General features: G+C 34.4%; 1 protein-coding gene across 2 annotated transcripts; it reads left to right on the top strand.

The window, feature by feature from the left end:
* Positions 1-13,273: 13,273 nt before the first annotated feature.
* Positions 13,274-46,896, top strand: LOC149557422 (protein YIP4b-like). Of its 2 annotated transcripts, none has more exons than XM_089832065.1 (4): positions 13,274-13,391; positions 14,075-14,564; positions 46,082-46,156; positions 46,303-46,896. In XM_089832065.1, exons 2-4 carry the CDS (start codon positions 14,085-14,087, stop codon positions 46,561-46,563), a joined length of 816 nt encoding a protein of 271 aa, XP_089688191.1. In that variant the 5' UTR covers positions 13,274-13,391; positions 14,075-14,084; the 3' UTR covers positions 46,564-46,896. The 2 variants fall into 2 exon arrangements, with proteins under 2 accessions (XP_089688191.1, XP_089688192.1); XM_089832066.1 differs by having other exon boundaries at positions 14,060-14,564.
* Positions 46,897-72,089: the final 25,193 nt, after the last annotated feature.

The following is a 72,089-nucleotide window of genomic DNA, read 5'->3' as shown; positions in this document are numbered from 1 at the left end:
AAGTGCCATGGAGGGATAGTTGTTTGCCTTTTAGTGCCCTCTTTCTTTATTAAGTGAGTGTCCCTTCCATGACATTAACCCCATGATGTGTTGATGACATGTGCCTTTATAGGTGTTTGTACCTCTTCCCCACTCTCAATGTTCTTAGTTCTTTCTATTTTGCAGGAGTTATTGACCCACTTTCTCAATTGCTTGTCGCCTCACCCCTGTCTGAATTAGGTAGGGGTCCTTCTGTTATTTCTCATTCTTCTATGGTTTGATTGATCAACTCTTCAGGCTTTGGTGTTTCATGTTATTTGTATCTTCAAGTTTAGTTGTTTTCCTTTGTTTTCCTCCTGATTCGATGCAAATTATAATCTTGTCTACTTGGTTAGGTTCTATTTCAGAGGAGGTTCTACAGATCAATAGTTTCTTTTTGATAGAGTTTGTGACTTTTTCATGCCTCATTGATGTTTCTTCACGATTTCTCTTTGTTCCTATTTTCTGGAACAATTCTCTAGTTGGAGGCTTTTGTAGTCCTTCACTAGGTTTTCAACTATCTCTTTTTGGAGTAGAGTCTTTCCCACTGGGTTTTCTCTATTTCTTGTAGAGGTCTGGTTGTGATCGACTACCTTCTCAAGCCTTATTGTCAAGAGCCAAGTTTGCTTTCAACATTGCATTGTAGTTTCCTTGCTCTTTCTACATTGTTTGTAACTGCAATGTTGCTCATCTTAAGGGGAGGTGTTAGAGAAAAAGGTTAATTTAATTTCATTAATTAAATTACCTTTTCTCCCTTCTTAAGATTTCACTTTATGCACTTTTGCATTCTAATTTAATAATTATTTAGTAATTATTAAATAGCATTTACCTTTTAAATTACCCTTTTCGGATTTTGATCTCCTTCTATAAGGATTGATCTTTTGTAATTATCTTTTATCTTTTCTTTTCTTGAGAATACATTTGCATATTTTTCAGAGAAAACCCTTACCTCCTCTTGTCTTTTCCATGGTATCAGAGTCAGATTTGTTGTAGCTATTTATTATTATTTTGTAAATCTTTTTTGAAGCATTTTCGAGGGCCCTATCATTTTTTAGCTGTATCTTGAGCATACCAAGGTTTTCTTCCGATCTGAAAAAGTGCCAAAAAGCTGGTTCTGAGATAGAGATAATGGCACAAATTTTTTCTAGTTTTGATGCAGTTTGGTTGCCTGTTTAGGTAGCCAAAGATGGGTGTTTTTTCACTCTAAAAGGCATATCTTGAGCATCCCAACTTTGTTTTTCAAATATGTTATATTTTTTGAAAGCATATTCAGTTCTCTTTCCATAAATGTTGGTTTGTCTTCTGAATTTTGATTGAAGCTCTTTCTATTATGGTTTTTTCTTTATTGCACTATGGTAGATATCTTGGGTGTTTCAGGTCTAGGGATCATTTTTGTGGCATGAGATCTCTTCTTTTAGGTTGTACTATCTGGTGTAACAGCTCTTTGCCCTTTTTGATCATTTTTTATATCATTAGTAAGCATGTTTATACAAACACACTGAGATAAAGTGTTACTCCTTGCATTTTCAAGATCTTTTTCATCATTGTGACTTATTGTACTCACACTACATTATAAAGTGCCACGGGGGGATAGTTGTTTGTCTTTTAGTGTTGTCTTCCTTTGTCAAGTGAGTGTCCCTTCCATGACATTAACATAATGATGTGTTGATCACACGTGCCTTTATAGGTGTTTGTACCTCTTCCTCACTCTCGATGTTCTTGGTTCTTTCTATTTTGCAGGAGTCATTGGCCCACTTTCTCAGTTGCCTGTCACCTCACCCTTGTTTGCATTAGGGGGGTTCTTCTATTGTTTCTCATGCTTCCTTGGTTTGATTGATCAACTCTTTAGGCTTTGGTTTTTTATGCCATCTATATCTTCGAGTTCAGTTGTTTTCCTTTGTGTGCCTCTTGATTTGATGTAGATTATAGTCTTTTTTACCTAGTTAGGTTCTATTTCAGAGGAGGTTCTACAGATCAACAATTTCTTTTTGACAAAGTTTGTGACTTCTTCATGTTTCTCTAATATTTCTTCATGATCGCTCTTCATTCCTATTTTCTGGAACATTCCTCTAATTGGAGGCTTTTACAGTCCTTCACTAGGTTTTCAACTATCTCTTTTTGAAGTAGAGTTTTTTCCACTGGGTTTTCTCCATTTCATAGAGATTTGATTGTGATTGGGTACCTTATCAGGCCTTGTTGTTGGGACCTAAGTTTGCTTTCAACATAACATTGTAGTTTTCTTGCTCTTTCTGCATTGTTTATAACTCCATTGTTGCTCATCTTAAGGGGGGGTGTTAGAGAAAAAAGTTAATTTAATTTCATTAATTAAATTACCTTTTTGCCCTTCTTAAGATTTCACTTTATGCACTTTTGCATTCTCATTTAATAATTATTTAGTAATTATTAAATAGCATTTACCTTTTAGGTTACCCTTTTCGGGTTTCGTTCTCTTTTTATAAGGATAGATCGTTTACAAACATCTTGTATCTTTTCTTTTTCTAAGAATACATTTGTTGTTGGAATTTACAAGTGGGAAGATTTACTTATGAGGGGGGGGGGGTGTGAATCAGAAGTAACTAACTTTAACCTTATTTAAAATCTTTTAGCTGATAACATTTGTTAGAAATAATCAAGACTAGCTAGGTTACTGAGAGGGGATGGGTGAATCAGTAACCTCAAAACTTTTGACAAATTCAACACTTAATAACATATTCCATTTACCATTAATAGATCTAATCTATTGCATGCATGAGAAACTTAAAGCACAAAATACTTTGAACACAATATTTGGTGACCCAGAAACCTTCCAAATAGAAAGTAAAACTAGGGTGGGGATGATACCCACAAAAATTCAATACTGCAGTATAAAGTTGGCCTATTAAGGCTTACAATTATCACTTCTGATGATCTGCCCTATTAGGAGTAATTAGGACTTCTAGGTCCACCTTGTTAAAGGTTCTACAAACATACTATGAAGTATGCACTCAGTAAAGAGATTTAAGAAAAGACTGTTAAGTTTACCCTGTTAAAGGATTTGAAGTTGATTCACCTGTTAGGATGAAATAGTAGATTTGTCTTACAACTTAAATTGCTGATTAAGATCCTTGAAGTACTGATCACCTCTTTGTGATAGATGAAACTTGATTGCTCCTGATTTGACCTTGCAATGTCCTTTAATCTGTTACTAATTCACCTTTGCATGCTTTTTATTTCATTCGCATTCACTCTTCTCAAAAATCACTTCTCAACATTACACTTGGGTATGATACAATACATTACATATATACCAACCCAATTCGCATAATTACAAGGTTTGCCAATACACAAGTTAACACCAATATTACTCAGTCGACCCAAATGTAGAAACTCAGGTTCTAAAAACTGACTTGGTGAATTTCTGATACTTGATGTCCATTGTCATTACTTGGCATTGTCACACACTCGGTAGAAGTAGAGGCTCAATCCATACTAATCACTCAATGTAGTTCCAAACTCGGTACACACTGGAGACTTGGTAGATACTGTGTCACTTGGTAGAAATTGAAATCTATGTTTACCATGCTTGCACTTGGTAAACACTAACTTCTCATCACTCGGTTAACACTAACTTCACATAACAAGAATTGATGACTCAGTAGACACTACAAAGCTTGGTGAACACTGAACTACTCAGTAAGAACTAAACTGCTCGGTTTGAACTGTTGGACTTCACTCTGCCTGAATTCACTTGGTAACCACTAGAATGCTCGGTATGAAATATGAAACTTGGTAACCACTAAATACTGAATGAAGAGCTTGGTAACCATACAAAGTCTGAATAAGTGTTGTCACTAATTTGAAATTCGGAGCTTTCTACTCAACACCTCATACCAACATTTCAGACCCTTTCTTCGCCTTGCTGCTGCTACTACTGGATGCCATGATCACTCGGTAAACTGAGAATTCTTTGAAAAACTTCTGCTGCAAATTATGCTCAAGATCGCTAGAATGCTCTGTAAATCGCTCTATTCTCAATATGTTGATTCATGATGGAAATGAGGTCGAATTCCTACCTTTTAATAAAAAATTCCCATTAATGCTCTGTACGATGAGAGCCATAATGACATAGTGCTTGATAGATTGTCATCCACTATCTACACAGATCGCTCGGTAGAGGCTTGTAACTCGGCAACCAAACAAAATCTTGTTACTCCCAACTTCGCTCGATATGACCCAACCTTACTCGATGATTACTGATGCAGAATTTTTGTGATCCCTCTATATCTGGAATATTGATTTGGATCTTTTTTTTCTTTCAATTGGAATTGTTTAAGATGTGACCTTGAGAATTCAGTTCCAGTTCTTCCTTAAGAACTTAATTGGAAATGGTGGAGTCACCCACTTCTTGAGTGACTTGATTACCATCACTTGAACTGGCTTGCTCGGTAGATTTGGGAATCCACTGCTATCTCATTTGCTTCCTGATGTTATCAGCTTTTTCTTTCTTTTCATCTTCAACTCTACCTATATTCTTGCAATTCTTAGCTATATGACCAAGTTTGGTACATGTGTAACATCTTATGGTAGTATCCTTTCTTCTCAAGTGATGCCTAGCACAGTTTATGCCAATGTGTCCATATTCTCCACAGTAATGATATCTACACCAAGTATTCTAGTCCCAACCAAATATTGCCTTTACAAATTGTTTAGCTGGATTAAAAGGTTTAGATTTGCATTCAGATGCCTTGTGACCTTGTTTCTTACATTTGTGACATTTGCCTTCAAATTTTGGTTTCTCCTTGGATTCATTAGCTTTATGACCATGCTGACTACAATTATAGCATTTTCCATTAAATTTTTCCTTTCCATTACTCCAAAATTTGTTTGATGTATGACCTATCTTACCACAGTGATTGCAAGTAGGTCTTTGATTCCTTTGAGCACCTTGTTTGGAGGATTCACCTTCTTCTTTGTATCCAAGTCCTGCTTTGCCCTTTTGCCTATATAGATTATGCTCATTTTGCTGATTCAATTGATCCATGTCTGCTTGGGATTTCATTATTCTTTCATTGAGTTGCTTCTCAAAATTTAGATCAACTTTCAACGTTTCATTGATTTGTTTTTCAGTGTTTAAGTCATTCCTTAACGTTTCATTTTCAGATCTCAGACTCATGATTTCTTCATTTGCATTGGAGAGCTGATTGATAAGACTTTCTTATTGAAGGGATTGATTTTGAATTTCATTGTTCCTTGCTTCCAAGTCTTCTTTTGCCTTATTTCTCTATTTTGAGATTTCACACAATCTTATTAATTGGATTTCTTGTTCCCTTTTCAGTTTCCTTACTTCTTCTTACAGGGAGCCATTCTTTTCTAGGAGTTTTTTGATTGCATCATTTGCTTCATTTGATTTGCTTGAGGGGAAAAAGTCTTCAATCTTCTCTTCAACATACTGGTGGTCATTCATCTGATTTGCAAGTTCTTTCCTTCTTTTTAGGGAATGAGAAAGATGCTCTTTTGCTTCCTTGAGTTGAGCTATGGCCATCTCCAGATCTAACTTTTTATTATCAATAGCTTTGTCAAGTTTGAATATCTCCATTGTCCTTGATCTTTGCTCAAGCTGTCAAACTTTATCCTGAGAACCACAATGCTCTGATACCAATTGTTGGAAATAATCAAAACTAGCTAGGTTACTGAGAGGGGAGGGGTGAATTAGTAACCTCAAAACTTTTGACAAATTCAACACTTAATAACATATTCCATTTACAATTAATAGATCTAATCTACTGCATGCATGAGAAACTGAAAGCACAAAACACTTTGAACACAATATTTGGTGACCTAGAAACTTTCCAAATAGAAAGTAAAATTGGGGTGGGGATGATACCCATAGAACTTCAATACTGTATTATAAAGTTGGCCTGTTAAGGCTTACAATGATCACTTTTGATGATCTGCCCTATTAGGAGAAATTAGGACTGTTAGGTCCACCTTGTTAGAGATTTTACAAACATACAATGAAGTATGCACTTGGTAAAGAGATTTAAGAAAAGACTGTTAAGTCTACCTTGTTAAAGGATTTGAAGTTGATTCAACTGTTAGGATGGAACAATAGATCTATCTTACAACTTGAATTGCTGATTAAGATCCTTGAAGTACTGATCACCTCTTTGTGATAGATGAAACTTGACTGCTCCTAATTTGACCTTACAATGTCCTTTAATTTGTTGTTGATTCACCTTTGCATGCCTTTTATTTCATTCGCATTCACTCTTCTCAAAAATCACTTCTCAACATTACACTTGGGTATGATACAATACATTACATATATACCAACCCAATTCACATAATTACAAGGTCGACCAATACACAAGTTAACACAATATTATTGAGTCGGCCCAAATGTAGAAACTCGGGTTCTGAAAACTGACTTGGTGAATTTCTGATACTTGATGTCCATTGTCATTACTCGGCATCATCATGCACTTGATAGAAGTAGAGGCTCGGTCCATACTAATCACTCAATGTAGTTTCGAACTCGGTACACACTGAAGACTTAGTAGAAATTAAAATCCATATTTACCATGCTTGCACGCAATAAACACTAACTTCTTATCACTCAGTTAACACTAACTTCACATAACAAGAATTGATGACTCGGTAGACACTACGAAGCTCGACAAACATTGAACTGCTTGGTAAGAACTAAACTGCTTGGTCTGAACTGCTGGACTTCACTCTGCCTGAATTCACTTGGTAACCATTGGAATGCTCGATATGAACTGTGAAACTTGGTAACCATTGAATACTAAATGAAGAGCTTGGTAACCACACAAAGTCTAAATAAGTGTTGTCACTAATAACAAACATGAGTTAATGCCAACAAACATTCACATGCATCTAATTCATCTAATAAACATGAAAGTAAAAGTCATGCATGAAAACAGATAACACAAAATTTGGTAACCCATAAACCCTCCAAAATGAGAAGGCAAAACTGGGGTGGGGATGATACCCACAACGTATCACTGCAACAATATGTAACTGTTCAAGGTTACAATGTTTGACCACTTCCAATGGTCTGCCCTGTGAAAGGCCTGTCCTGTTAGATACTTTACACCCTGTTAAAAGTGACTTGGTTAAAGGATTTAACTACCCTACTAAAAGTAGGCCTGGTTAAAAGACTTTAGTACATTCACTTAGAATGCCACCCTGTTAAAGGATTTACAAATGGCTGCTAGGCCAACCCGAGTCCATAGGATTTTTAGTCCTAATACAATTGCTAGAGAGTACATTAGAAGATTTTGACCTGATAATTTGCAATCCTCAATTGCTGATTCCAGATCCTTGTTCTGCTCTGATCCTTGCTTGATCTGATATGTCACTCTTCGAAGTTTTGGTACTCTGTTCTTGATCAATTGGATTCTATAATGTTGTTTTGTTCTTCACTAAGTCTTTTCACCCTTCTGCACTTTGCTATAGTTCACCCAAACACTTCTCTCTCATACATGCATAATGGGGTTTCATCCTCCTTTTAAAGATTTTGAAGGCTTAGGGTTAGGTATGAATCTATGATCAATATTAAATCTTCATTTCCTGTTCAATTCTTGCACTTTTCCTATCGGTTGCATGCCTTCTCCATTTTTCTTATTGGCTGCGTGTTGATTACAAAGGTAATGCAAAAGATTCGATCTTATCTTCAAGATCCTTCGAGATTCATCCTATGTCAGCTTCAAAAATAGTTTACATATGAATTTGTGAAGGTACAAACTCGTATGTTGATTATGTGTTACTCGGCACTTACTAGTTGTTGATGCTTGACACATATAGAAATTCTGTCTCACTCGGCTCCTATAACAATTCTGCTTTGCTTGATACTTATAGCATTTCTGTTTCACTCAGCATCTATACTTTTCTCGGCACCTATAGTGACTCGAAATCTATAGTGACTCGGCACTTGAACTTCGCTCGGCACCTAAAGATCACTTGGCACCTGAAGTTCACTTGGCACCTATTGAATTCTCTGGCTTGACACACATTGTTAGCTCAGCTTCTGTATTATTCTCAGCATCATCTTGACAATTGGTTAAGTGTGTTGACACTCAATTGTCAAAACCAATTAGAGACTAACATTTGCATATTTTTCAAGGCAAACCCCTGCCTCCTCTTGTCCTTTCTTCTCTGTGATAGGTTTTCTATATGGATGTATTCGAGGGCTTCGTGGATTTGTTTTGCATATTGCTCAAATCCTTCGTGGTTTTTATAAATATTCAGGATTCCCAATAATTTAAACTTATTTTCTGAATATGTGACATTATTAAGTAGAGTAGGGTCTTTTTTTTTTCTTCCACTATTTTTCATGTTATAATAGGGTTTATTACTATTGGAATTCTTTAGAATGACTGAGAGGGGGGTGAATCAGTTCTCCAAGGTCCAAATGTACAGATAAATTTTTTCAATGCTTAGTAGACCCATATCCATAAAACCTTATCATGCATGCATCCATTAGATCATACAATATTTAAACTTTGTAGGTTACTGTCTTAGGCCAAAACAACTTTACAAAAATGAAAATATGAAACAACATAAAAACATTCACACAATTTAACACAAGAATTTTATGTGGAAACACAATTTGGAAAAAACTACTAGTAACATGCTGCTAGTTCTCACTCATTTGAAGTGATGCCCTTTGAAAGGCCAACCTTGTTAAAGGTTACAATACACATTGTTAGATGTGACTTGGTTAAAGGATTTCAATCACCCTGTTAGGAGTGAGCCTTGTTAGAGGAATTTAGACCATTCCATTAGAATGTCACTCGATTGAAGGATTTACAAATGACTGTTAGGTCAACCTCAATCCAATGGATTTACCCTAGTCTGTTACATAATGACTAGAAAGTAACAATAAGGCTTGATCCGATAAAAAATTACAACTCACTTACAAATCTCTATTTTAGTCCTCCATTCTACTTGGCTTTCATACACTTTAGCTCTAATAGCTTGTTCACCCTTCAAGCATTCATACTCTTAAACCTTCTTGCTTTGCATGCCAACTGGAGTCACCTCTATTGGGCCACTAAATGAAGCAATACTCTAGACTCCATATCTTCCTTAGGTTCTTGCACATGATAACTTATTTCTTCTGACCAACTATCTCTATAAATAGAGAATTTGGATATTTTTTTGCTTGACCACAATAATCCATTTTAAGGTCAGGTAGGATTAGGTAGGATACAAGGAATCTACCCACTTTTCCATTTGGTTCCTCTAGAAACTTCTTCTACGATCTTCCTTGTATTCACCACAAGATAATTTACCTTGAATTTTGTGCCACCAACTCATCATAGTTATCTTACACATGCTTCACATAATTCAAGAAAAAAAAAAGTCAGCTTAGATTCATCAAATCTTCGATTTAACATTGTTTGTTGTCACTCAACATCTATACTATTTTGTCACTCGACCAACACTAGTTCACTCGGCAAACACTAAAGTTTACTGATGCTTGACACCAACTAAACTTTACTTTGCATATACTAACAATCACTCGACTTGCACTTTTTTTAATCTTTGCTCGACATGTCTTGTTTTTCACTCGGCTTCTACTGATTTTTGCTTGGCTTGCACTGACTTCTTGGCAAGGCTTGGTAGACACATTTCTGGCTTGATCTTCTTCCAATCTTAACTTGAGTAATCTTTCATTTCAGAGTTTAAGTAGATAAACAATACACTACAATATCAATGCCTTACTTGGTCTTAGTGCTTATTTTACATACCAAATAACTCAACCTTTCTCTAGGTGTTATTGTTACCTCCTCTTCATCAATCAACTAAATGATAGCTTTCAGACCAAAAAGCAATTGTCTCACCAACAGGTAGCAAGTTTGACATCATTGACAAAATAATGATTGTTCCATTACAAGTTCTTCAATTTAAAATAATCTTATATCAACAATTCCTATGTGCATTGGTTATTCACACAACTACTACACAAAAGAGACCTATTTCCGCTCTGAAGTAGAAACCTATTATTCAACAATATATCGACACATAACATCTTTGTCAATATACATGATCTACAAACTATGAAGAGTGAAAACATAATGAATATTATTGAGATACGTGCAATATTCAAAGTAGGTGTTTTCTATGTCAAGTTACAACAAATAAATCTTACATATTTCCGCTATCAACCCCATTTTTACAAAGACAAATTCAAACAATATATTATGAAGACAAATATAACAAAAACTGACGACGACAAATGAATCGATATTTTTGGGTTTAACCTTAGAAGATAAAGGAGAGACTTTTTATATATTTAGATTAACTGCAATTTTGTAGATCTATACTTTGTGCTTACAACTATGCTACCAAACAAAATACAACAATTTACACCTGAATCCATCCCTCATATTATAGTTTTACCTTACAGGTTTCAATGGAAAAATACACAACAAAAGTTTCAAATATATAAATGTTCCATATGATTTTGTCAAAATGCCAATAAAATAACATGCAAATCATGTTTGCCTTCTTTACCCAATTGCCTTTTACTGTAGCTTTATGAGACTACCAACACAAAAAAAACAAAACTGTGCATCGTCGATTATCGAAAAACTTATTCGTCACCGATTATTGCACCACACATCTATTCCCAAATGTTGAATTTTCAAAAATTACATGTGATAGTTAGTTAACCGTAGTTTAATTTGCTGTACAGTTAAAGTCTACACGTGGTTACCTAGCTTACAATTACCATGTGTGTGGTTAGTAGTCCGTAGTTGGAGGTTTTTACAATGGGGAATTCCCTTGTAGTTGGTAACAATTGATAGTCACATCAAAGGCATTGCCTACTAGAGTGACAAACTACCGAAGGTATTAGTTAGTTCCTGAGGTAGGAATACTATTGCACCCATTAGATGCAATTAAAAACTATAAAATATATTAGTTTAACCAATAAGATTCAAGTATTTTTTAGGTTTTAAGTTTTTTATAAAGTTTGAACATTTTTATTATTTTTTGAAATGAGAAAAAGTCATTTCACTGAAATCTTATTGGTTCTCACTAATAATAGTAGGGTAGAAATTATTTTTTCAAACCAAAAAGTCAAGAAAAATTTAAAGCTTTAACTTTTAGTATTAATTGTGCAATTTTCTTGATTGGAAATATCATAAAAGATGATGTGACACTACATTTACTTTATCATTTCAAGAATTTCACAATTTAAATTCTTTATAAAGTTTGAACATTTTTATTTTATTTTTTGAAAAACAAGAATAATATTTAATTGAAATCTTATTGGGTCCTACTAAATAGTAATGGAGAAATTTAATTTTTAAAACTAAAAATCAATGAAAATTTAAAATTCTAATTTTTTTGTATTAATTGTGCAATTAATATAATTATTATAAATGATATGTTACACCACACTTTACTTTACCATTAGCCAAATTAATAATAATAGAATGTAGTAACTCATTAAATTTTGATTTATTTTGCCCTTAAAACATCATCTTTTAAAATAATTAAAAGTAATAAAAACTAAATAATCTAACAAAGAATCTTAAAAATTAGAAACTAAGTAATATTACAAAGAATTTTAAAATGGTAGTTATTGTACGTATAATTATGTTTATTGTTTATGTATTTAAAATTTAAAATATCTTATATCATTTTTGACTGTCAAGTTGTTGATTAAATATTTTTTCTTAATAAATAAAAATAGTGTATAAAGATGACAATTAATTGTAGTTTTTTTTTTTTTAAATAAAGAATTATTTGATGTTAAATATTTGTAAAAAAAATATTTTTGTTTTGTAATTTTCAATTTCTCTAGTTTTTAAATCACATAATTCGTCCTTTTAGGATAAACAATTGGTTTCTAATTTCTTACATTGCAAACATCCTAAAAACAAAATAAAATTTATTGTACTACAAACTCCAAGACACAAAGAATAAACAATTTAAATTGTGAATGTCTTTTCTATATGTAGATTTTAGTTATAACATGCTTATGCTTTTGTTAGGGTTTTGGTTGGTATTGTTTAACTTTGCACAAGATCTCAATGATCCATTTGTTCACAACACATTACAACACATTTATGACAACTTTATAATTGCACTCAAACTAATATTGTAGAAATTTTATTCATCATCTCAAGGCTTCTCATGGAAAAACCAATAATGCAAAAAATGTGTTGCCTTGTACTGTACGCATCATTTATTTAGTGAAATTGAACAACATTTCCAGTCTCAAAACTCTTGAAGTTAAAGAATTCCATTTTGTTCTAAATTTCTTATACACTTTTGAGTTTTCTACGATAGAGTTTAGATTTACTCATTTTTTAATTAAATCATGTCATTAGACATTTATAATGCTCTAAATTTCTTCTATTGATTGTGATAAATTTCAAAGTAGATCAAAAGTATGACCCATTTTTCTTGTTTTATAATTAAAAAATCAATATTTTTGTTGTTTAGTTATCCTACAAAAGCATTCCTAACACCAAATTCATTACAATATGAAAGTAAACCTTGTATTATGTTGAGCACGCCATACAATATCATTTATTATCTAGTCCTCTTAACCAATTTTAGAGCTTCTTGCAATTTTTTTTGTAAAGGTGTTGATGCTAAAATTCTAATGACACAAAGAAGTAATTTTGCACTTGGTAAGAGCTATAACTTATCTACTCGCATTTAACTACAAACATTAATGCAAAATGTAATTGTCTATGTTTCTCCACTGTCTTTAGCTCTTAAGTTCTATGTACAATTACAATTAATTTTAATATGGTTTAAAAATAGTTCAACCTCTAAAACATCAAAGGATATAAAAAATGTTCTTCTAATACATTTTGCATTCTTCCAAATTAAAAAGTTTATTCCTCCATCTCAACCCTTTATTACTACACTCTACAATACTATAATCATGACACATATGGCAAGAACTATGACGCTTTGTGTCTCTTGTCTCTTGTTTTATATACGAGGTATGTAACACTTAGCGCTTACATTATCTCTGGTTAACATTATCAACCCTTAAGCGTATTATGTAAAATTTATGGATCTAAAACTATTAATAAATAAATTTTTAAGATAGATAATTGAAAAGGCAGTTAAAAGCATAAAGTAAAGGTCCGCAGAAGCGATAAGGGGTCCTTCCGTCCGAGGTGGCAATCAACGTGGCAACATGCAAGGAACCTTGTGTCCTAAGATTTTAGTCATGGACTTCAAATGTGATTTAAATATGTTTCTTTTCATTTTAATTTTCAGCTCTCCTCTGAATTCCACGGATCGATTTATTTCGTGTTTAGGCCAAGTCGATGCTCACTCCGCGCAGACAATTTCATCCGTAAATTACAACTGTGCACAAGATTCTGTTTGGACAGGTTTGAGAAAAATCCTCTGTTTTACTTGGGTTCACATTTTATTTGTTCTTGGTTACAATGGTAAAACTTCTTCAGATATGAGTTAGGGGATTTCTGCGCGTTGATTTCAATAACATTAAAGCGACCTAAGCCGATTATGATGGCAATCCTCTGATCCAAATTTCTTTTATGGGATTTTAAAAGATCTGTACAATTTATTCCGTTGGCGTAAAATTGTAATATTCGAGAACCTTTGAGTTTTAGGGTTCGAGTCCTTGCCATCTTTAAGGTTCTGTTTTTTTCCGCTTAATTGTACCTTTTGTCCCCATTTTGGATATAAATTAATTTATGATGGATAACTGAGAATTAAGCATACTGAATTTTAGATCAATCTTAAAATCCATCTATCGTGTTAAATATTAGCATTATCTATATCCTGGAAGTCTAGTGTTTCGATCCTCTGCGCTTGGAAGCTGTATTTGTTAACCTCAAATTGTTGTTTATTTTTCAACGGGTAAAATCAAATTCTGATGGATTATTGAGAAAGGTTGTTATATACAGACACTGATAAAATATATATATGATGTAAAATGTTTTCGAAGTTTTATACGAATAATTTTCAGGATTTGAGTTTTTGCCCCTCTTTCAAGATGTTTTCTTAACCATTGCCGTTTGTTTCCTTTTTATAGATAAAAGTTTTATAGATCATTGAGAATGTCTGAGAGTGACACGGTTCCCCTGCACCCTAGATCTTCTCAATCGGACATTGATGAGATTGAGAGTCTCATAAATGTAAGCGTACAACCGGCAACACCTTTGACTCAACATGCACCTGTGCTGCCCGCAAGACCTCCGAGCCCTCCCAGAGCATCAATTCCTGTTTCTACCTCACCCTTCACAACGCCGCTGCCTCCAGTGACATCACTGTCAAATGGGAGTGCGCCTGTCACTGCTGCTTCAACGGGCATTGCTGCCACTGGATTTGGTTCGTCTTCAACTACATTGACAGAGCCTGTTTGGGAAACGGTCAAAAGAGATTTGATGAGAATAGTGAGTAACCTGAAGCTGGTTGTGTTTCCGAATCCATACCGTGAAGATCCAGGAAAAGCATTGCGTGACTGGGATCTCTGGGGACCTTTTTTCTTTATCATCTTCTTGGGTCTCATGCTGTCCTGGTCGGCATCCATTGATAAGGTTGGTAAAACATTCTTTTCCTAAGTGCCTGAACAATTGGCTACAGTTGATGCATAATTAAAATAGGAGTGCTGGTACAAGTTGATGTTGCATTTTTTTTTGTGTGTAGTGAGAGTCGGGTTATGCACTAACTGCCTACTTTTGCGCTCAACAAAGTGAAAAATCGATGCACTAATAGGAAATTTAAAAAAAAACTCCTAAACCTGTCAGCAAATGCATTTTGTGATTGGTAGGAAGGTGTTTTTTCAGCAAATGCATTTTGTGATTGGTAGGAGGGTGTTTTTTATATATCCTATGTTAGAGCTGTTGTTGTTTTACAAATAAGTCATATTCTGTTGTTAGATTCTCAGATTTACACATGTCAATCCTTGTTTTCCTTTAAATATAATCCTATGGTCTATGATAGATATATTTAAATTTTCTGAAATAGTTATAGAATGATTAAGCAGCTAGTTATGCTTGTAGAAAATTATTCTCTAGAATTTTCCCTCGTTGAATACGATAAATAAGCACAAAGTACTGTTTGCATATTTAAAAAAGAAGACCAAATTCTCAACAATTTCACGAAGTTGAATTATCTCATTTGTGGATTTGGAAAATCAGTTTCCTATTTTGCATGCTTTTGGATGATGAGTTTGAGCATCTTCTTTCCAGTGCATGTGTTCTTACCATGTTTGATTATATGTTTGTTAAAATAATAATTAAATATACCCTTCAAAATGTCTGCAGTGAATTTTTTTTTAATTAATTAGAAGACCAGTTTGTACTTACCTTTTTCTTGGTTTCTAAAAAGTCTTTTTTATATGACCATCAACCAATTATACTAGCAGATTTGCAGTATATACACAACTTACAATGTATCCAATATGATAGATGCTTTAAGAATACATACAGGATCTGTCCTGTCATAACAGAACCAATGAAACATGTTGATTTCAAAATATAAATATCATTCAGATTAATATCATCCAGGGTTACACGGAGACACATTCATACCTCTTTTCTCCAAGTTCCCCTACCTCTGCCATGTCCAAAATTCGAGGTCCAGAATGGCTAGAAAATATTGTCCAGCTTTTCCCTCTCACTGTCAAAATCATGTATTTGTTATCTTGCTTGACATCCTGATGACAGCCAGGGATGTTTGTGACATACTTTGGCCTCTCTTGGGCACAGCCAGATCTCCCAGTGGGCATTGATATTTTTTAATAAAAAAATCAGTTTACATCAATCCTGATTGTCTCCGTAAACAACCCACACTTTCATTTGCAACCAACACGTATTTGGCAGAAGCAATCAACTTGGACAGCTATTATCAATTCAGTGAACATGGAACATTGAATATTGTGTAAATTTCTAAGTTTGAATCTTGATGTCATGTATAATAATGCTTTAATTTTTTTCCTACCCATGGTTGAAGTTAAAATAACATAGAACTAAATGAGATAAAGAAATAACCATGAGAACCTTTTAAATTAATACAACAAATAAAATTTTAAATACATTACACTACTATACATTTATAGTATAAAATATTTAAACATTGTGGTTTCCATCTATTGATGGGTATCCGTCTGAAGATAAGGCAATCACTCATGGCAAAGATCGGGAAATGAGACCATGTGAAGAAATTGGAACTGCTTTTATAAGTACTAACCTTCAGTTGTATTGAAAATTATTCGGAATTAAGATTAACGAAATTTTGTTTATGCTTGTTGGTGTGACTTTTGAACATGCCAACTTGGGAAGCAAGTTGGCACTGTCTTGAAAGACTTCACTCCTCTAAGGCTCACGATTCCTACTTGGAGGTTTTGTTGGTGGTTGGAATCTGTTAATTGACTGTTCCACTAAAGGAATTATTTTTATTGGTTACTTACCAGGCTTGCTAAAATAAGTTGGTGTGCTTTCAGATAACTTACATTAGCAGTTTGAGTTTTTTAACTTCACAATGATAAATATCAACCTATGGCAGCTGTAATCTTTTATACTTATTTCAATCCCGTGGGTAATAATAACAGGGATCTATAATGCTCGAATAAAATACTCCAAGTTAAAATATAAACTTTTAAAACAGTCACAACATTAGATTTGAATCATTGATAATAGGACTTATCTGCAAATTTCAAATTTGTTCAACATGAGAGCCAATATACTGGAATAGAGGAATTGGATACAACCTCGTTACTTTGCCGCACAAACCAATCCTCCGGACTGAAGCCTAAAGATTTCTTTCATTGCACCAACTCCACGTACAGATAGTTCTCTTAAGTAGGAACATGAAAATCTTGAACACAGCAACATTTTATTTTATTCCTTGGCTAATCATCTCTTGTTCAAAGCTATCGGGTCTGCTCTCTGTGACTTTCTTCCTCAGAAGACAACACCTATCAATTTGCAAACTTGCCAGCACTCTGCATACTCAACTCTAAGATCTAGATTACTCTTCTCCAATTGAACCACCACACTCATGAATATGCGACCATACAGCATTTTCCACTCTAGAACAGTATGATTCACAGGTCCACTGCAGTACATAACAAGCACTCTATTCCCATCAAATTTCCTCCACCCAATCAGATTTGTAATCTCAAAATTCACTGCATCTGCTTCCTCGATGCCAAGATGCACTGACGGAAGCTACAGAGGCACAAACTCCTCCTGATTTTTATGGAACTCTAAGCACTTTGCCTACCCAGCTAACAACAATCTCAGCTGAAGGTAACCCACAGCCAGCAAATCCTGAAGCCAGGCATCAGTGACTGTCACATCTTGTGAAGTCCAGAAGCCCTTCACAGCCATGTAATGGCTCAAATGCAAAGTCTTCTCAAACAGGGTCAGCTTGGTAGACCTCCAGGATATGAGAAACTTAGTCAAATGACCTATGTTAACATGGAGGTCCTTCTTGTCTGAAAAGGGATATGTCTGAGCTTGACCAATTCTGTGAGCAGGGTAATAAATGGAAACATAACCACCAATCTCCCACAAATTCCTCTGCGCCCAGTAGCCCCTGAGAATATCAGAGGACATAGCGCTGATAGAAGCAGGAAGCACGAGCCACCAAATTGCAGGTCTATGAATAAAAGTATTGAAAGAATTCACAGGGGGCCATAATACCTCGAGGCAGCAAAACGACTGGAGCATGTGAATGAAACCTGATGTTGAATGCCTCAATTCCAGACTTTCTAGTTTAGTGAAACGCCGAATCCACATCAAGAAGCCCATTGGCAATTCCCTACTGAATAAATTGTTTTCCACTGTAAACCTCTCCATAGTAAGGATCAAAGTCATAGAGTTCGCTTAATGCTTCAGGTTCGAAATTCGGTGAACCCCCAAAAAATGACTAAAAATCATTAAATTCGTCAGGAAATTCGGCAATTTTTCCCTTGTCGTTTTTTCATAAGGGTTGAAGTATCTGGTATGCGCGTGGCAGTCAAAGCATTTCTGAGGGTTGAAACAATCAGTGGAAAACATCTTTGGCAGTTGCTGTTGTCTGAAATTGCCGTTCATCTTTGGCTGTTTCTGTTCAGCGTAGCCCAGCGGCAACCATTAATCTTTGACGTCTGAAACTGCCATTCATCTTTTGCCTCTGAAATTTCTGTTCAACTTTGGTTATTTTTTCATCTTTGTCCTGCGATCTCCCACAAAAGCTCTACAATTTTCAGACTTGCCCAGTCGTTGACGGTCATGGATATAATATATTTATAAAGGTTTCATTTTATTTTTTTAGGTTTAGAGTTTACTAGTTTTTATTAAATCTTATTTAACGTTTCTTATGTTATTTTCTAAGTCACAAGGTTCAAATTTGAGTTCGAGTTTGAAAGCTGTGAAGTTTGGATGAAGTTCAAGAAGGTAAAACAAATTAAAAAAATCGACATTAAATTCGCCTTATATAATTTTCAAAAATTAATATATATATGTTATTTATTGTCAAATGTTTATATAAAATAAAATTGTGAAAATTATAAAATAAAATAATAAAAAAATATTATAATAAAAAATTAATAATAATAAATAAACATACAAAACAGTAATAATAAATATATGACTAATAAAAATAAAATAAAATATGCATAAAATATAAATGTTTTCCTAAAACCAATACATAAAATGTTTTACTTTCATAAAATTAATAAAAATAGCATATGATATGAAAATAACATGAGAATCGTTGAATAAGATTTAATAAAAACTAGTAAACTATAAACCTAAAAAAATAAAATGAAAACTTTATTAATATATTATATCCATGACTGTTGACGACTGGGCAAGTCTGAAAATTGTGGAGCTTTTGTGGGAGATCGTGGGGCAAAGATGAAAAAATAACTGAAGTTGAACAGAAATTTCAGAGGCAAAAGATGAATGGCAGCTTCAAATGTCAAAGATTAATGGTTGTCGCTGGGCTACGCTAAAGATGAACGGCAATTTCAGACAACAACAACCGCCAAAGATGTTTTCCACTGATTGTTTCAACCCTCAGAAATGATTCAACTACCAGACGCATACCAGATACTTTGACCCTTATGCAAAACGACAAGGGAAAAATTGCCGAATTTCCTAACGAATTTAACGATTTTTTTGCCATTTTTCGGGGGTTCGCCGAATTTCAAACTTGAACTAGAAAATTCAGGGAACTTTGTGACTTAGCTTCTACCAAGCCCTTTCCATATTTCTTTGTAAAAAAGTCTTTGCACTTTGCCCCAACCGCATTTCTAGCACTCAATAGATCTCACAGGCTGGCAGGAGAACCAACTTTGATACCATGTTCAAGTTTCATTGCAGAAATGAAGATAAATAGCAAACAAAATAAATGAACGAAAGACACTAAAATTATTTTGGGAACTGGAAAACCCTCCAACTTGAGGGAGAAAGCCCAGACACAAATTTATCACTTATATATTAATGAAAGAGTAGAAGATGCTTAATGAAAGAGTAGAAGTTGCTTTACAATGCCCAAAACTAGGTCAAAACTGAAGCAATAATCTTCAGCCCTATGATCTGCAAACAATAATTGAAATACCCATTTGCTATTGTTGGCAATATGGTCAGTTAGATGTTTAGAGAGTTGTCATTTATGGCAACATGTATTCAACATTTCATTTATGCATTGAGAGTTAGAAAATTGTCTAAATGTTAGACAGTGTGGAGCAATATAGAGACATATGTAATGTGTATGGGCGACACACTTTGAGTTAGCTCATGCGCAGTTGAGGATAGCTTTATGACAATGTCATGATGATGTAAGTCAGTGTGCAGATGTGTAGGGACAATACGATGTAAGTTACAGTTAAAATTCTAGTTCAGGTATTTGACAGAACAGAACATAGCATATCAGAAATATGAGTTGTATGACTCAAGGAATTACTTTGGTGACAAAATAATTACTAAGTCATGATGAGCCGACTTTGTGGATATTAATCCATAAGTTATTTTATATTATGTCAAGTGTGTGAAGACATGAAGGCTGATTGTGCAGAGAATTATTAATTTGTGAGATATTAGTAGAGATCTTATCTTGCACAAATGAGGTGTAGAATATGTGAAAGATGTGTGACATGTGAACTATTGTGAAGATAGCTTGAAAGATATGCGAGCCTTATGTGATGCAAGATCTGATGTATGATCAAAGCAAGTGCAAGTTTAAGCAGTGAGAAAGTATTGTATGTATACCTAGACTTGTGAAGAACTTTATTGCTTATTAAATGTTAGGACAGTGGGCTCTTCTTGGATGCATTGTATTTGATCTACCAATTCCTAACATGGTTGAGGCTTCTAACAAGGCCTAGTTCTCTAACAAGGACTTGAGACACTATATGTATTTCGTAGACTCCTAACAGGGTCAATATCCTTAACAAGATTCTTTTGTTTAGTGGATCATCTAGTGGGTATTATTCCCATCGGGGTTTTCTCTTGGCCAGGGTTACCCTAGTTAACAAATAATGGTGTTATGAGTTCTCTTTGTGTATGGTTATATTTACTGTTCAACATTGTTGTTTTACTTTCATATGCAAGTTATAAAGTAATTAACAATATTCAGTCGTAGGCAAAAGTTTGTAGAGTATTGATTCACACCCCCCTAGTATTATCTATTTCTAACAATTGGTATCAGAGCACAATTACTCTGAAGAGGCTTAATAGCTTGAGTAAGATCCCTATGGATATGGAACAGTTAAAGAGAAATCTTGAAGAAGCTCTTGAACAGATTGACCTTCTTATAGATGAAAGAGATAACCTGAAAGATAGGTATGAAGATGCAAAAGTTTATATTGGCAAATTGAATGACAAGATTGATGATCTGAAATCTAGTAACGAATCAAATGTGCAGACTAGTGACAATGATGAAGTAGGAAATCTCAAGAAAGAAAATGAGATCTTGAAACATGAGTTGAAAATTGTGGAACTTAAGTTGACTCTTAAGAAAGATGGTAGTAAGAGTGAACCTGATTTGAAATCTGAGAATACAGACCTTAGATCCCAGTTGAGTCAAGTGACATTTGAATTAGATTCTATTAAGATTGAGCATGCAAAATTAGAAAAGTACAATACTATTGTGAAAGGAGAATTGACACAAGCTAAGCAACATTTAGAGAAACTTTGTTCCAGTTGTGAGAAAATATGAACAAATATTTCAGCTGAGACCTTATGATAAGACATGCCTTGGTTACCTTATTGGAGAAAAGCCAGCCAAGAAAGTTGAAATTAGAAAAGAAGCAGATCTAGTTGTTGAATCCCCTTAAGAATCTGATTTGAGTAAGATTGAATCAAGCATTACTATTGAAGTATCTAAAGAGATTGAACAAGTTGATTAGTCTACAAAACATGACGAGTCTAAGAAAACAAAGCAAGTTGATAAACCTAAGCAATATGAACGACCCAAGGAAGTTAGACATGAATTCAGAGGTAGATGTTTCATATGCAATGAAATTGGTCATATGAAAAGAGATTGCACAGGTAAGTCCTTCAAACCTATTACTAATTTCTATTGTTATAATTTTTATGGTTATGGACATAAAGCAATAGATTGTAAGAAACCTAAGTTTGATAGTAATAATGCAAATAGTATAATGTTTCGGAACACTAACCCTGTGGGTAATGAAAGACGAAGATCACAAAGCAGATCTAATGGTGGAGGAAGATCTGATGGAGAAAAGAAACAGTTTGTATGTTACAAGTGTAACAATCCTGGACACATTGCAAGTGTAGTGCCTACCCTTGTTCACATCTTTTCTGGACATTGTTGTTATTATCAGACTTTGATAGACTAGTTTTATGTTGATGGATTAGTGGTATTGTTTTGACACTATCAGACATTATGTTATGGATTCAGTGGTTATATGATGAGATCATTTAGATTTTACATTTCATACATACATGATGATCATTATACTGTTTTCAGTTATTATTGACGATTAGATGGATGGTTTATTATCTTATGTGTTTTATTATGGATATTTACTCCATACTTGCATGTGTATGGTGTGTGTGTTTTCTTATTGTATGGCGTTTCTGATGTGGTTAGGGGAGTCGTAGTCACCTGCTTAGTCGGGATCTACACGATGCACCACTTCCTGCCATTGTCTGTTTAGCTTAGCATTATATATATTGTATGTACATGCATGGTCTTTCTGCAGGTTGCAGGTACCGGGTATCGACTTCCCTGAATTGCCAGGATGAGCGTACCCTATTATACTATCTCAATGATAAGAGAAGGGAGATAAATTCTCAAGTCCAAATCCCAAACGCTTAAACCAATTGTCCTAGTGAGGTAGGACAAGTATCTGGATATTTTACCCACCGAATGTGTCGGATGACATAATTCGTGATTTTTAACCCTTTAGATTGATTTTGAGTGATTTGCTCTACGATGGGTTTTCATATTTTATCTTGGAAGTCTATGGTGAATTTTCTATTAATTAAGTCTTAATAAATAGATTTAATTAATAAATTAATTATTTGAGAAAATTAATATAAAATATCATGTTATTTGATATTTTGATTATAATTAATTGAATGGGAATTAATTGAGGGAAAAGAATTAAATAAAAGAAAATTAGAAATTAAAAATTAATAATAATAATAAAAGTTATAAATATTTAAATAGAAATTATATAAAAAGTAAATTGGAGTTATAAGCTTGCATGAGAATTAACGCACTTCTCTATTTCTCATGTGTCAACAACACGGGGGTTAGTGCATCAATTAAGCACATGGTGTCTACAACCCTATGGCTCATCTTGAAGGTTGGAAAATACCCATGCTTAGTTGGTGACACCTTTCAGCTGTTTCTAGAAGCATTCTAGATGTTTCCTGAAAGCTCTTTATATTCAGGCATTCATAGAAGCTTAGACATAGCGTTGGGAGAGCAATTGGAGCATTGGAGGACTCGAGAATTCTAAAGAAGGGAGGAGCTTGCTCTGCAGATTTTCTGAAGAAGAGCGATTTAGCACCAGAATCCGGGTAGATTCTTGTGATTTTAATTATGCTATTTTCGCATCACACATTCCCTGTCTTCTTCGTGTCTTCCATATGTCTTCTGAGAAGTTTCATATTTATATGCATTCTCAATATGGATAGATTAATTTATTGGAGAATTTTATATGCATTCTATAATGCAAATATTTTATTCTTAAATTGTAGATATAATCGTTGTGGGAAAAAAAAAAACACATACATGGTTATATATATATTCAGATCAGCGTACACATATATATATATATATATATATATATATATATATATATATATGTATGTATACATTTATTATGAATCTATTATAAAATTCGAATACATACATACATACATACATACATACATACATACATATATATATATATATACACACACCTATGTATATTTATATATAATACACTGAATGAGCGATTGATAAATCGCAGTGGAGAAATTTAATAAATCGCATCACGATTCATATCGCATGAAACAATGTATATGATGAAATGCCGTGGGCACGAATTGTACCCACGCCTGCGGAAGGCAGAGACCTGCCGTGGCAGGTCTGCGGCGACAGGGATACTACGTACCTGCTGTCGGCGCAGTGCTTGCGACCGTAGGTACTACGTACCGGAGCAAGTGTTTGGGGGGGGTTAATTAATGTTAATGTGATGCAAAAAAAAAAGTTTATGTTAAAACGTTTATAAACAATCGATTCTCATTGCTATATAATATGGTGTCAATCGAAATTGTTAAATCGATTTTATGAAAACGTAATAACTATTTATATATTTACATATGTATGTATGTATGTATATATATATATATATATGTAATATGTAAATATGTTATTTATAAATTTAAGTTATTATTATTTGATAAATGATTTATATTGAAAGTTTATTTTCATAAAGGTGACTCTTTAATAACTTTCAACTATTTAATAACTTAATTGTTTTAAATTATTAAATAAAGAATTGATAGTTTGGTGGGGAATTTTATCAAACAAATATTATTAATTGGAAAATATTTTTTTTTAGTTCTAATAAGGAAAACTTTTATCCAAAAACAATATATATGTTCCTCCATTCAAACTTGGAAATTTAAATTGAGATCTCTACATTTAAATTCAAGTTGTAAACTTGGTAAAACCAAAACATGTGTTTGCATTGTGTATTCCTTATGCTATTGTTTTGGGTTTTGGGTTGACTAGTGTTGACCAGTATAGGACGTTTACCAGAGGCTTGGGGGTTATGTGATTGTGGTGATATGATGTTTAAATCTTGATCTTTATAAACCCAACCATGGTTATGTGATGGAATGCTCTATATATTGGTTGTGATTACTGATTGTTATAGTTGAGATTCTTATGTATGAGACACTTGACTTAACCATTATTTTGGTCATCGATCAGTTATCCTTGGTTATTTTCTAGTCGCCATGATGAGACTGTAATGTGGATCTATTTTTGATGATGTCATGTTGTGACATGTTTGACTCAACCATTGTTGGAGTCTTCGATCAGTATGATTGAGATATATATTTTAGTTATTGAGAACCATTGGATACTTTGATTATCAGTGATACTTTAGTTGCCAATAGAGAGCTGTTGTGTTCATGATTTTCTATGAATGTTAGCTCATGGAGATTTGATGCTTTTATGCATATTTGATGATTTTATGGATTATCTTTTGTGATTTTGAGATTTATGATTCCATGAGCATTAGGGTAGGATATCTGCATGTAGTGACGGGAAGTGGCTTGCAATGGGGGCCGGGGCCCTAAGAGGCTGCCAGGATAACTCATTGTAAGTTGGATTAATAAGTGATAACATTCACACCTAATACTAACTGAATGAATTTAAAAAGATAAGTGTTTTTGTTCTCGCCCATGCCTTGAGTGCTTGTACAGGCTAGGATGGGAGTAGTGAGACGCATGGTTGCGACTTTGCATTCCGTAGTATACCTCGTCAGTATGAGAGGATATTAGTGGCCGCATGAAATCAGTATGGACCCTTGGAGTTTAGCTAACTGCCAGGGTAACTTGTACGTGATAATTGCGATGACGCTTTTCCGCTTGCATAGTAGGTTCCTACATGTCATTGTGTGCCTCTGGGATTAGATGTCAAATTTTGTGTTTGGAACCTTTGAGTTAGTATACTTTTAGGATTCCTGGACTTATAGAGATATGTGCTATGTGATTTTGATAGCCTGTTTGAGACTTGAGATTATCTCCTCAGCACGGTGAGAGTGGACCACTTAGGTACCACGCGGTTGGGTGGTAGTGTATTTTCCAGTCTTATCATTTTGAGATTTATTGAGACATCGTGGCTGATGCGTCCTTCATGATGGTGGATATGTATCCTTTTTTATTGATGATTAGCATATGTTAGATGATGTTATCTTATGCTTTTATTTGCATGTTAGATTACTTTCTACATATGATGTGATATATATTAGGAGTGACATTCCTACTATGTAATACCGATGATCTCTTCGGTGATTTGGAATGTTACGCACGGAGGGATGGCTAGGATCCATGATGGTCTAATGATGCTATTAACGGTTGGGAGGAACCGTGCACTTAGTTTATTATGTTTGATCTTTATGATGGATGTATGTCTTCTATGATGTTGTATCATGTGTATCATGTGATTATCTCTACTTTGATGTATCATGGATTAAAATAGGATGATGTACCTTATTCTATGTATGTATATTCTTTTTAGCTTGCCATACCCTGTGACATGTATAGTGGATGATTGAGTATTTGAAATGTAATGTATAAACATTGGACTTATCATTATTATTTTATGTGGATGTTGTACTAAATGGATTCATGTATGTAAATCAACGTTAAGGGATCTTCAAGAATGTAATCTGTTATTTATGTTATGTTTACTTTCAGATGGACATTGCTATTGCTTTCGTTATTGTGCAATTAGTTATATATGGTATTTATTTTCAAAAAAAAAAAAAAATGCTACTAAACTTAGTGAAATTCTAGGTTAATTCTTTGGATCTATTGGCGGGGCATTACAGCAAGGAATTGCAATGCACTTAATTGTCAGAATTGTATCATTCAAAGGAGGAATGCACCTGTATGTTAGTGATGCAATAACTTTGGCCACAAAGCAAGATATTGCAGAATGGACAGAAAAAACTTCGACAGGAATCCTAATCACAAAAGGAATAATAACATAAATGATAGAAGGAATCATAATAGCAATAACAACAGTCAGAAGGAAGCAATCAAGGAACATGTTGATGAATTCAAAGAAGCATTTGTGAAAGCTAAGGATCTAGAAATTTCCTATATAATTTTGGAGGAACAGTATTTTGATGCACTTGATGAGAGATTGAGTTAGAAGTTTTTGACTCATCCTATTTGAATTAGGCAGTGTTAGAAGAGGTAGAGCATCAGTTAATCAGAACTAATGTTAGAGAGTGAATTAGAAGTTGTGCAGTTAATAAAAGGTAGAGGACATAGAGAGACATCTATGGTCGAGTGCGCAAGCTTAGATATGATTGTAGTAAGCTGAAAGATGGTAATCAATGATAGTTTTTGAATTTGTGGTAAATACGCATTTAATGCGGAGTTCGATTTGAAGTGATTTAAAGATTGCGAACAAGATTGTGTGTATCATTTGTTCATATCAAGTGTTTAGATTAATTAAAGAGTGATTTGACAACGAATTCAAGTGCAAAGAAAGGCGTTTGAAGTGCGAAGTTGCAGAAGCCCTAAACGTGACATTTTAAGGTATTTTACAGAGCTTGAATTAAGTTTTGAGTGCATATAGTTGAACGAATTATGACTAGTTAGACGGTATATGATGTTAGTGAAAGATTGAGGTATAAGTTCAAGAAACACCCATTTAGTGGATGATTCGTTAGGTGCATTTTCACAAATTTTGTAGAATGTGCTTCATGTAGAAGATGTTCGGAGTTACATCCATTGTAAGTTTGAAAGTATTGGTGATGAGGATATACAGAAGGACTTAGGAGTCATGTGTAACAATGACCTAACCTTGAAATCCGAGTATGCACATCTGAACGAGCTAAACCTAGTAAAGTATATGTTTTACATAGAGTTTGACAATCATGACTGGACCAAAATAATTTTGAGTAGAGTGCATGATGAGATGTTTTGGATAGGTGATGTACCAGTCGCAATTGACAATGACCTAATTCACAAGGTCACAAGTTTGAGCAATGAAGGATGCAACCTAGTGAATGATAGAAATGTGAGAAAGACAGTTGAGACAAACTTGTACACCAAGTTTGATGGAAGAAATATGAAGGTGGACATGATTTAGGACAAAGTAGTTAAAGTGATAAGTAAAATTTTAGGGTACAAGCTTAACCATGGTTCAAGGGTTAACTCAGTACTAGCCAAATTTTTACATACAGCCTATGTAATGGCAGTTGAAAGAAGAAAAGTGAATAGTCAGAACTCAGTTATTGGACAACATTGCAAAATTGAAGAAGACTAAGAATGCAGTCTTTGGAATTGAGTCCATATTGATACATTTATTCTTCTATGCAACCAAGAAGTTCTTAGGAATGGCAAATTGGGCAAGCAATGAGTGTGCAATGAAGTTGGTGGACATAGTGCTACAGGGCAAAGTTGGAAAATGTCAGAGACAATGACAGACAGGATGATGAAGAGTTTTCAGATTGAGATGAAACAAAGGTACAAAATACCTCCCTCCATGGTGGAGAAGTACAAAAATGAATTATGCTTCATGGTGGAAATTGACAATACATGCATGGAAGCAGTGTAACCAAGGGTGAAATTCATTGAGCCCATGGGATATGAGATGAGTGCAGAGCTCATTGAAGGGTATGCTAGATTATACTCCAATCAGAAAAGGGCACTGAGTTCCCTAGATGGGGTGTACCCATGATGAGAAGGTAAGGGAAGTTCATTTTGAACTTCACAACAAATATATTAACAAGAAAGTGGAGAAGAAGATAGATTCCATCGTAAAGGAATCTGGTATGACTCGAGAGTAGTTTGATGAAATAAAAGGTATTGCGCTGGAAATGAAGAATAATGGATAGACTGAGGTGATAGCAACAACACTGATTGCTGTTGCAGCACCTTCTGAGGGTGTAACAATTGTAAAACCCAGTGTGCAGACACTTGCACCCTATGCATCAGTTGCGTAAGTGCAACCAATTAGAGTTCATCGTGGTCAACCTAGGAGGCAATCAAAGGATGACTTACTTGTTGTCTGAAGGAAGTTTGAAAGATTGGTAAAGGTAAAGTAAGAACCTACACCATCTACAAGAAAAAGGGTCAAGCAAACTTCTAGTGGACCTGGGAAAAGGAGAAAGACCTTACAAGTCAGTGATTCAGAGGATGAAGCGAAGGACAACCTAGTGGAACAAGTGGCACAAGAGGGAAGAACTCTAGCAGGAAAGAAGGCATGGAAACCAAAGGAAGAAAACCTAAACATGCAAATTATAAATGATGATAATTTTGTGTAGTTGAATAAATTCTATAGCTTGTATAATAATATGGATAGAAGGCAACTAGACAATGCCATAGTAAGAAACATGATCTTGAGGAACAAAAGGTTTGACAACATTCATAACAATATCCCAGAAGACCTATATAATAGGTTATGAAACAGAAAGAAAAGAGTGATAGAAGAAGACACAAAGTTAAGAGAAAACATGATAAACAAACTATGTGAAGTTAACTCTAAAGAAGATATGGACAAAATTTTGAAGGATATTGAGCCCTTGCTAAGGAACAAAAGAAGAGCAATCATTTTGATGGGAGACAATTATGAAGAAGTTAAGAAGGAGACAGAGGAAGCCATAGTAAAACATATGACTTCTATGCTAGAAGTAAGTGCGTCGTCAAGACCAGTAAGCCCAGCATATGTACAAACAAGTACACCATCCAATGATGAGGAAGATATTGAGGAGACACAACAAGCACTATCACCTCCTCACATGGTTATGGGTACTGAATCTATACAAGTGGATACTACACATATAACAGTAGATGCAAAAGAAAATCCTTTTGCAATTTATGGGACATCAATTGTTAGCAGTATTGCTGCTTACACCAGCTTTGATGAGGAAGAAGAAGAGGAAAAGAAGAAACATGCAGAGGAGAAGAGAAACGAAGTGAAGAGGAGAGAAGAAGAAAAGAGAAAAGAAGAGAAGAAGCAAGAAGAAGAAAGGAAGAAAGAAACAAAGAGGAAAAGAGAAGAGGAAAGGAAGGTTACAAAAAAGAAACAAAGAGAAGAGGAAAAGAGGAAAGAGAAGGAAAAGCAAAAGAAGCAAGAGGAAGAGAAAAGGAAGAAAACTGATGAAGATTTTGAGCTAAAGCAGAGGTGGAAGATTGTGATGCAAGAATCAATATTTGGAGTCAGAACTTGGGAAGGTAGTGTTTCAACATGAAGTGGACATACCTTATATAGCCCCAACAATTGCACCTATTGCAACACTTGCACCTAGCTCATCATCAGCAGTCAAGCTCTTGACAACACTATCTAATGATGATGATGACCAGAAAGGGTTAATGAGCTCATTGAGCAAGTTATTTGAAAATAATAAATTTGTGAAGTCTTTGGAGAAGACATTAATTGAAGTACTAGAGAGAATGCAGAAGACAGATACTACAACTGTAACTAATCCAGAGTTGCAATCAAAGGCTAAAGAACTGGTGAAGTCTTTTGACGAAGAATTCACAACCTTGTTTGAAGTTACTTCAGCACAAGCACATGCAAAACATGATGCATTACTTTTTGATACAGTGTGCATGAATGTAAGGAATGATTTGAAGGCACTTGATGGATGCATCAAGGAGTCAAGAAAGCATATTGATGAAGGTAAGGAGTTGTATGGACAATGTGCACTGTCATACAAATACCTGACAGGTTTTGAGAATTAGTTAAATTGTTAGAGGAGTGAACTTAGTACACTCACTACAAGGTTACAGTTTCCAAAAGTCAGCATTGAAGATTTTGGAACTAAAGTTGAGAAGATCCATGATGCAATCAGAGGCACAGAGGCTGATAAGGAAAAGGTAATAAAAAAGTTCTTTACTCTTAGGGAAATTTTGTCACCCAAGATCAGCATTTTGCTGAGGCAATTGGAGTGTCTTGCAACAAAGGCCTCCTATGATAAATTTGCCTATACTGACTTAAGCACGGTCGAAGTGGCATCTTATGCACTTTGCGCACTAATCAGTATATTTGATATAGTGAAGGAAAATTGGAAGGAAGAAGTTGAGCAATTGAAACGTGTGTATGTAGATTGTTTTTCCAGAATATCAAGTTGATCAGCAGCATGCCACAAAGTTTTTGTTCACAGTCTTTTATGACACCTTTGCCATTGATGTAAAAGGTAGAGTAATATATGTAAAAAAAACTGTATGTACTAAGGAGGAATATATTTAACAAAATTGTATATGTATATGTAAGGGGGAGTACACTTATGTATCAATGTAAGGAGTGATAAGGAATGTAATGATCCATCAAAACATGATTAAAATTGTTATGTTATGAAGGCAATTTTGTGTAATTACTTTTATTAGTTTTTGTTTTGCATTACATCATTTTGGGACTTAGCCAATTTTCCCAAATGTTGCCATCAATGCCAAAGGGGGAGATTGTTGGCAATATGGTCAGTTAGATGTCTAGAGAGTGTCATTTATGGCAACTTGTATTCAACATTTCATTTATGCATTTAGAGTTAGAAAATTGTTTAAGTGCTAGATAGTTTGCAGCAGTACAGATACAAATGTGATATGTATGGACGTCACACTTCAAGTTAGCTCATGCGTAGTTGAGGGTAACTTTATGACAATGTCATGATGAAGTAAGTCAGTGTGCAAATGTGTACGAATAGTACAACGTAAGTTATGGTTAAAATACCAGTTTAGATATTTGATAGAACAAAACATAGAATATCAGAAATATTAGTTGTATGATGTAATTCCCCTTTTCCTAGGACATTATAATTTGGTGTTGCTGGCTCACTTTGCCTTGGTTTCGGGGGCGACAAAGTTCTTACGAGATTTGGTTTGAGAGTTGGCCTAGACAGTTCTAGTTTCAGATCCATCAAAGTAGTTTTGGCAGGTTGTTCAGATACTTACTATTTTTAGTAAGTAAACAGAGCTTAGTATTCTTGATATCCCAGTGTTGGTTTGGACGTGTCTCGCTGAGCGCTTTCCAACGAGCTATTGCATGTGCTAATCCGAGTTTGTTTGATCAATTATTTTAATGCCTGATGATTATATGGTTTATTGACTAAATGACTATTAAAGTTCATTTAACTTGTCACTTTATTTTTAAAAAGGTACTATGTTCACTTAAGTGACTAAAGGACAAAAAAGACGCTTTATCGCACATTGCTTAAAAGAGCGTGCATCATATTGGAAAAAGTGATAAAGGTACAAAAAGCTCCGCATGGGAAGTTATGAAGATTATAATATTTAAAACAAATATGAATCTGGGAGCTGGAAATAGTTATTAGTTATCTCTTCGAGGATGCAAACCCTTGACGAAACTTTTGGAGATTGGACGCAAACCTAGCCTTCTTACAGGTTTTATCTATATTGCCAATCTGATTGTTATTTCTATTTATAAGATTGGATTTTCTGGATTGTTGCGTGTTATTGTATTGCTGATGTATAATACAGTAACGTTATTTGACAAATATTTGTATTTATTGCTGATTTAAATATGTACTTTTGAATATTGGAGGAAATAAACACACTTTTTTGGGTTTTCTCGCATGCATATCTGTAATGTCCCATTTCAGGACATTAGTTATTTTCTCATTTCTTTGTGTAAATTTCATAATATTTTCTATCATATCCTTGACATTCAATATTTATATGTGCATTTTATAGAGTCATGTCGTTTGATTAATATTAATTATATTAATGATAATATAATTAATTATATATTTACATCAATAAGCTTAGTTAAATTAATTACTATCATAGTGTATATTATATTATATTGTAACATATATTATCTTAATAATATATCAACTATATATTATTATATTATAATTCTTTATAGTGTTTCTATATTAAATCATATCTTAATTATTAAAAATAATTATTTATTTATAATTATATTAGATTATAATTCCATATTGCTATTATAATGCGATGATATTATATAATATTACTTATAAAATATTATTACTTTAATATTATTATTAATATTACTTTATATATAATACTTTAATTATTATTTACATTACATGTCAGAATGGGGACATCACAATATCTGCTGGTTATAAAGTCTATTTAAGCTCTGGAATTTATATCAAATATTGGTTTACTGTTCAGTTTAAAATTTGTAAGTTTTATATCAAGGGTTTTAGTAAATATCCGGAAAGGTATATTATAGTGGTGTCAGAGCCATGCATCCTGCCAGCCTGCGAAATTATACCAGCAATTAAATCGCAAAAGGAATTTATGAAATCAATATATTAGTACGTTCTGGTTGCTTTAATGTGATTGGTTAGTATCTCGAGGACGAAAACCCTTGAGAAGTTGGAAGCTGGACATAGTCCTAGCCTTATCAATTGGAATTTACACCAGATCATTCGAAGGTTACTAGATAATCTAGTTTTTATCAATGGCACAGTTCAGTATTGGACATCTATAGGTAGGTATGACATACAAATTTTCAATAACATCTGCATTGGGTTGAAGCTCGCATAGGTGATTTTACTATAATTTGGGCATTTGCATATGGTAAAAACCTATTTTAGAGGAAGGATGGTTTTACCATACTAAGAGTCAGATATATCTTAGCGGCAGGTTGCATTCCTACAGCTCCCAGCTTTGTCGTATCTGCAAGACCTTTTCACTCCTAACGTGGCTTGGAAACTGGTGATCCTCCAACGGTGGCAAGACATGGGAAATAGATGTGTTGCCGCGGCAAGAGAACAGGCCCATAGGGATGGTCCACGGCCTCAGGTTAATGAAGAACAACGTGGATGGAGTGGTGACTCACGACTCTAACAGCAGCTTGTAATACTAGTCGGAAATCATCTTCCACGAGTAGTCAACATCCTCCAGCATCGTAGGGGTTAACAACAGTAAGAAGGAGAGTCAGCCGTCTAGCAAGGCGTCAAGAGTTAGAAGCATATGAGTTCTCTGCAACATCAGTGGCTTCCTTGGCATACATTTGGGAAATACAGAGATTATTATAGTGGTTTACCCAGTCACATTCATCGGATTGAGACCAGTTTAGCTATGATGGACTGAGAGCCCAAACAGTTAGCTGTTGCCAATTGCACAGCAGCGTCTAACATTCTTGAACAGGTGTATGAGAGTAAGGAGTGTGTAGGTAAAATCGGTGCTAATACATCCAAACGTCTTGAATAGTAAAATGACAATGGAGAAGGGCAGCGTGCTAGGCATCATCTTGATTATGTAAGTTTGCGTGATACTTATTTCCATACTGTGATATCGTTTAGAACTGTTCTTGGTAGCAGTAGTAGGCCGATATCGGCCCTGGCTCACTCGGCAGGAGGAACTTCATGATTAGGAGTGCACGTTGAAAACATAGTGTAGGCTGGGCATTGAAACATAGGTGTAGTGAAACATGGGCCTTCTAGTAACATACGACATTGCAGATTTCTTTGAACTCCATCCTACGCCGGCATCTAATTCTGGTCATCGTTGTGTGGGAACGATGAACATCAAGGCGGTAGTATTTCCCTTGCACCCTATCAAGAACTTCGGGTGGGACAGTGAGCCAGCATTCCGGCTAATGCCATCGGATGGTATACGTAGCACAACTTGGCTATAAGTCGGGGCTCCAAGGTACTCCAGAAACTTGATTCTGTGAATGTTTTTGTACATACGTCTCATCTTGTTCCTGTTGTGTGTATTTGTTAAATATAATCTATGCACTGAGAACTCTATTGATTCTGGGCTGTTAGGAGGTATTACGGTGGTGATAAAAATTAGCTCTCTATTTCTGAATGGTTAACTGGATAGTGTTTTGAATTGTCATTGACTGCAAGGCAAATATTTTAATGGTATTAATACCTGAAACAGTAAACCATATCATATCCTTCTTGGTTACATTGCAAGTGTTCGACAAAATTCCAATTAGTCTGGTGATCCATTGTTATTTCATTTCGGTATAGAATAATACAGTGGTATCAGTTGCAGAATATAGTAAGGAGGGGAGACAAGTTTAAGGTTACCACGTGAAGTAGACAGTGACAGGTATAACAGACAAAATGACGTTTAATAGCAGGTTGCGAATGCATCTCCATAGCAAGCATAGTTCTGTTGAGTCTTTTCATTGGTTGGAGGTAGACTTAAGAAACTGATTACATAAGTTGGGTGTTGAGCGATTAAACTACATCTTGTTGAACTGAAATCGCTGAACTGTTTCCGTGACAACCACCTTGGATGTGTATTGGCATTAGAATATTATGTGCAGATGTGTAGGAGTTTTTTGGATAGATTTTTGGGTGCTTGAAATGCTAAGTGACATCTTCTGTACACAACCAAAGGAGTTTAGACCATAATTACTGGTACTTCTGCTGGACATTGGATTACGGTTATTGTAACAAGGACTTTCCAGCCATAGCTTCCTCAAGTCACCACAGTCAAAGTCCATTCACTGAAAGCCACTTCAGTTCTGAGAAGATTGGTTTATCAAATGATATCATATTTGTAGATGTTGGTCTGGGACTTCCTTTTTACAGAACTTAGATGTCAGTCAACATCAATCAAGAATGACAGTCCTGTACAACTCTACTTCTTATTCTTGACATTATTGAATCATAAATTGATGTCATGATATGCATAGTTAGAGTCATATTGCCTACATTACAGATTGTGACAAGTAATTGCAGCTGTTCCTGATCATTTAACTCACAAAGACATTGTTAAATCGCAACGGAAGTTAGCCCAAAATTTCCAATCCGATATGAGGACTGAAATAATGAGCATATATGATGAGTACAACAAATTCCCTCCACAAATTTAGAAAGAATTACCCTTCATGGAATATGTGGACTTTCAGCTAGAGCTGCAAAACAAGATAGATATGATAAGAAACAAATACTATGAATTGGCTCGAAATCTCCTTGCAGAGGACAGTTATAGAAATTTGCATAGGGAAGATATCAATCAACTTGATAGTAGTACTAATAATGGCACAAGTATACTAATAGGTAATTGAGAGACAAAAGTATTTTATGGAGCTATTTACACTAGTGCTTTTGATGAGCATATTGATGGCCCAGGTAGAAGATTTGACCAAACCGCCAGCATTGGCAACTCCCCACTTTGTTCAGACATGGAAAACACCAGCATCTTATTTGGTGACATGGAAATTAACTTGGATAAATTTTATGATGATACTAGGTTGGAAATTATATCAAATTTTGTGGAGGAGCAAATGGACCGCAATGTTGGCAGGATAGATGATATAGCACGCATTGAGTTAGAGGATATATTTAAAAATGTTGTTCCCCTAGGTGATGAAAAATCAGAAAATTCTATGGAGAACAGCCCACTTGTGTTTGAAGGAGATGGTCAAAAACTATTATCACTCCTTGACTTATTGGATATGCTTTTGGTCAAAGAGGACAAGATTGTCCTAGTGTTGATAAGGATGGATGATTCTTCCAATTTGATTGAGGATCTCATGTAGAAGATTGTGATAGAAGAAAGGCATAAGAATGTATGTGGTGTCACAAGTCCTCTTTTACATACTATTTTTGAAACTTTGAAAATGATAAAATATGAGTACTTTCAACTATTAATAGACAGAGATTAACACATTATTTCATTTACAAAGTTGAAAATCAAACGAGTGGGGCAGCCACTTATGAAGAAGATAACAGTGGTTCAAGGGCACAAGAAATCACGCAAATCATTGAGGAAATTCATGAAGCGGGTAGATGTGAAGGCAAACAATGTAATTTAATTACGTGTTGCCCGTCCGAGAGTTTCTATGATGAGAAAAATTCTATGGATCAGCGAGTTGATGACTTTGGAAATTCTGATTTTTATGACAGCATCTATACATCTTCACATGAGCACATGGTTAGTGATACAACAAGTGAGGATAATTTAGAGATTTCAATTAATGATGAACCATCCTTTTACGAAGACTTTGACATAAGCGAGGGTACTTATGGTGCAGTAGGAAGTTTAGATTTATCCTTAGCTTGCTCTGAGGGATTTTTCAGCTTACCCAGAGTTTTATCACCCAGCTCTTATGCGATGGCCAAGACCTACTTGTTGATTGGCGATTTTACTTGTTGGTATATGCTAGCTATCATTGATTTGCCTGTGTATGTTAGTAGTATTTCGCTGATTCTATTTGGCCTTCAAGGGTCAATGAGTTATTTGCAGATGAGTGGGGAGAACACACATTATCCTATGTTCCTCCTGAGGTGTCTACATTTTTTATTCAGCAGTATCTTGAAAATAGTGTTAGCCTTCATGATGTTGGTGATTCACCAACCACTCTTTCCTTTATCTAGGATCATGTTGATTGGGTGATCGGGGATCTAGGTGTTAATAGTATCTTACATTTGGTGGATTATGTTGTATTGTTACACAGTCATAGGATTATGATCTGTGTGTTTCAGCCTTTTGACACATCAGAGTTCCAAAGATTAGGATTACTTCATTTTCACCAGGGTGATATAGTGGAGGAGTTAGATTGGTTGGATCTGTCATTGTCATTGGTACAGATATTGCGGGAGTGGTACAGTGGTGCATATATTATAGGAGTTGGTCAGTGGTATCTCAAATAGCTCATGAGTTCTCACTTGCAATCTAGGGGGAGAATCCCAATGTATTGCCTTTAATTGGGGAGCTAGGAGGAAAGTTTGGTTGTTATCATCTTGTGGTGGATATTGGTATATTGCTGAGCTCCCATCTTCACTTGACAGTAGAGACCCGCTGGGTCACTCATGGAGTGAGGCATTCATTCTGACTGAGGGTTTTGGTATATAGGGCAGTAGCATTTAGCAGTTGGTGTCCCTTAATGGTGAGCCTTGGGATCTTGGCGTTCAGTTATTTGGCGCATCTATTGTACTATCTTACCATTCCAAGTTAGGGAAGATGCATGCCGGGGTACATTGGCTGAGGTGTAGAACCTCTTTCTTGAGGCGAGTATGGGATCTTGGCATTTGGTTTCTGCAGGTATGAGCGGATTGCTTGAGGGCAAGCAATCTTTGAGAATGGAGGCTTTGTAATGTCCCCTTTTTCTGGGACATTATAATTCGGTGTTGCCGGCTCACTTCGCCTCAGTTTCGGGGGTGAAAAAGTTCTTACGGGGTTTGGTTCGAGAGTTTGCCTAGACATTTTGAGTTTCAGACCCATCAGAGTAGTTTTGGCAGATTGTTTAGATACTTACTATTTTTAGTTAGTAAACAGAGCTCAGTATTCTTGATATCCTAGTGTTGGTTTGGAAGCGTCTCGTCGAGAGCTTTCCAACAAGCTATTCCACGTGCTTATCCGAGTTTGTTTGATTAGTTATTTTAATGCCTAATGATTATATGGTTTATTGACTAAATGACTATTAAAGTTCATTTAACTTGTCACTTTATTTTTTAAAAAGTTATTATGTTCACTTAAGTGACTAAAGGACAAAAAAGGTGCTTTATCCCACATTGCTCAAAAGAGCATGCATCACATTGGGAAAAGTGATAAAGTTACAACAAGCTCCACATGGGAAGTTATGAAGATTATAATATTTAAAACAAATATTAATTTGGGAGCTGGAAACAGTTATTGGTTATCTCTTCGAGAACGCAAACCCTTGAAGAAACTTTTGGAGGTTGGACACAAACCTATCCTTCTTACAGGTTTTATCTATATTGCCAATCTGACTGTTATTTTTGTTTATAAGATTGGATTTTTTGGATTGTTGTGTGTTATTGTATTGCTTATGTATAATATAGTAATGTTATTTGGCAACTATTTGCATTAATTGCTGGTTTAAATATGTACTTTTGAATATTGGAGGAAATAAACACACTTTTTTGGGTTTTCTTGTATGCATATCTGCTGGTTATAAAGTGGATTTAAGTTTTGGAATTTATATCAAATACTGATTTACAGTTCAGTTTAAAATTTGTAAGTTTTATATTAAGGGTTTTAGTAAATATCCGGAAAGGGATATTACATACGACTTAAGGAATTATTTTGGTGACAAAATAATTACTAAGTCATGATGAGCCGACTTTGTGGATATTAATCTATAAGTGATTTTATATTATGTCAAGTGTGTGAAGACATGAAGGCCGATTGAGCAGAGAATTATTAATTTGTGAGATATAAGTAGAGATCTTATCTTGCGCAAATGAGGTGTAAAATATGTGAAAGATGTGTGACATGCAAACTACTGTGAAGATAGCTTGAAAGATATGCAAGCCTTATGTGATGCAAGATCTGATGTATGATCAGAGAAAGTGCTTGTTTGAGCAATGAAAAAGTATTGTATGTATACCTATACTTGTGAAGGACTTTATTGCTTATTGCATGTTAGGGCAATGGGCTCTTCTTGCATACATTGTATTTGATCTAGCAACTCCTAATAGGGTTGAAGCAACTCCTAATAGGGTTGATGCTTCTAACAAGGCCTAGTCCTCTAACAAGGACTTAAGACACTATATGTATTTCATAGAATCCTAACAGGGTTGATATCCTTAACAGGATTCTTTTTTTTAGTAGATCATCTAGTGGGTATCATCTCCAGCTTTGTTTTCCCTTGGCCAGGGTTTCCCTAGTTAACAAATAATGGTGTTATGAGTGCTATTTGTGTGTGGTTATATTTATTGTTCAGCATTGTTGGTTTACTTTCATATACAAGTTATAAAGTAATTAACAATATTTAGTTGTGGGCAAAAGTTTGTAGAATATTGATTCACCCCTCCTCTTAGTATTATCTATTCTAACAGCTACAATCACTCATCAAAGAAAAATTCGAATCAACAGCTTGAATACTCCTACATATAGATCACCGAAAAACATGGAATACACACACACACACACACATGAAGTCCTCATGGAAGAATATAGGAAACTGCCTTGACCCTTCATTGTCTTGCCATTACAAATGAAGATCCTTTATTGTCACGACTTTTCAATGTTTTGACTCTTCATTTTCTTGTCTCTTCAAAGTGAGGACCCTTCGTTGTCTTTAATAAAAAATAGATTATTTATATATATCAAATTTAGGAAAGAAAGATAGCTCTCGAGGCAATAATATCAACATTCAATAAGCATTTTTATAGTTTTTATTGAGGAATAATCACATTCTGTGTTGAACAACACTACACTTAGGTCACTCAAGATTTTCTATGCTAATGAACCTTGGCCTTATCGTTTTTTATACATCAAAATACCTTGGTGAGCTCAATGCAAAAGGATTGGAGTTTTAACTCATTAGAAATAGGCCATTGAAGTTGATTTAAGGTCAAAGAAGTGTTAGTGTAGTTTTTTATTTTTCCTATTTTGCTAGGTTTTTCTTACACTTTTAATAATCTCGCTTAGGTTAATAAAGCATGTCTTATTAGGTGAATAGTTGTGAGGTGTCACCTTCCTACATGTGAGCATCCATTAGCTATTTTGGGAAGATACTTTGCTATTTTTAGTTCAATAGATGGTTGCTCCTCATTGGTTGGTGTTGCCACCTCCTCTCTCTTCCTAGCTTATATAAGCATGCTTCCTGGCTTGTATTTGCATCTCTTGTTTTTGCATCCTCTTAATGCTATTTTGCTTCTAGCATTTGCATTACTCTTTTGGAGACTAACTCTATGATGCTATTTTAATTTTGTATCATTTGCATTCATAGTTTAGATATTTACTCTTTGCACTAGTTTTTTGGGTTATTAATCTTATTAGATTCTAACATGGTATCAGAGCTTTTCTATGTGCAAGCGTAGATTTTAGTTTCCTTATTTGAGAGATTTGCGGAGGGCTAATAAACTTTTTTGTAGTTTTTTGAAAAACGAAATATGCTCTTCTCTTGCATCTTTGGATGATCCTAGAATCAGAAAAGTTTTGACAAAAACGATTTTTTTCTGGGGTTTCAATCTCAAATCTGACAACCAACTTGCATATTTGGAGTTTTCAATCAGTATTGCAGGTTCCAGCATACCATTGATGGACTTAGGATGCTGATCCAGCATTTGCATGTCATATTTTGGTTGCTGGGGTCGTTTTTTGATTTTTGGAGCCGTTTTTTACTGTTAAAGGCGTCCAATTTACACTACAGCAGCATCTTCTGTACATAAAAAAGAAAAACGATTTCTGGATTTTGTTCGCAACCCCGAAAAACCGTCTGGGTATCTTTTAGATTTTGCATGCAAGCTGTGTATTTTGCAAAATCGAGCATGCAAAGCTACAGCCATACCCCTCTCCGTTGGCAGTCGCAGATTTGAACGCAGTTTTTAAATGTCTCATTCTTGCTCATACGGACTCCGATTTTGATGATTCTTGTTATGAACTTGGCTATTTTTTTGTGCTCTATCCATTAGTGGAGTTGTTTTTTGATTTTCATGAATGAATTCTTCAGAAATTGCAGATTCTCAGCCGTGACTGTGCACAGTTCTTGTTTTGAAAACTTCGGAGGATCATAACTTTCTCATACGACCTCGTATCGAGGCGATTCTTTTTTTGAAAGTGCATGATTTTTCGAGTAGATCGCAGTGGTGCTATTTGTTTCTTTGATTATTGTGCCCAAGTTTCACTTTTAGCATATGCTCTTCATGAGGAGGCCCTATCAGTTTTTTTTCCGTAACTTGAGCATACAGACGTATTTTTTCGATCCGAAAAATGCGTCGGAAAGCTGGTTCTGAGACGAAGACGATGGTACAGGTTTTTTTTGATTTTTGCTACAGTCTGGTTGCCTGTTTTGGTAGTCAAAGCCAAATGTTCTATTTTGCCTTTTGGGAGCCATATCTCGCTCATTCAGACTCTTTTCTGGGCTCGCCAGATATCGTTGGAAAGCTGGTTCTGTGAGTTATTCAGTTGCAGAGGTCTTTTATCTAGATTCTGCTCCAGGTTCTTTCTCCTTCGAGTTTTGCACTTTCGCACTCTGGCGGATTACTTGGATTCTACAGGTCCTGGAATCTCTTCTTCTGTTCTTTTGGCTCACTCTTCTTTCTGACTTCTGAGCATTGTATGCTTCTATTTTGTTGCATTCCTTTTTCTGTAAATGCACTGAGATAAAGTGCCTGCTTTTGCATATCTGGGATCTTGTACACCTTGTGTTTGTTTGTACTCACACTCAGTTATAAAGTGCCATGGGGGGTCATGATGTTTTTCCATTTTGTGCTCATCCACCTTTGTCAAGTGAATTTTTCTTCCACGACATTAGCCCATGCAGTGTGTCAGTGACACCGCCCTTTATCCTGTGCTTGTACTTCTATGACACTGTTGGTGTTCTTGATTCTTCTTCTTGCAGATGTTTTTGGCATTGCATTTCAGTGTTCCTGTCACCCCTCTCCCTGTTCAGCATTATGGGGGGGGGTTCACCTGTTGGCTCTATTGCTTCCTTGGTTCGGTTGAGTGATCGACGTATTCAATTTTTGTTCCTATGTACTAGGCGGATGCAGTGGCTAGGCACCTATGCATTTCAGTGAGATGGTTCATCTACTATATAGACACTCATTCATTCCTACCTTTGGAGGTCACCTCTTCGATTGATCAGCTCTTCAGACTTTGTCTTCTCTACTTGGTCATGCACTATTTTAGTGGGGGTTCCAACAGTTTCTTTTGACAGTGTTTGCAGCTTCATGCTTCGGAGATGCTTCATGCTCTTTTTTGTTCCTCTCTTTGGGACATTTCCTAGATTGGAGGCTTAGTTTCCTTCATCTAGTTCTTTTTCTTGTATTGGGTACCTGATTAGGCCTTGTTGTCGGGACCCATTTCTACATCCACCTAAGCTTCGCTTATGGGGGGGTGTTAGTGTAGTTTTTTATTTTTCCTATTTTGCTAGGTTTTTCCTACACTTATAATAATCTCGCTTAGGTTAATAAAGCATGTCTTATTAGGTGAATGGTTGTGAGGTGTCACCTTTCTACATGTGAGCATCCATTAGCTATCTTGGGAAGATACTTTGCTATCTTTAGTCCGATAGATGGTTGCTCCTCATTGGTTGGTGTTGCCACCTCCTCTCTCTTCCTAGCCTATATAAGCATGCTACCTGGCTTGTATTTGCATCTTTTGTTTTTGCATCCTCTTAATGCTATTTTGCTTCTAGCATTTGCATTACTCTCTTGGAGACTAACTCTATGATGCTATTTTGATTTTGTATCATTTGCATTCATAGTTTAGATATTTACTCTTTGCACTAGTTTTTGGGTTATTAATTTTATCAGATTCTAACAAGAAGCAACAAAAAATGCCACTACAATCATCAACCATGATACAAACATAATAATGAAATGTTAAAATGGAAGATAATTGAAGTTGCAGCTCTCCATGGATTGGAAGGAGTTGAAGACAACATAACTGCTACAAGTTATGTGATTTCATTAGTGAAGGGATCTGAAGGACTCATAGATACATCGGAGAAAGAGACACAGATACATCCAAGAAAGGTTTAAAAGGACATGGATTTACATCCTTATCATGGCACGATGGATCAAGTTTGATGTATGACAGAAGCTCTAATGACCTTTGCATATATAATAGATGTTGCAGGAGTTACAAATTCCAAAATGTGCATTACATCATACAGATTCAAAGTAAAGTGAAAAATAAAATGATCCAAAAGGAAAGGGGAAGGGTAGACGACATTTGACACTGTAACTTTGCAAATTTCAATGCAAATTCTGACTCCAATATCATCCCAAGTCTTTGGTGGAGTTGGCTATTCCAAGGAGAAGATAAAATATTTGATTAAGTGCAACCCCTGAGGTAGCACCTTTTGCAAGTTATGCCTCAGGACATCTATCAAGAGAAAATGTCTTGGTGCCTCAGGTGAATATTGTTTATCCTGGTCAGTAATCTTGGCTTTTTTGGAGGTCATCCACGAAATTTTGTTAGCTACCTGATGTGGGAGCATGAGTCAACAACTGAACCTCTTTGGCTATGTGCTAAGGAGTCAAGGACTAACAGGTATCCATTCCAAATTTGCCTAGGGCACGATCCCGACCTCATCCCATTTTCAATGTTGGATCCTTACACTCAGGAAGACTTGATCCCTGGTGGGCTCTTTTAGGACCTTCAACTTCGCTAGTAGAGCAAGGGCCCATTGACAATCTTGCCTTTTTTGAATGTGCTTGTTCTTTAATTTGTAGATTTTTATGTTTACTTTTCTCTTAAGGCTGAAATTAGTTTTGTAAGGGCTCTAAATAAATCTGATACTTGGCCCTTCTGGTTTTACTGGTTGGGTAACATTTTTGTTTTTGTTTTCGGAAAATAGTCAATTGAAGTGGAAAACAGAAAATTATAATAAAATTTTAAAGAGCGCTAAACACTATTTTCAAAATAAGTTTATTTTGGATTTGTGTGAGCACTATAAACTATAAAGGACAAAGCCATGCAATCAAAAGTGCATCAATTATGAAAAACAGATTATGGAATTTATTGATAACAAATCCTTGTGGTAAAACACTTCAGAGTTAATCCTTTTGAACAGAATGAGGTTTTACAAAGTGGACAGCCTTGGCTTAAACTACTTTAAAAAGATTAGCATGGAGAGAAAATCTACTATCTTTATTATTCAATAGGCTCAAAATGATTTAATTTAATTATGGTACTTCAAAACGTGGCATGCAAAATAAGGTTTCAGGAGGGTTACTAGGGATACATAGAACAAATCAAGTAATGAAGAACCCCATAAGCTTTTTTAAGAAGATCTGGGAAAATCATCTTATCCTATTCTCTCAAGAAGTAACCTCTATTTCTCTTCCTTTGACTGCTGGTCCTTTAATAATCTCTGTGACTGCTATTTTTGACAGCTGTGTTGTTGTTTTCTTTTTATTTAAAACTTAAACTTATAAAAATAAAGGTTCCTTCCTTATTTATAAAGTCGTTTTAATTAGGCAACATGAATTGCTTTAGTAAATAGCATTTATTAGCTTTGAACAATGAGAATTTATGGTTCTAATTTTATATAAATTCATTAAATTTCTGAGCTATTTAATCATTTTATACTCACTTCATAGAAAATATTTCTCAGAATAACAAAAGGGAGAGTATGAGGGCACTGACTGAGCTTGTCATTGAATGATGGCGAAAGATTTTGCGAGGTCAAACTTGGTTAGATTGAGCTATCAGATTTTTAGAGTTGGAGGAGAATTGTGGACTGTTGATTTAAAGTTTTGATGAGATGTAAAACAATCTTTTATTAGGGGTAGATAAATTATTTGATGTTTGATTTGGCTTTGTTTGAATGGCTAGGATTGTCATCTAGACTCGATAGATAATGTTTTAACTTTCAAGATGTTACTTGACCATGTACTACTGGGTTTTAGCTTGTATTGGATATCTGTGATCGAGTGCTAGGTTACAACTTCGTTTTTTAACATGGGCATTAGAAGGGTAAACTGCATTGTTGGCTGTCAGATTTAGCTTGGATTTAATAGCCACTAAAGGTTAGTGAGAAAACGATCAGTCAGTATGGGTTGTAGACCTTGAGGCCAAGGAGATTTGCACGATCTTGATTTATGCATTGATTGGATGGCTAAAATTGAGTGCTGAGTTCATCAGATGAAACCTCAGTACATTTCTTGAGTGATCCAAGAAAGCTTTCCAAACTATACCCTACTGTTCAATTAGAGACGGACAACCTAGATTTTCTCTTAAGCTTTTGTGGACTTTGGCGCAAAGTATTTAAGTTAAACCTCCATTCCTTTTTTTGTCGGGTTGGATTATGATCTAGCAACTAATAATCTAGCTTGGGTCAGCGAAGAGGAACTGACAGCACATGGCCTATGATGTTATAAAAGGTGAGAAATGAGAAACAATAATGACCATTACATTATAAATTTATATCATATCAACTGCTTGGTTTAGCTTTTCTTGTATTTGAGCAAGGTGACTATAAATGAAATCTGTATAGCGTATATCAGTTTGAATCTGAAAAAATTAGTTTTGGTTCCAGCATTTGCAAAAACCCGTTTTCATGAAGCTTCTCCACTTTTAAAAGCTCCCGCGATCTTGGTTAGGATGACCATGATATGCCTCTGAGCTCACCTGAAAAAAGTCCATTTCTTATTCTGGTGTCACCAAATATAACACACTTCATTCTCTCATTATAAAATTGTTATTTACAGAAGCCTTTTTCTCATGTATTATTTAGTAACTTGAATATTGCACCTTGATATTTACCTTGCAAACATTCCTCGACCTGAAAGTTGGACAATTGATTGTACTGGAATTTAGGTTTCATGACAGGAATCAAACAGGGCTTCGAAGTTATTGGTGACACCACCATTAATGGTTGCTTTTTTTATTTGGACCTGAAAATTTTTATGGAGCAAGGCTGAGTTGCCATTGTGAACTTAAATGGTAATGATCAATGCCATCACTCTATGATGTCTCCTCAAAGGTCTTTGAAGGAACATTGAATTTTCTGTAGTGTCACACCAATTAATTGGAGCTGAGGATATCAAGATTGGCATGGATAGCTAGAGCCTAGTAGGATCTTAAAGGGATAGCTGTAAGGATCTTGCAATAGTAGAATTATAGATAAAAATTTTCAGTTGAGAATGATTCCTTGAAACCTTGGTGTCGTATATCCCCATTCTGAAGGTATTGTAAATCAATAGCAGGGAGCTTGTACTTAGTTGAGCACAAATAACAAAATATGTAGATTTGAAGAGGATTAATTTTATTACTACTGGCACTGAGAAATCATTATCATCTGAAAGTAAAAATATGCATTTCTTGAATTATTATGTTGGAATAATGGAATTTGTTTTGATTAACTGCATGCTTGACATACAAATGAATGTACCTATAAGTTAGATCTATATGGTTCTGGCAAAACAAGAAGGCTGTTTAAAATTCTTTAAAATTTTTTTTTTTATGGTTTCAGGGATTATGAACTATAACTGAAGATTGGTTCTTCCTTTTTTGATTTGCAGTCTAAGGTTTTTGCAGTTGCTTTTGCTGTGCTTGCTGCTGGAGCAGTTGTGTTAACATTGAATGTTCTACTCCTGGTATTACATTTTTCACAATTCAAATTCCATGTTTACTTATTTTCTAGAAGGTCACCTTTTATTGTTTTCATTATTATATAATGCAGCCAAGTATCTGTTTGTTGACAGAATTCTGAATTCCTCCAATGATTATATAAACTATGCAGGGTGGGCACATCATTTTTTTCCAAAGCCTCAGCCTTCTTGGTTACTGTCTATTTCCCCTGGATGTTGGAGCTCTTGTATGCATGCTTAAAAACAATCTCATACTTAAAATTATTGTGGTGCTTATTACTTTAGCTTGGAGCTCATGGTCGGCTTACCCATTTATGAGTGCTGCTGTTGCACCAAGTAGGAAAGGACTTGCTCTATATCCCGTGTTTCTTCTTTATATTTCAGTTGGCTTCCTGATCTTTGCAATAGATTAAGGAATTTGAGATGGCATTTCTTTGGAAAATTTGGATAGGCAACTGTTCCCAACTTTATGGTTATCCTCAAGAGTTGTATCTTTAAAAGATTGTGCATTCAACATCCCCAGGATAAAAATAGTGGGAAATACAGGTTTTGATGCTGCTGAACTGCTTTGGTGTTTTGATTTAATGAGTTGGTTTATCTTCTTCAACGCCAAAAATTATTGGAGATGGTGACTAATGAATTGTGTAGCAAGTTCAGCTTGGATGCCAATTCAAGTATTATTCATTTTTGTATATCAGGATGTCATACACTTCTTGGTTAACTAAATAAATTGCAATTTAAGTTTCGTAACTATGTGCTGAGTTGATATTCTCTTCAAAAATTGAATTTCGTTAAGTGGCATTATAATGGACAGATTGTTAGAAAGCATCAAACTAGAGTTACTATTAGTTGAAATTTAATTTAGTCCATTGGGTTTTGGTTGTTGATCCGTTTATAGATTCCATCAATATTAGGGTTGTAATAGAGTTTGATACAACTTTGTTTTGGCAGTACGTGGCATTTGAGTTATGCAAATTCTAAAGCTACAGATCAATGCCGCAATACCCACATTATCCTGTTAACTGTTAATTATCATTTTGGAGGATTTGACGTCAGTCTGGGGAAATTTGGTTGACTTGTTTTTGGTAATTATGGTACAATTCAATGGTTACCAGTTTCTGCTTGGTTTCATCACCAAGTAAATTTTGAAGCATCCCGTTTCTCTGTGGGGATCTGTTTGAAATTTGAATAATCATATTGCTATGACTTGAGGATAATGATCATTTTTTATCATGCTTCCTAATTCAGCTTTTGGATCAAATTCGTTGGAATATGACTGATGGTGTTCATCTTTGTCACTTTTCCTCAGCATAGAAGTGTGATACATATAGATTAGCCACTTTGTATGAAAAATTGTGAAGGACAATGTGTAACCCCATAATATCTGCAGTTTGTTCCCAGTATTTAGTTATACAGAGTGTGCTTTTGGATTGAACTGTCTTATTGGTACCCGATAGATGCCGTGAGAAACTGCAGTTTGAACAGAAGAATATTTCAGATTTTCAAGTTAAATGTTTAGTTTGAAGAAGCTGTAGATTGAATTGAAGAATAATTTTTAAGTCCCTTCAGCCGAACATGTAGAACCATCTCAGTGGGTAAGTTATAAAAACCATCTCAGTAATTTTTAAGAAAAAGTGTTTTCCGGAGTATCTTGCAAACATAAATTATCAACTATCCTATCTGGTATATAAAGTGATTAGTACCTAATCATTTTTCCAAAATTTTCACACAAAACTGTACCTTAGTTCTATTTTTGAGAAACATCATACGCACAGTTTTAGTCAACATCAAGTTTCTCGTTAAAATATCCTACAAGCGGGAAAAATGAATATATACTTTCAGGATAGTGATCTGTTGAGTGTGGTTGGTCTAGTTGCTGCTACGTCGTGGTATTAGCAACTTTTAATGTGTTTTTTGTTGGCACTGGATGCTCTATACTCTTTCAGAGGGGTATATTATTATGTCTGCGGGAATGTGTATGGAAATATTGATCGTCACAAAATGTGGATCATTTGATTTTTCTTTAGGTAATTCAGATCCGTTACGGAAAGCTCCTTTGTCTTCTTTCAGACAGTGTAACAAGATCCTGCTTTTTGAAGTGGGCAATGTGGGTAAGATAGGTAGTATTTTTGAATAAAAAATTTAAATGTAAACTTAACAATCTCGTGGAACGTGTGTCTCGTCTGTTTCTTTCTTATTATACAAAAACTGTTCTCACTTTACAAAGCAGTTGCTCTTCGGTCTTGCCAACCAAAGACATTCCAACTTGGCATCGAATGTTTCATTTGTTCAACGTGGCTCTCTCCTGTTACTAATTTGGTTTAGAAAATTAGGATATGTATAATTGTTCATGCTAATACATGTGGAAGAAGTGCCCTTTGGTTTTTGTTGAATACTTAAACTTCTAATTTACTTTTGAATCGACCAAGTTGCTTCTTTCCAAATAGATGAGTTAGTTTCATAGTTTCATAACCTTTTTCAGTCAGTGTTCATATGGGTAACATAATATCACAGTTGTAGATTCATAACCTTATTCTACCATAGCTAGTAGGCATATCACAGTTGTACAATCGTCCAATTGAATAAGAAGTTCTCACGATAAGACAAATCCTTGGAGATACTTTCTCGGTACTGAGTTTCTCGAGTTTCTAAATAGTTCATTATAGATGGCACGGGCCTCAAAGCTATCTTGTATGAAATATTTATCCATTATTTGATAGTCAGATTGGTCTCCCACAGTAGAAGGTATCTCGTGTTACTGATATATATTCCATTAAATACTTCCTAACTATGGATGGTTAGGTTGAGTCCGTCATATATGTAGGGGAAGGAGGGAAGTAGATATGCGGAGCTGATACAGCCAGTAAGCAGGATAAACTTATATAAGTTTGATGTAACCAGGGTGGATGTAGAAGGGGATTGATGGCAGGATCAGCCATTTCTTCGCCATCGCAGCTCTACAAACAGGGTACTATGACCGGGGACCATATTCGAATGAGATGGGGAATAGGGTGCAGGCCTTGCATATTTATCTTAAAAATGGCGTCTTGGTTCACATAACAAGATAGAATATTTATTCATATAATCCTCTTAGAGCATGTACCCATGCGGCTGCTTAGCTTATTATGCTAGCAGCAGCTGCTCATTGTTTTGTGGCACAATTTGTGGAGCTAGTGGCCCCATGGATCATAATATTTGCTGCTTAATTTTAAGCAGTGTTCTAAATATTATTTTTAAATCAATTTTTGACCATTTCTCTTGCAAATAATTCTGAAAATTAAAATATAGGCAAATGGATAGGGTATGAAAAAATTGTGGTAAAGAAGTGTCACTTTTTTCAATAAGCAGGTGCTGCTTATTTCTAGCCTCCTCTTATTTTCTACAGCTTATTTTTATTTGCTAAACAATAGCCTCTCCACAAAACTAAGAAAAGATTTTAAATTTTCCTTTTCCTACAATTTTTATTTTGCACGGGAACACTATACTGCTTAAATTTAAGCACAAAATTGTTTTAAGCAACATGGGGAGATTGTATTACCCCATGTCCCCATGCAACTGCTTAAGTGCAATTTATGCTTACATTTAAGCAGCCTGAGTGTTCCCATGCCATTTTTCAATTGAGAAAAAAATGATAATTTGGAATCTATCCCCATTGCTTAAAATAGAAAATTAAGCCTTGAAAAAAGTGGGGAGCTGGAATAAGGGTGTGGTCCTATGGAGGGGGGCTTCTTAAAAAAATTCAGCAGGTGTTCTAGAGATTTTTTTAGGATTATTTTAAAGTGGAAGGTACCATGAATTTTTTAGTGAAATTATCCTTGAAAAGTTTAAGCCCCATAATTTATGGAAGGAGGTGGTCTCATTAATTATTTTTATTTAACATATTTCATTCACTTACTAAATGAATAAAATGTGTAAAAAAAATTCTGATAAAGAAATAGAAATTGGTATATGATTGACAAATGGCGAAAGAACAGCCTAAAAAGTAGTGGCAATTTTTTGCCCTACACCTTTTTCCATCTGCTCAAATTTACACTCTAAAAAGTAGAGGCAGCTATTATTTAGGAGAAGATTCCAATTAAGCCTATGGCAAAACCTTTTTTGGTTTCATGGGACCACCAGCTCCATAAAAATAGATCTTATAGCCCCCCTCATGGGACCGCACCCTAAGTAGCCATTGCTTATTGAGAAATGTGATATGTGGCTACATGAAACATTTTCCCTTTCCTTTTTTGTGTCCTATTTTTCCTCAAAATATTTATCTATAATATTTCTTATTTAAATTTCATTTGAACTTTCTATTTTGGATGGCTGCTAAGAACTAAGCAGCAAAAATTAACAAACATGGGCCTGTCAGCTCCACAAAATGATCCTAAAAATGCTGAGTGGTAGATGCTAGCTATAATAAGCATAGTAGTCGCATGGGGACCTGTCCTTAGAGACCAACTTATATATATGCCATGCATACACATTGACCTTTTGACAAAAGGGAAGTGGCAAATCGAGTCCAAAATAGTCTCTTCTAGTTGGATCAACAATTAAAAATTTCAAGTGTGTTGGTAGGGCCTAGAACATTAGGTCCAAAATCTTAGAGCTTCTCGGTGTTTTTTATGAGGTAAAGATAAATCATATTTAGTTTCATGACTAAGGATGATTGATGGGTGAGGAAGATCATATTTAGTTTCATGACTAAGGATGACTGATGGGTGAGGTACACAAACTATATTCAGTTGTGCCTCTAATCCAAAAAATTGTCATAACATTAAGGGTTTGTTTGGTTTGTGGAAGGTGACAGGTATTGGCTTTTTCAAAATTTGGATTTGAAATTTTTTGCGTTTGTTTCAGAATTGACAAAATGGAATTAGAATACCAAGCTTCCAATTTTGTCTCAAAACTAGGTTTTCAAACTTCCTACTAGCAAGTGGGAATTAAAATTCAAAACCTAGTCATATTTTTTGAGGAGTGTAAAAACAATAGATTGGGCTACTCTTTGAAGTCTGCCTTCAACTCCAAGTTTAGGCATAAAAATGTGTCTTCACACGCATCTTCCGAGTGAAACAAACAGTACAAGAAAAATTTAAAAAATAGGAATGAAGATTTGTAAAACCAAGGTTTGTAGAAATCTTGGTTTTGAAAATTCCACGAACCAAACAGACCCTTAGAGCTTTCGTCATTGTCAAGGTTTGGCATTTGGCGTGAGGAGGTAAAGATAAGATCATATATAGATTCATGACTTAAGGATGGCCTATGGGTGAGTTAAACAAATACTATATTCAATTGTGCTTTCAATCCCAAAAAATTGTCTTTAAGACAACACTAGTTGCATTCGACTAATTGTAGTTGATTCTATAACTTGCATCTTATGTTGTAAGATGACTATATTTTATGCTTCCTAAAATTTGATTTGTATTCAATGCATGGCACATACAAGAGAGTGTATGATGTTGTGAATGATCACTAGATATATATTCAAATTTCATTTCATATTTATCTTGGTTATCTTACCAAAATTTGGGCATCTATAGATTTTCCACTTTTATTTCATAACATTTGTAAAAGTTTTTTTTAAATTTTTAAGGCATTTATAAAGTTGACTATGATTGGTTGCTTATAGGGCAATAAAGTAGTGTTTAAGTTGAAACAAAATTCCAACAAAAACAATATAAATATTTTGCAAATTAATAGTTCTATATATTTTGCAAATAAACAGCTCTATATAATGTTTGTTTACTGAATTGATCAATTTCATATATGATGGGCAAAAACAATAACATTAAAAAGTTTTATCTTTCTTAAAATGTTACACCAATTTCAAATACCAACATACAACTTCATTAGCTGATGTGGTGGAAGAAAGGTGAAGACTCAAATATCAACTTACAACTTCATCAACAAATGCAACAGAAAAAAGAAAAAGTTCATTTAGGAATGTTGTTGGGTCAATTATTGTATAAATTTGCATCTATTATTCAATAGAATAACAATCTAGAAGTTCCTTCTCTCTGTTTAAAATCTGCTGTTCTATTGTTCTAATACTCGTAACATCTCAAAGCATATAAAATCTTCTAAGCCAGTGAGGCCTAGTTATTAGTGCAATTTGGGGAGCAACGAATGATGGTGGGCATTAGAATTTGAAACTCTTAGTTGGTAATGTACTAATACAATGAAATCTTAGAATGGCCAACCCTCTCAGAAGGAAAACTAAAGGCACCAATGGGGCTTTGGGAATCAGATAAGGTATGAAAATGATAGACAAGTGAAGGGAATTCCCAACCCTAACTTTGACAAGTGCTTACAATTTGGAGATTTGGAATTGAGAGGATCCAAACGAGGTAGCTTGGTTAAGGACTGTCCAATTTCTAGCTAAAACACAAACAATTTTTATTGATAGAAGTTTGAGATGGTAGGGGAGAGATGGAAAGTGTAAATTTGGAAAGGGAAAAGCTGATAAGGAAAAAAGATGCAGGCATATTAATGAAAATGACCGGGGATCGGGATATGAGTGGAGTACTTTCAGTGGAGGAAAAATAAGTTGGATATAAGATTGAAGATGAAAGGTATACCATTAAAGGAATTCCTGAAGCATGCGGCTTTGACATAAAATACTGAAGGACCACACAAAGAATACTCTATATTTAGAATTTTTAAAGAGCTAAGAGGATTTTGTAATTTGGTAGAACAAAAGGGGTTTATATTTAGGTAATACTAAGAAATAAAAGCGGACATATTTTTTATAGCTTTGTAATAAATGGGATAGAAGAAACCCGAGTGAATAAATTAAGAGGGACTTAATGAATTCTCTTAAGACTAAAATAATGAGTCTGAATTGACTTTTACAGCGACGTGTGGCACTTGATGGCACAATGAGAAGTTAAAGTATTTTGGTTTGGAGACTAAAAATGGTGACCAAAATAAAGTAGGACTAACTGTCACTTCATCATGAGAAATAAATTCCAGCGACTATATGAACACATTATAACATTTACATGAAGAAGAAAACAAAAGACAGAAGACAAAATCTATGAGTATATCAGATCTACATTATCCATATGAAGGAGCAAGTGTTGGCTATGAATGTGCAACACCGTTGAGCTTCGTTTTAAATCTTTCAAATGGTAAACATGACCTCCATAGATCTCTACAACTTTATATGGCTGAACAATATAGGATTGAGCTTGCCATGGTTTCTTTTGTTCTTGACTATCTCAAGCTTGGAAGTCCCACTGAAGTGATTTCTTCTCAAACAAACACTTCCGTGTTTTTTATTTGACAAAGGTCTTTGATGCACAATCCTTATACTCTCATTTATATCTATCACATTCACTATTTTATAGTAATTGGCACACAAGATGGTCAAGAGTAATATTTTCATGGTATCTATCATGTTTGAACAAACTCATGAGATAATGTAATTTTGTAGGTTACTTATCAGTGCATACTTTAGTTTGTTATATCTTTGTTCAACGAAACTATTTTCTTAGGGACTGTTTGGCTGCAGGCATAGGAATGGAGAATAGGCATGTAATATTGGAAATAGGAATGGCTATTCCAATAACAACTATTTTTTGGAATGGGTATAAGCTCATTTTAGAGGCAAAATGGGAATATGTATTCCTATTCCCTATTCCAAGTGATGAACCAAACATAAAATAAAAATCGTATTCCAATTTTTCTATTCCTATTCCATCAACCAAACAGGCCCTTAGTAATTAACGTAAGACTTGTTGGGCTCAACCTATTCATTATCTTAGGGATGAAACAGAGATGTCAACATCATACCTATTGCATAATTTTGAAACTTCATGTGATCTATATTACACAATTATCCAAATTCATTATGACATTGTTAGTACACAATCTATTACCCTTGGGCCATACACTGGAAAATAGCTTCCGCAAGGATCCAATTGTAGTCATTACAAAGCGTTGCATTTTCCCCATGTTGGAAAGAAGCATCTACAGTAATTAGTAAGAGAGGAAGAACACCTACAAACTTAAGTTTACCAGGGAACCTTTGTTAGGCCACATCCCAGGATGAATTAAAGTAGTCCACAAAAAACCATCCATAATAACTTTATGTGCACCTATTTTGGCATTGCAATGGTCCTCGTAAATTTTTTGATGGCATTCATCAATTGTTTGGTTAGGTTGTTCTTGATTCATATATATTTGTGCAACAATCCACTTGGATCTCTTTGCATCAAACTATTATAGATCAACACACACTTTTCGAATGCAATTTTAGACTTGTCTACTAGATTTCATTTATTCAATTTGGGCACTTCATGTTCACCAAATAAAAGTAAATGTCTTGATGCTATGGGGATATCCCATAATGAGAAATAATGTGGCTGATCAACATTAGTTCTCAATTTGCATTCATAATCACTTTGATCAAACCTGGACATCTCATCATCCTGTTAATTTGAACTTTGAGGTCATATTTTTTTTGATTTAATTGAACTTTTATTTCTTCCTTGGATCCTCTTATAGTAAGAATACCTTTCAAAACTGCATGAAACATATGCAATTACTTCTACCCCGATCAAGTTTGTTTGAGGTTATGAGCCCTTAAGCAAGGGCCATTTAAGGTGAAGTAGCTTTCTTGGTAGATTAGATAAGATAAGTTTTTTTTAAACAGAAAAATAGTTGCATTACTAATGTTAAGTAGTTTCTTACATTAATAATTAATGCTTCTTACTTTGTTAATGTAGTTTATTACATTAACAATCTTAGTTAAACAAGTTTTCCCTCGTTCCTTGCGACACATTCCACTCTTTTGTCTTCTGACTCCTATTCTGCCGATGTGCCCTCTATTGGGATTGTAGTTGGGGGTCAACAATGTTGACTAGAGGGTCTTCTTCTTACTCATAGGCCCTTGGTGCCTCACCCCTTGGGAATGGGGGGATGTGGACGATTCCCTATCTGCTTCCTTGGTTTCCTAGCTTCCTGGGGATCAGGATATGTAAAGCTTTATTATGATCTCAAATTCCATATCTATGAAGCTAAATGTGGAGTTGGAGAAGATGGAAGCTAATGTGCCCATCTTCTCCTTTCATGATATTATTCACAAATTTCAAGGTTTTTGGCCTAGTCTTCTCTAGTTGCATGAATGAATTTCTCTGCATCAGTGAGACCCCACAACAAGTTTACTTTACTCTTTAGTGGCACCACTCCCACAACTTGCAGTGATGGACCAGAGTTCCTTCCTACTCAGAACCATCTCATTTGGTGTTGGATTTCTTTTAGCGGAGGAAGGATCCCTAGTTCTAGCCTCTTTGTTGGCTCTTTTGCTGCTTTGTTTCTCGCTTGTTCTTTCCCAAACACCATTTGGTGTCTTGTTGTCCACTGTTTCTTTGGTTGTATGCTCTCAGTCCCTTAGACCCTTGGTGGTCTTTTGTTGGACATTAATAGATTTATCTTATCTTATCTTATCCTATCTACAATGGGAACCTCACATTTTGGGTATGACCCATGTATTTTTCCTATGACAAGAGGTTTTTTCATAGCCAAGTTTGAAAATGTTCAAGATGAAAAATGTTATATTGCGTGACTGTTTATTTAGTTAGGAGGATAAGTTTTTGCTTATGGTTAAGCCATGTCATGTTGACTTTGATGAGAAGTTTAACATAATTCTTATTTGGGTGCACCATCCTCACCTTCCACTTCACCTTTGGTTTGATGCTTTGTTGAAAGAAGTGTGTAATACTTTAGGTTTTTTTTTTTTTTTTTTTTTTTTGTTTTGTTTTGTTTTTTTCTTTTCCATTTTAGATGTTGGATCTTCCAAAATCTTGCATTTGGCTTATGCACATGTTTTTGTGTAGATGAACATCTCTAAAGGGTTGCCAACTAAGATTGTGATTAATTCTTCTATGAGTTGTTGGGTCCAAATCTTGGATTATAGGGTTTCCTTTTAGATGTAAAAGATGATTAAAAAATGGGCATGTTGTTACCCATGACGTTGCTAAGGTTGAGGAGGGTTGGATTAAAGTGAATGGAAAAAAAACATAAGACATCTACGACCTCTTTTGATATGACTCTTTGCTCCCACAAAGGTATGGTGATATAAATCTTAATTTGTGGGTGTTGGGCTTTCTTGCATGTCCTTTCTCCAATTCTTTGGCTTCTTGTTGGCTTCTCATGTGTCACTTTCACCTAAGAAAATTTTGTTCTTGATGGTGGTAGTTTAATGGTCTTCTCCCCATTTCATGGTTTTGACATTGGTTTTTTCTTGCATTGCTTGTTTTAGGTTATAAGAGTTTGTTGTTAAGATTCTCATTTTGGTTTTTGACCCGTTCTTTGTTGAGGGCTTTCATGTTTCATCTTTACTAGATCTTCTTGTAAAGGGTTTCATGTCCCTTTAAAACCTATTTTTGCTGTAATAAAAAATAATTAATAGTGAATGCCTTCAATACCATTCAAGTTTATTGTTACATCTCATTAAGTATATTTTTCAATCATAAAGGAGTTTTACTATTAATTATTCAATCAACTAGTCCACAACCACTATTGTGCTCATTGTGCCATTTACTTTTTGCCACTTCTATGCAAAATAAACCCATGCTTAGATTACTTTTTCTTTGTTTAATTACCTCTTTTAGAGTAATTAATTTTCATGAATTGATAGATAACTAGGACTACCTTTGCTTCACATATATACCAATACCTCCTAGATACATACATCCCTGGTTGATAATTAGATGAACCTTCCTAGAAGAAAAATATTACTTAATGAAGGATTACTTTCCTCACTAGAAGTGTGTATTGAGTTGTTTGTACCAAACAAACGATGTCCATTCCAATTTAAGTTTTTCATTATTTTTAATTAATGCAAAAATAGGTTTACTATCATTCTAATTTATATTTAAGTTGTTGACGAGTTGTGTGGGTTATCTTTTCCCTTCGAGTTTTGTTTTTGATTATTAAAGCAATCAAAACAAGCGATTCATCCCTTATATAGACAAGTATTGTCAGCTAACAAATAGGCCATTAGCAACATATAGGTCGCATACTAGTCGTTGACTAGAAATACAACCTAGCACTAAGGCTAAAAACCCTTAGAGAAAGGGCTAGACTCATGCCATATGAGAAGATAAGTGGGAGTTTGGATAGGTCTTCCTACATTGCTGAAGATTTGTCCAAGTGACACTATCCCTAGGCTCACCAACAAAGAGACTCCACTAGGGAATCCATCAACACATGTACTAGAGTGGTAAAGAGGTGATACATTGTCAACTAAACATTGTTACAAAACATGAGTGGAAGCAATATGATTTCAACGTGCCCCCCTTTCCCAGTGGGGGTCTCCATTGATTTTTGTTTTTTTTGAGAGAGATGATTGTTACAAAATAAATAATGAAGAAGGGATGTCATATGCATATGTTGCGAGCATTTAATTTTTCAAAATGGAGTATAAATTTAAATTTATTATACTTAATTTAATTATTCTTAATAATATATAAACGTACCACCCATTTCATTATGTAGAGTTAGAACAATCTTTCCAATGTGCATAATTTTTTTGATAGGAAATGTAAAAGTTATACCCCTTTTTCTAAATTGTCCTTTTTAAACTTTAAATAAATTAAAGAAAAATTGAGGAAACATATATTAATTTTCAACATTTAAAAAATGGATATCCATTTCTAATGGATATTAGTTACTAATACATATTGGTTTATAATCCCCAACCCGCTTCCATTTTTGCCTCTGAATTTCTTTTAGATCCGACTTTGGGATACCCAATTTGCAAAGTCAACACAAAAAATTGCTTTCAACATCTCCTTGCTTTTCTATGCTTTGCCCATTGGCTAATGACTTTATTTTTACTCAAAATTGATGAAACAAGAAATATTCATTAGGAAAATTGTTAACTTTCCAAAAACATAAACTATCTTATCTTGTACTCAGTAATTTTTTTTATTGATTTGGTACATGCATTATGACTAATGTCGTGTTTGATAGAATGATTGAAAAACAAACTTTCTAATGGTTTCACATTTTTTGAATCCAAAAGATGTACCATATTCTATGTTTCACATACTATAGGATTAAAAAAATATTTTTCTTGAAGTTTTGACCAAGTTATGGTGGTTAGGCATATCGGTTTTTTTCTTATAATAAAATCAATAAATTTTATTAACTATTTACCTAGCAAAAAATGATAAAGAAGTATGTCACATTTAGGCACATTTCCTCTACTTATATTAGTATTTTTATAAAAATATTACATTTTTCTTGTACTTAAATTGGTTGGTCATACATGTGCATTTTATCCTTTTTGTCAAAATTTATTAATATCACAATAAAATTTCAAATGTTCACAAAATATATTTTATTGTTTCAAAAAATGAGTAGATTAGAAACTACATTCATTTTGGCAAGTTTTGTTCTTACATATTTTTTTGATTTTTTTGATAACTTTCAAATTTTCATGGCCACTTAATGGCCTAGTTTGTCACGTCATGATCTTATGCATAACCGTTTCTATCTATCTCCTTTTGCTAGATCCAAGCTAATATATTTGAATTCTATTATGCATTTCACTATTATTGCTAAAAGTTTACACTTTTATATCATTTAACCTAGTACATTAATACACACATCACAATCTCAAATGTACCATGCCAAAAAATATGAATCATAAACCAAGGTTCACTTTAGAGGCGAATTGGTGAATTTCGCACATCGGCCTATGTTGATTTGGCAAATAATTTCCACATATTTGACAAGGCATGTCACCTCAACTTTACCAAAAATGGGTCTCACCCCATTGCCACATGATTTATGCCATAAACTCTCTTTTTCATGCAATATAACCAATCATAATTATTTTTTACACATGACAAATTAAACACGTTATATGATTTTCGAACAAAACTTTTTGGAAGGTCTAAATTCACCTATGGTTTTAAAAGGTTTTTTAAGGCAAGGTACAACATTTTCCCCACAAATATACATGTCCCACTCTAATGTCCCACACTAATGTGATTTTGCCAACTATATTATGCATGGCTATATATTGGATGAACCATAATCGCCTTGGGAATTACATAACACATGTTTTAATTATGTGGGCCTTGCCATATATTTTGTATACGCTATAATATTCCCACAAAATTCACCAAAAAGGATCAGTATACATATAATTATAGATTAGTAGGTTCTCTCAATTTTAATCTAAAGTGAAGTCTCAACTTCTCAAACTGCCAAGAGCATTGTGAGAGATGATTGCAATTAAGGCAAAGGTGAGTAACTCAGACCCCCATTTGTCTGGACTCTACAATTTTAGTTTGTTCTTATTTAGTAGGTACACATTAGACTATTAGTGGTGAGTTATCACTTAGAACTAGTGACTGCTAAATCACCCAGTAACCAGGGAGACCTAGGACATATATACTTAAATAGTGTAGGTCATACAACCAATGAATCCTATTTAGATAAATATATGCATTACTTGACTTCACTTTTTCAACAAGTTAATTTTTTTTGTAGCCTATATTTCTTTGGAGATGTTGAACATGAGCAAGGGTAAGAGTACTACATGTGGTGGGAGCAAAGAAAAGCTAGCCAAACACACTCGCATAACCAAAATCAGGAAGCTACAACATCACAAGTACATGTACAAGATTCCCAACCACTGCCAATGCCAGTGTCACATATTGAAGGAGTTGGCGAACCCGATATCTCTGATCACAATGAACTTGAAGATCTTTAGGTAAACACACAGAGTGGACAAGATCTTCACGTAAAGACCTAGAGTAGATAGTTCGATATTCATATAATCAACTTGGATGAGAATCCAAAAGATGGTGATGGTGCACAAGCATGAAAGGGATAAATGATTTATAAAGCAAAAAATGGTGTGACATCCAAAAAGGAACATAATTGAGATCTATCGATTAGGATTTTTCAAATAGAATGGGTCTCGAAGTGTCCATTCATTGAACCTATGCTCAATCCAAATGAAGGCGAGCCTTTGGTAGAATGCAAATGTATGATATGAACAAGAATAAATAAATAATAAGAGGTTGCAACTAAAAATTGACACCATAGAAACGCATATGGGTAAATTTTATGAGAAGAAAATTAGAGATGAAGTGGAACAATTAGTGATAAGATGGAAAAGAAAGTAGGAATGTCAACATGTTAAGAATGCATAAATCTTTGAATTTCAGGAGAAAATACAGTTGAAGCCTACTGAAGTAAAATGATCAATTAAATCTCTTCTTGGAAAAGAAATGAAAGTAGAAGAAATAGGTAAAGATCTTCAGTTAAGTGTTGTCTTTTATATTTTGAGAAAAGGGTAAGCCATGATAGACTACCCATCATTGAGGGATTTATTACACTTTTTGAAAGTTCTTTATAATATGAGAAGTCATTGGTGAGTAAACAACAGATTGGAATGGACAAGTTGTCTTGCTGAGGTTGAAAAGGAAAATATGAAGACAAAAATTAAAGAGTTAAATTTTATTGTATTATCTTTAGATGAGGTAAAAATAATAGAAAAATCTTCTTGGGGATGCATGCATGTTTATATTGTACACAACTTTGTCTGCTAACCTAATCTACCATCTATTGTTAAAATGAAGGATAATTCAACAATAGAAAACATATTTGAACTAGTAAAAAGTTCTCTAATTGGACATAGAGGTATCGATGACATGATGATTTCCCAAAAGTTGGTGTGTGTTGGAGTAGATGGAGCTTCAGTAATGTAAGGCCACAAGAATGGTCTTGTCACAAAGTTAAGAGATTTTCTTGCACCTTATATTGTTTGCATTCATTGTATGGCCCACATAATGAATCTAGCTTTTGGAATTGTCAGTAACTATTCACAAATATTCAAAGTTGAAGTTTTAATCAAAGATATCTACAAACACTTTTGTTGAAGTCCTAAAAATTTCAAGAAATTTCAAATGTTTTCCAAGGGACTAACTAATGGGAGAAAGCCTCTTAAGGATAATGATACTCAGTGGATCTCTTTGGAAGGACTAACACATCAAGTTTTTTTTGAATATCCATTGTTGTTTGGCACAATGGAGTCAACTCATCATGAGGGTGGTCAATGGAAATATGGCGAGCTACTTGAAATGTTAAGAAATGTAGAGACAATCTTAATGTTAGCAACCATTCTCCCCATGCTAGAGGAAACGTGAAATATAATAAAGAAGATCTAACAAATATTTATGTATATTGCATAATGTAATACATTACATAAAATAACATGCATGACCCTCAATAATTTCCATCAAAATTAAGGTTCCTTTTGTGTTGATAATTTTTGGGTGGATCAAAATCATAGATTTGGATAATCCTGATAACTTTTAAAATCTTGATGCAAATGGGGAGTTATGTGCTGCTATACATGGTGTTAAGACACCAATGCACTACTATGGAAGGCCCATGCCCATGAGAAAAGGAAAGAAACCCACACAACTAAAATCAACTATTTCAAAGGACGTGTTTGACAAGATTCTTGAGTCTATAATTGATCATCTGAAGGAAATTGCATATAACCTTTCCTGAGAAAATAGAGAAATATTTCCTCCACATGAATTACTTGAAACAATGTGTATATTGTTTCCCAATTATTGGAGTCTTAGAAGTTCGAAAGATTTTAGAGATAAGTGAATAGTTTTGATAGACAAATTTTGTAAAACCAAAGAAATCAATGGGGTAATTATAAATAGAATTTTAGATGGAACTTTTTTGAGAGAGAAATCACATAATTTTTTGGATACAATGAAGGAACAATATGATCTTATGCAAAACCGTAGAGAAGATGGATCGATAACCAAGCTTTAGAGAAATCTGTCTCAGAGTGAAGTGTTGAAGGATTCAATATCATAATATTTAAAGCTTGCTGATTTATGTTTGACCATGATATTGGGGTCTGTGGAGGATGAGAGAGTTTTCCGTTCTTTTTGGTTCCTAAAGTCAAAGGTAAGAAATAAACTAGACAAGAATTTGGAAATTTGTCTTAGGTTGTATACATCCAAATATGAAGTCAATAAATTTCCTTACAAAGGGGCACTAAAATTGTGGAGGAAGAAATGTCAAAGAAGAGGGTTGGGAAACATTTAAAACAATGAAACCACCAAATCAAGTAATGGTATTGGTAGCATTGATGTTGAAGCTGAGGATGAGGTAAGAAGAGGTATGCACACTGGAGAAAACATGGAGCATAATGGACTCTTTGAACTTGATGACGAGGAATCCAAAGATTTAGATGAAGAGATGCAGTGGAAACTCTAATAGTTATGGTATGATGTGGCAACTCTGAATTTATTACTTATTAGTGATTACTATAGTCTACTATCTAGATTTTGGACACTATTCTCTATATCTCACCATCTATCATATATAATAAGTTATATCATATTCTAAAAGTCTAATGTCAATCAAACACGTACATTTTATGTTAGATGACACCATCAATCATTCATCTTTTATCATTACTATTTATTCTTATTTACATTATTATGCTCATATGATACATTGTTATGGTACAATTCTTGACATTTTTCATTAATTTTATGAAAATATAACAACTCACTATTGGAAATACAGAAGGAGTAATTGAGAGAAGGGGGGGGGGGGGGGAGCGCGGAGGATGGTGCATCAGTTACCACTAAAATAAATCCTAGATCCCTTAGATGTCAATAATAAAATTTAGACTGAGAAAACTGATTGCTGCAGATGCTTAGTAAACGAACAAAAATTGCTATAAATCGGTAAATGCAGAGTGAATTACTTTTAGCAGATCTTAAAACATTATTAGTAATTAACTTGCAAGAATAAGAGAAATAACATGAACACATGAGACACCATGATTTAACATGGAAACCCAATTTGAGAAAAATCACCAATGTAACTAGTTACTATTTTTCACTCTTCTGAAGTGAGCCCTGTTAGGAGCCAACCCTATTAAAGGTTACAAAATACACTATTAGGTGTGACCTTGTTAGAGGATTTAATCACCCTACTAGGAGTGGCCTTGCAAGAGGTCTTAAAATAATTCAATGGAATTGCCACCTTGTTAGAGGATTTACAACTGGCTATTAAACCAACTCTGTTAAGAGATTTTAGATCACTGCTACAATGGTTAGAGAGTAACAATGAAATGACCTAATTGTGATGCAACTAAATTGTTGAATCCAGATCTCTTTTCTGCTTAAACTTGATCCTTCCTGATCGAATATTACTTTTCTACTCCACAAGGATACTTGCTGATCCTTCAAGTTTTCTCCCTCTCTTTTCTTTTCAATTCAATCAACACACTTGCACATACACTAGAAATCTCAACTTGACCTTTTATTATACCTTCCAGATTGTCAAGTCGGCCAAAATTCAAATTACAATAACCAATATTCATCATCATAGTTAACTAGAATCAATACATAAAGTAATTAAGCTTCATATGCCAAAATAAGAAAAATCCTTCGTAAGTTGACCCTGCTCGGTAGAAACTAATTTTGGAACGATTTCCTGTGTTAGCCAACAGAAGCTCAGTTAACACTACAAACTTGCAGAAATCCTTTGGCAATTGAGTGAACTCGGTGAGTACTAACTCTGTCCAAATTTCCCTTCGTTAAGTGAATAAGTTCGATTAACACTCTTTTCTGCCTAAATTCCTTTGACGCCTGAGTGAGCTTAGTAAACACTATCATCTGTTCAGAGTAAACCTATGAATGCTCGATAGACAAGGAAAACTATCTTCACTGACCAAGTGAGCTTGGTAAGTATTGTCTGTCATTTGATATGACATTTGTGTAACATCAAAGACAACACACAATTAATCAATTGTATCCAACAATCTCTCTCTTTGGCATTGACGACAACACAACATATCAGAGCATAATGAAATTTGAAAATAAGACTCCCTTTAACAAAAAGTTTCTCCCTCTTTGATTTTACATAGGAACTTCTTCTTTATGCTGTATTCTCCCTTTGCATAACTTCTTTTCAAACTTCTCCCTCTACAAAATTTTAGAAAGATAAAGATATGATAGTAAACTTCTCTCTCTTTCACAACACATGCCAAAGAAAATACATGCCAAATTTGTATCAATGTACCTTGAGTACTGATTCATATGCAATATTCTCTTGATTATGTTGCATCAACTGATTGAGTTTTAACTTGGTTCTTGTTGATGCATCACTAAACTTTATTTAGTGAGCTTCAAATAGGGGAATGACCCCTAGCTTACCTCTTAGATACAAAAATGCATCCTTAGGTAATGGCTTGGTGAATATGTCTGTAATTTGTTCTTTTGTATGGACATATTCCAATCTAATTTCTTTGTCCTGCACCAGTTCTCTGACAAAGTGATGTTTTATAGCAATGTGCTTTGTTTTGGAATGCATCACTGGGTTCTTTGATATGTTAATTGCGTTGGTGTTATCACAACATGACTACTGGCTCTTTGATTTCAACCTTCATTTCTTCCAGCAATTTTTTGAACCAAACAATGTTAGAACAATTCACTGCTACTGCTACATACTCTGCTTCTGATGTGGATTGGGATGTGCAGTTTTGCTTCTTGCTTGTCCAAGATACCAGCCTTTTACCAAGAAAGAAAGCTCCACTAGTGCTTTTTCTATCATCAATTTTTCCTGCCCAATCAGCATTAGTAAATACCTTCAGGTCTAAGTTTCCTCCAAGTTTGTACCATAAACCATAGTCTTCAGTACCTTTTAGATATCTCAAGATTCTTTTGATTGCCATCATGTGATTTTCTCTAGGTTTAGCTGAGAATCTTGCCACTATCCGAACTGCTAAGACAATATTAGGTCTTGTGTGAACTACATACTGTACTTTTCCAATCATTGATCTGTATAAGGTCTAGTCTACTTCTTTGGAGTCATCATCTTTTGTAAGCTTGAGTCCAGTGTACATAGGGGTACCAACTGGTTTTGAATCTTCCATTCCAAACTTCTTGAGTATCTCCTTTGTATACTTGGATTGAGTGATATAGATACCATTTTTGTTCTGCTGTATCTACAATCCAACAAAGAATTTTATTTCACTAAACATGGACATCTCAAACTCTTTGTTCATTTGTTCTAAAAATGCTTTGCATAGGTCATCATTTCCTATAAATAAAGTATTATCCACAAATATCTCTGCCACACAATTTTGTTATCTGGTCCTTCCTTGATGTACAAACTACTATTATCATTTGTTCTCTAAAAACCAATATGTATCAAGTAATTATGTAGTCTTTCATACCAGGATCTAGAAGCTTGTTTGAGACCATATAGTGCTTTGTGTAATTTATAGATCATGTCCCTTTTGTTAGGATTAACAAAACCTTCTGGCTATTCAATGTAGACTTCTTCATCAAGAATTCCATTCAGGAATGCAGATTTAACATCCAATTGATATACTTTGAATCCTCTGTGAGCTGCATATGCAAGTAGGGTCGTAACACCTTCTGATCTTGCAACAGGAGCACAAGTCTCACCATAATCAATTCCTTCTTCTTGAGAATAGCCTTTACGCACAAATCTAGCTTTGTTTCTTGATACTTGTCCATCTTCATTCAACTTATTTCTGAATACCCATTTTGTTCCAATCACATTTTTATCTTTAGGCCTAGGAACAAGGGTCCAAGTTTTATTCTTCTCTATCTGTTCTATTTCTTCGTTCATTGCCTCAATCCAACTTTCATTTTCTAGAGCATCCTTAATACTTCTAGGTTCAAAATAAAAAAGCAAACATGTACCTTTTAATTTTCTTCTTGTCATATTACCTTATGATTTATCTCCAATAATCTGTTCAGGTGTATGATGCCTTTTGACATACTTGGCTAATGCAGGTTTTTTACCTTTTGAATGAATTGTACTGTCTTCATCTTGGATTTCAACTTTAGGCTTGGGTTGTTCAGACTCGGTAGGTTCAAAATGTGACTCGGGTCCCTATGACTCGATTTGTACTAACTGTGGAAGAATTGGGAGGTGAAGTCTCTTTATTGTTAGATATGCTTGTCAATGTATTAGGTTCGAAATAGTCAAATCTTTTGTAATCTTTTGGTTCCTTTTTGCTTTCTTCTTCAATCTTTTTTGCAAACTCATCAATTCTCACATGTGCACTTTCTATGATTTTATGAGTAGACAAATTCAAACATTTATATGTCTTACTTCTGCAGGAATATCCTAAGAATATACCTTCATCACTTTTCACATCAAAATTTCCTTTTCTAGACTCTTTCAAGATATAACATTTACTGCCAAATACTTTCAAGTAACTTACATTGGGTTTGTAGCCATACCATAATTCATAGGGAGTTTTATTTGAGTCCTTCTTCAACTATACTCAGTTCAAAGTATGAACTGTAGTGTTGATAGTTTCCTTCTAGTATTTGATAGCAACATTCTTTTCAATCATTAGAGTCCTTGTACAATCCATGATGGATTTGTTTCTTCTTTCAGCTATTCCATTCTGCTCAGGAGTGCCAGGGGCTAATACTTTCCTTTTGATTCCTCTTTCAATGCATAAATTATTGAATTCATTGGAGATGAATTCACCACCTCTATCTTATCTTAAGCATTTCTATCTTATTCTTGTTTCTTTTTCTACTCTTGCTAGATACCATTTGAACTTCTCAAATGCTTCTAACTTTTCTCTAAGATACATAATAGTCATCATTCTAGAGTTGTTATCAACAAAAAGAATAAAGAAATTTTCTCCCCCATACTATGTGTCTCTATACATATATCATATCATGTGTCTCAACAATAATCTCCCCCTTTTTGACAATAATGCCAAAGATTTATTCAGAACTTATCTACATGGAGACAACAATATGAGATAAAAAATTAGAATGTACCTTAAGAATAAGTGCTAGGGTTTTATCCCAATTTTCTTGCAAAATTACAAATTCAACCATCGTACAAGTTAACACATATATCACAAAGTTGGCCCAAATGAAGACACTTGGGTTTTGAAGACTGACTTGGTGAAGTTCTGATACTTGACACCTACTATCATTACTGAGCATCATCATGCACTTAGTAGATGTAGAGGCTCAGTCCATACTGATCACTTCAAAGTAGTCTTGAACTCGATCTGCATTGGTGACTTGGTAGATACTGTGTAACTTAACATAAATTGAATTACTCGATAAACACATAAGCTCGATTTACACTAGCTTTGCATTACATGAACTGCGAACTCAGTAGAAACTACAATGCTCATGTTGAATTGCTAGATTGAATCTGCTTGGTTTGAATTGCTAGGCTTTACACTAATTGAATACACTTGGTAACCACTGAAATGCTTCATAGCTACTGGAATTAGTCTAGAAAACTCAATAGCAACTGTAGAGCTCGTTGGTTACTAAGTTACATGGAAAACATTGTAGACTATTCAATGAGCTTAGTAGCCATACAAAATCTAAATAAGTGTGTGTCACTAATAAAAAACTTGATTGATATGTCAACAATCTCTCCCTTTGGCATTAGTGACAAAAACACTTATGAGCCAAAATCTTATATACATCACCATGTGATACTAGCTTGGTAGAATATACTATTTTGAGATTTATCAAAAAATTATCTTTGTACGGTATACTATACATCATCTATTATATACATTCTCCTCATAGCATGTTTCTCCCCCATACTATGTGTCTCTATATATATAGCATATCATGTGTCTCAACAATAATCTCCCCCTTTTTGACAATAATGCCAAAGATTTATTCAGAACTTATCTACATGGAGACACCAATATGAGATAAAAAATCAGAATGTACCTTAAGAATAAGTGCCAGGGTTTTATCTCAATTTTCTTTCAAAATTTTGCATGTAGAGAAATTTGTACTTCTGTAGAGATTTCTATCATGTGATCTGCAATAGAGAAGTTGTTGTCATGGATCAAGGTTTTTGAGTAAACAATATGTTTCTCATTGTATCCATGATAGGAAGGATCATATTTTGAATATCAATCAGTTTCGACCGGATCCTTGCTTCTTCTATTAACAACTCTACTTGCATGTCTGACAAAAATTTGATCTTCATGTGATGTGTAGAGCTTGAACTATGGTCAAGTTGCAACTGTTGAGCACTGGCTTTTAGATCCTCATCAATTTTTGACAAATTTCCCTTTATTTCCTTTATGAACTTGGAAACATCACACAACTTCACAAAAAGTGATGTCACATTGGTGTAGGAGGTCTCAAGATTGATCAAAATTGATGAAACCTCAACTTGTTGAATAGCAATTTGCTGAGCAATGTGCTCCAACACTTTACTATCAAATTTCTTTTCAACTTTCTCAATTAGCTTGTCCTATCCACTACTGTCCTCATTGAACTTTTGGACTGCTTATGCTAATTGAAACAAAATAGGTTGAGAAATATCAACCTCAATTCCTATAGCCTTAGACAAAATATTTTTAGCATCATCAATAATCTTATACTCTCTATCTCTTTCTTCTCTCAATTTTTGCTGCTTTGCCTTTTTTTGGAGAATTTCACCAAACTCATGCATTTGATCTGCAGAAAGATTATTAATATCCCATTTGGGGATTTCTATTTCTTCATCTAAGTCTATGTCATCCTCTATGCCCTTTCCTTTACTCAATTTTGTACTAAGTTGAGCCTTAGGTTCAACTGTCCTTGCACTTAATGCTTTTGTGTCCGGAATGGAAAAAATAGTTGATATACTAGGACTTGCAGTGAAAATTGATATAGTACTAACTGATGGAATACTAACAGGAATGCTTATTAAATCCAAAACTGAAGAAGTCATAACTAAAGCATCCAAAACTGAAGTAGAAAAAACTGCTGAAGAACTCAAAATTGTAGAAGACAATGTATTCATGACTGATGACATTAACTATGTAGCTAAAGAAGTGAGAGGTTGCAGCTCGGTAGATGAATTTGAAGTTAGTTCTGTTAATGATTCATTGAGCTGAGTGGGAGCGAAGAGTGATTGGACATTTGAAGTGTCTGTGGTTGTCACAATCAAACTTGCTAAAGTTGTCTCCAAGCTTGATATAGCTACTGGTTTGCCTAGAGAGTGAGGAAGTGAGGCAATGACTGTAGCTACTATCTTCATTGGGTCAGTCTCCTCATCATCTTCTTTATCTTCCTCGGTAGCTTCCTCCTCTTTATCTTCTTTTTTCTTCAAAGACTCTTTTACCTCAACATTTATCATGCTCGGTAGTAACTACCTTAGGGTTTCTGCATAAATGTCTTTTTCTATTTGCATTACAAAGTCCCATCTTGGCTTAATCTTCTCTAATAATTCATTAGAGATTTTAGAGGCAATTTGATATGGTGAATAGTTCCATTTGTCTTCATTTGAGCCGACTTTGTGATGTATGTGTTAACTTGTATGATGGCTGACTTTGTAATTTTGCAAATTGGTTTTGTATATATATGTAATGTATTGTATAACATCCATATGTAAGATAATGAGCATGTAAAATGCAAATGTGAATAGTTGAAGCTAAGTAGCAGATAAAGAGTGAATTGTGAAGGCCATATCAAAAGAGGAGCAGAAGAGATATATTCATCACAGAAAGGTGATCAGTACAATCAAGGAATTTCTATCAGCAATCCAATTGTAAGTTAGAGATCTACTGTTTCATCTTGATAGGTGAACTAGTCAAAATCCTTTTACAAGGTAGACTTAATAGTCTTTCTTAAATCTCTTAATAGAGTGCATACTTCATTGTGTGTTTGTAAAACCTCTAACAAGGTGGACTTAGCAGTCCTAATTGCTCCTAATAGGGCAAATCATCAGAAGTGATCAATGTAAGCCTTAATAGGCCAACTTTATGCTGCAGTATTGAAGTTTTGTGGGTTTCATCCCCACCCCAGTTTTAATTTCTATTTGGAAGGTTTTTGGGTCACCAAATCATTGTGTTCATGTGTTATGGATGCTTTTATATTTTCAGTTTCATATGCATGCAATTGGATTAGATGTGATAAATTAAATGTTAAATGGTTTATTGGATTCAGAATTGAAATTGTTGTAGAAATTTTAGAAGTTACTGTTTCACCCTTCCCCACTTAGTAACTTAGCATAGTCTTGAATATTTCCAACACTCACATGATAAATTTCTTATTTATTTTTATTACTTTATGATTTACATATCATAATTGATACAATTCAATGAATTCATTTTGCAAAAAATTAGAATTTCAATATCCATTTTCATAATCATAAGTTATAAGTATTAAGTTTACAACCATTAGAATTAGAAATGACCTTAAATTCCCTTCTATAGAAATAAGGGAGCAATGACAACTTCAAGTCAATTTACCTCATGGGAAAAGTAGCATCAAATTTAGTATCAAAAACATTTTTTTCATTTTCAATTGATAAGCCTATTCAACAAATAACATTTAGATTCTACTATGTATATCCCGTTCAAGAAACAAAGTTCAAACTTTAAACTCATATCAAACCATTAAAAATAGAAATAAAATATACACTATAAAGATGATCAAAAGTACTTTCCAAGTTTCACATACTTTGATTTATGTCTTATGAGATGATTGAAGATTTTGTTAGCTTTTTTAGGATGTTGAATTCTGCTTCATTTGGAATTTGAACATTTTTTTTGAATTCTACTTCATTTGGAATTAGAACATTTTTTTATGTTATAATAGATCACTTGCAACTTTTTTAGGCATACATATTTGGAAGGTTTACTTGAAAGAAATGCTACATCCAATAGTACATTTAGATTTGCCAATGGTTTGATGCGATTCACAATGTCTTTAGGAGTTGTATCTTGAGGAAAATTGACTACTTTAGACCTCATTTTGGCCTTCAATTCTTTTCAATAAGCTTCCCTTCCAACAAATTTCATTGATGATTTATTAGGTAAAGGATTAGGAAACCAAGACTTATCATTAATTTATCTTTGTCATTCATCTTGGCAAGATTTCTTGCAAACAAGTTCAAACATTCTTCTCCTTCCCTAATACTTTGGCATTTTTGAATGAAAGCTAATGTCTTTATTGATGTATGAATATGGTCATGAATTCCATTGCTTACCAACTAAATGTTACTATTTGTGTTGATTATGTATATAATTTTTCTTGCAATCTTCTCGAGTTAAAAAATGTCTTTGTTCTTCTCAACCTTCTCTTTGATACTCCCGTAAGCAAATCAAACACTACGATGCAATTCAAACTAGTCAAACAACCTATTGACATTTTCCATAATCACACCAATACTTTTTCTTTGATTTGCTTGACTAAATTTCTAATTTTGTCATTTGATTCTTTCAAGCTATTTTTTGTAGGTTGTGATTGTTTTATTTACCTTATGTGACTCTTGCACCATTTGTGACAACTGATTTGTTTCTTTATTTTCTCTTCTTGCTCTTCCCACTATTTTGCTTTTCCACTCTCGTTCTCCAATTCCTTATTTTAGTTATTGATTGTATGTCCACTAGACTTTAACATTTTGAAAATATTTAGTGAGGATTCTCTTTCATTCTTAGTTTTTTATTGCTTTCTTACAATTTTTCCTCGAGCTCTTTGAATTTTACTTTTGCATCCATATTAACATCACTAAGATTTATATTGCTTTCTTCCAATTATTCCTTCAACTTCTTGAGTTCTATTTCTCTCTCCATATTCACATCACTTAGTTTGTTGCTGCCTATTTCCAATTATTCCCTTGAATTTTTAATTTCTACCTCCATATTTTGCTTGCTATGCAATTGCTTCTTGAGAGGAAAAATTTCTTATCCTTTTTTCTATTTCTTTGCACCTGTTATCTGCTACTTTCTCCTTTTCCTTTGCATTTTCTAGGTCTTCTTGTAACTTAAAATGTCTTCCTAGCACCCCCCCCCCCTCTCTCTCTCTCTCTCCATCCATCTTCAATAGTGAGTTGTAAACTACAAGTTGGTCTTTTTTGCCATGTCGACTTTGTCCACATTTTTTTTTACTTTGGAGAAATCCATTGATAG

Source organism: Cupressus sempervirens, chromosome 5, assembly GCF_028749045.1.
Source record: "Cupressus sempervirens isolate cs-2001-9-10 chromosome 5, ASM2874904v1, whole genome shotgun sequence".
Lineage (NCBI taxonomy): Eukaryota > Viridiplantae > Streptophyta > Pinopsida > Cupressales > Cupressaceae > Cupressus > Cupressus sempervirens.
The sequence above is the reverse complement of the archived record's forward strand: the minus strand, read 5'-3'. Positions and strand labels throughout refer to the sequence as shown.

Bases quoted from the DNA above. Each gene is read 5' to 3' on its own strand.
- LOC149557422 (XM_089832065.1), top strand. From the start codon at position 14,085: ATGTCTGAGAGTGACACGGTTCCCCTGCACCCTAGATCTTCTCAATCG. The intron at 14,565-46,081 runs GTTGGTAAAACA...TTTGATTTGCAG, and splicing joins GGTCGGCATCCATTGATAAG to TCTAAGGTTTTTGCAGTTGC. The intron at 46,157-46,302 runs GTATTACATTTT...TAAACTATGCAG, and splicing joins CATTGAATGTTCTACTCCTG to GGTGGGCACATCATTTTTTT.